The 72,089-nt window shown below is 45.3% G+C and overlaps 1 protein-coding gene across 1 annotated transcript; it reads right to left on the reverse strand.

Moving 5' to 3' along the window:
• Nucleotides 1–37,550: 37,550 nt before the first annotated feature.
• On the reverse strand, nucleotides 37,551–39,320 carry LOC125506344 (transcription factor BHLH3-like). Its single transcript, XM_048671183.1, has 4 exons — nucleotides 38,609–39,320; nucleotides 38,293–38,469; nucleotides 38,046–38,216; nucleotides 37,551–37,919 (listed from the first exon to the last, which is right to left on the reverse strand). The coding sequence occupies exons 1-4, from the start codon at nucleotides 39,230–39,232 to the stop codon at nucleotides 37,833–37,835; spliced, it is 1,059 nt and encodes a 352-aa protein (XP_048527140.1). The 5' UTR covers nucleotides 39,233–39,320; the 3' UTR covers nucleotides 37,551–37,832.
• Between the last annotated feature and the right edge of the window lie 32,769 nt (nucleotides 39,321–72,089).

Here is a 72,089-nt window from a genome sequence, read left to right on the forward strand (position 1 = left end):
CATATACACCTCCTAAGCAAGTTAAAGTAGAACCTAATATTGCTATTGTTAAAGATCTCTTGTCTGATAATATTGATGGGCATGTTATTCAGTTCTGCGGTGAAACTGCTAGAATTGCTAAACCTTGTGCTAAAGATAAAAATAGACCCGTGGTAGGCGTGCCTGTTATTTCTGTTAAAATAGGAGAACATTGTTATCACGGCTTATGTGATATGGGTGCTAGTGCTACTGTTATACCTTATGACCTATACAAAGAAATTATGCATGACATTGCACCTATTGAGTTAGAAGATATTGATGTCACAATTAAACTTGCTAATAGCTAGAGATACTATTTCAGTAGTGGGAATTGTTAGAGATGTTGAATTCATGTGTGGGAAAACTAAATATCCTGCTGATTTTCTTGTTCTTAGTTCCCCACAAGATAGCTTTTGTCCCATTATATTTGGTAGACCCTTCTTGAACACTGTTAATGCTAAGATAGACTGCGAAAAGAATGTTGTCACTATTGGCTTGGATGACATGACTCATGAATTTAATTTCTCTAAATTTAGTAAACAACACAGTGAAGAAGAATTGCCTAGTAAGGATGAAATTATTGGTCTTGCTTCTATTGCCGTACCTCCTAGTGATCCTTTAGAACAATATTTGCTAGACCATGAGAATGATATGTTTATGAATGAAAGAAGGGAAATAGATGAAGTATTCTTTAAACAGGAACCTATTCTGAAACACAATTTGCCTATTGAAATCCTACGGGATCCCCCTCCACCTAAGGGTGATCCTGTGTTTGAGCTTAAACCATTGCCTGATGATCTTAAATATGCTTATCTTGATGAAAAAAAGATATATCCTATTATTATTAGTTCTAACCTTTCAGAGCATGAAGAAGAAAGATTATTGAAAACTCTGAAGAAGCACCGTGCTGCTATTGTATATACTCTTGATGATCGTAAGGGTATTAGTCCCACTCTATGTCAACATAAAATAAATTTGGAAGCAGATGCCAAACCAGTTCGTGATCCTCAACGACGTCCGAATCCTAAAATGAAAGAAGTGGTAAGAAAAGAAATAATAAAGCTTCTGGAGGCAGGTATAATTTATCCCGTTGCTGATAGTCAGTGGGTAAGTCCTGTTCATTGTGTCCCTAAGAAGGGAGGTATTACTGTGGTTCCTAATGATAAAGATGAATTGATTCCACAAAGAATTATTACAGGTTATAGGATGGTAATTGATTTCCGCAAATTTAATAAGGCTACTAAGAAAGATCATTACCCCTTACCTTTTATCGATGAAATGCTAGAAATATTATGCAAACATACACATTATTGCTTTCTAGATGGTTATTCTGGTTTCTCTCAAATACATGTGTCGGCTAAAGATCAATCAAAGATTACTTTTACATGCCCTTTTGGTACTTTTTCTTATAGACGTATGCCTTTTGGTTTATGTAATGCACCTACTACCTTTCAAAGATGCATGATGGCTATATTCTCTGACTTTTTTGAAAAGATTTGTGAGGTTTTCATGGACGAATTTTCCGTCTATGGATCTTCTCTTGATGATAGCTTGAGCAATCTTGATCGAGTTTTGCAGAGATGTGAAGAAACTAATCTTGCCTTGAATTGGGAAAAGTGCCACTTTATGGTTAATGAAGGTATTGTCTTGGGGCATAAAATTTCTGAAAGAGGTATTGAAGTTGATAAAGCCAAGGTTGATGCTATTGAAAAGATGCCATGTCCCAAGGACATCAAAGGTATAAGAATTTCCTTGGTCACGCCGGATTTTATAGGAGGTTCATTAAGGACTTCTCAAAAATTTCTTGGCCTTTGACTAATTTATTACAAAAAGATATACCATTTGTCTTTGATGATGATTGTGTACAAGCATTTGAAATACTTAAGAAAGCATTAGTCTCTGCACCTGTTGTTCAGCCACCTGATTGGAATTTACCCTTTCAAAATTATGTGTGATGCTAGCGATTATGCTGTAGGTGCTGTTCTAGGGCAAAGAGTTGATAAGAAATTAAATGTTAACCATTATGCTAGTAAGACTCTAGACAATGGTCAAAGAAATTATGCTACTACTGAAAAAGAACTTTTAGCAGTTGTATTTGCTTGTGATAAGTTCAGATCTTATATTGTTGATTCTAAAGTAACTATCCACACTGATCATGCTGCTATTAAATATCTTATGGAAAAGAAAGATGCTAAGCCTAGACTTATTAGATGGGTTCTCTTGCTACAAGAATTTGATTTGCATATTGTTGATAGAAAAGGAGCTGAGAACCCCGTTGCAGACAACTTATCTAGGTTAGAGAATGTTCTTGATGACCCACTACCTATTGATGATAGCTTTCCTGATGAACAATTAAATTTCATAAGTACTTCTCGTAGTACTCCTTGGTATGCTGATTATGCTAATTACATTGTTGCTAAATTCATACCACCTAGCTTCACATACCAACAAAAGAAAAAGTTCTTCTATGATTTGAGACATTACTTTGGGGATGACCCACATCTTTAGAAATAAGGAGTAGATGGTGTTATTAGACGTTCCGTACCTGAGCATGAACAGGAACAGATCCTACGCAAGTGCCACTCCGGAACTTATGGAGGATACCACGCGGGAGATAGAACTGCACATAAGGTATTGCAATTCGGTTTTTATTGGCCTACTCTCTTCAAGGATGCCCGTAAGTTTGTCCTTTCTTGTGATGAATGTCAAAGAATTGGTAACATTAGTAGACGTCAAGAAATGACTATGAATTATTCACTTGTTATTGAACCATTTGATGTTTGGGGCTTTGATTATATGGGACCCTTTCCCGCCTCTAATGGATATACACATATTTTAGTTGCTGTTGATTACGTTACTATGTGGGTAGAAGCTATTCCAACGAGTAGTGCTGATCATAACACTTCTATTAAAATACTTAAAGAAGTTATTTTTCCGAGTTTGGAGTCCCTAGATATTTAATGACTGATGGTGGTTCACATTTTATTCATGGTGCTTTCCGTAAAATGCTTGCTAAATATGACGTCAATCATAGAATTGCATCTCCGTATCACCCACGTCTAGTGGTCAAGTAGAATTGAGTAATAGAGAACTCAAATTAATTTTGCAAAAGACTGTCGATAGGTCTAGAAAGAATTGGTCCAAGAAACTTGATGATGCATTATGGGCCTATAGAACTGCATATAAAAATCCTATGGGTATGTCTTCGTATAAAATGGTATATTGAAAAGCATGCCACTTACCTCTCGAACTAGAACATAAGGCATATTGGGCTATTAAAGAGCTCAATTATTATTTCAAACTTGCCAGTGAGAAGAGGTTATTTGATATCAGCTCACTTGATGAATGGAGAACCCAAGCTTATGAAAATGCCAAGTTGTTTAAAGAAAAAGTTAAAAGATGGCATGACAAAAGGATACAAAAGCGTGAGTTTAATGTAGGTGATTATGTATTGCAATACAACTCTCGTTTAAGATTTTTTGCAGGGAAACTTCTCTCTAAATGGGAAGGCCCCTATGTTATCGAGGAGGTCTATCGTTCCGGTGCCATAAAAATCAACAACTTTGAAGGTGGTAAACGGTCAAAGAATTAAACGTTATATCTGAGGTAATCCCATAAACGTTTAAACCAATATTATTGAAACCGTAACCCCGAAGGAATACATAAGGGACACTTTCCAGAATGTTTCAGACTCCGAAAAGGAATAGGTATGTGGTACGGTAAGTAAACCGACTCCAAAACAATTTTTAAGGCAATATTTCTCCGTTTTGGAATATTTAGAAAAGTAGAAAATTAAGTAGCAGTCCAGGAAGGACACGAGGGCCCCACGAGGGTGGAGGGCGCGCCCTACCCCCCTGGGCGCGCCCCCTACCTCGTGAGCACCTCGTGTGCCTTCCGGACTCCGTGTTCTTGCACGATACGTATTTTGGTCGGTAAAAATTCACTATATATTCTCCCGAAGGTTTTGACTCCCGTATCATGCAATTATCCTCTGTGTTTGTTTTGAGCTATTGCTGCTGCAGATTAGAGCAAGATGTCTTCTCAAGAGTCAGTCGGGGAGAGCCGGGTATCTAATCCGGCACCGGAACCAAGGGCAAACAGCGACCCTGACCACTTTGGGCCAGCAACGGAGGAAGAGATGGAGGCTGACTTAATGAGGGTAGATGCCAGGGAGGATCAAGAAGTCACCTCTCACTTCCGAGCTGGGTTCACAATGGGGGAACTATAGAGCTCAGCTATTCCAAACTTGGTTATCCCTTCCAATGTTAGATTTCTTTCTTATGAAAATATGAAGAGGAGTGTCACTTGTTCTCCCGCAGCTATGAAACACCCTTGGGTGCAAGGAGCCCGTTACAGGAAAGCTTCGTAAGGAAACAATGGACCTGAAGCAGCAAGTCAACAAGCTCGAGGAGGAAAATCGTATCATGAGAGGAATCATCGCCAAGAATATTACGCCAACAACAAAGAAGGAAATATAATCACATGGGTATGGGCACTCCCCTTGGCAACCGCCAAGCTTGGGGGAGGTTCCCGGTATCGTATCACAATCACAACTCCTATCTTTACCGTTTTCCTTAGTTCGATCCTATTAGTAGTATTTTGATCTAGTAGAATAAAAGTTTATGGCATGATCTAGTTTTAAGTTTTGCTTTATGATCTCTCTATGTAATTGAGTCCATGAGCTATATAATAAAGATTAGTGTTGAGTCAAGGGCCTGATTTTCCTGCTATGATCTTGGATGAATAGAAGAAAAGAGAAAAAGAATAAAAAGAAACAAAAGTTCATATTGATCTTATTGAGAGTAATGACTTCACATAGAAAGAGTGTGATGATTAAAAGTTGTTGGGAGTTGGCAGACATAGCTTTGGTCATCATTGCAATTAATAGGAAGTAATAAGGAAAGAGAGGTTTCACATATAAATATACAATTATTGACATCTTTTATGATTGGGAGCACTCATTAAAATATGACATGCTAAAGAGTTGATGTTGGACAAGGAAGACAATGTAATGGGTTCTGTTTTCTTATATCTGAGATAAAGTATGTTGTCATGGATCATCCAACATGTTGAGCTTGCCTTTCCCCCTCATGCTAGCCAAATTCTCAGCACCGAGTAGAGATACTACTTGTGCTTCCAAATACCCTTAAACCGGTTTTGCCATGAGAGTCCACCATATCTACCTATGGATTGAGTAAGATCCTTCAAGTAAGATCCTTCAAGTAATTTCTCTAAATATGTATGACTAGTGTGGGAGAAATAAGCTTTATACGGTCTTGTGATGTGGAAGTAATAAAAGCGACTGATACGTCTCCAACGTATCTATAATTTTTGATTGCTCCATGCTATATTATCAACTGTTTTGGACTATATTGGACTTTATTTTCCACTTTTATATTATTTTTGGGACTAACCTATTAACCGGAGGCCCAGCCCAGAATTGTTTTTTTGCCTATTTCAGTGTTTCGAAGAAACAGAATATCAAACGGAGTCCAAACAGTAAAATCCTTTTTGGAACGTGATTTTCTTCTCGGATAAGACCCAAGAGACTTGGACCCTACTCCAAGAAGTACAGGAGGCGGTCACGAGGGTAGGGGGCGCGCCACCCCCTACAGGGCGCGCCCCCTGTCTCGTGGGCCCCTCGGTGCTCCACCGACGTACTCCTTCCTCCTATATATACCCACGTACCCCCAAACAATCAAAACAGGAGCCAAAAACCTAATTCCACCGCCGCAACTTTCTGTATCCACGAGATCCCATCTTGGGGCCTGTTCCGGAGCTCCGCCAGAGAGGGCCGTCATCACGGAGGGCTTCTACATCATCATAGCCCCTCCGATGAAGTGTGAGTAGTTTACCTCGGACCTTCGGGTCCATAGTTAGTAGCTAGATAGCTTCTTCTCTCTTTTTGGATCTCAATACAAAGTTCTCCCCCTCTCTCATGGAGATCTATTCAATGTAATCTTCTTTTTGCGGTGTGTTTGTTGAGACCGATGAATTGTGGGTTTATGATCAAGTCTATCTATGAACAATATTTGAATCTTCTCCAAATTCTTTTATGTATGATTGGTTATCTTTGCAAGTCTCTTCGAATTATCTGTTTGGTTTGGCCAACTAGATTGGTAGTTCTTGCCATGGGAGAAGTGCTTAGCTTTGGGTTCGATCTTGCGGTGTTCTTTCCCAGTGACAGAAGGGGCAGCAAGACACGTATTGTATCGTTGCCATCGAGGATAACAAGATGGGGTTTATTTCATATTGCATGAATTTATCTCTCTACATCATGTCATCTTGATTAAAGCGTTACTCTGTTTTTAACTTAATACTCTAGATGCATGGTGGGTAGCGGTCGATGAGTGGAGTAATAGTAGTAGATGCAGAATCGTTTCGATCTACTTGTCACGGACATGATGCCTATATACATGATGATGCATAGATATTCTCATAACTATGCTCAATTCTGTCAATTGCTCAACAGTAATTTGTTCACCCACCGTAGAATACTTATGCTCTTGAGAGAAGCCACTAGTGAAACCTATGGCCCCCGGGTCTATTCTCATCATATCAATCTCCATCACTTTAATCTTGTTTTGTTTTTACTTTGCCTTTTACTTTTCACTTTGCATCTTTATATCAAAAATACCAAAAATATTATCTATCGGAACTCACTTCCGTAAGTGACCGTGAAGGGATTGACAACCCCTAATCGCGTTGGTTGCGTTGAGCTCTTTGTGTTGTGTAGGTACGAGGGACTTGCGCGTGGCCTCCTACTGGATTGATACCTTGGTTCTCAAAAACTGAGGGAAATACTTACGCTACTCTGCTGCATCATCCCTTCCTCTTCGGGGAAAACCAATGCAAGCTCAAGACGTAGCAAGAAGGATTTCTGGCGCTGTTGACGGGGAGGTTCGCGCAAGTCAAGATTTGACTCCCGACAACGAGCCATTTCTGGCGCCGTTGCCGGGGAGTCTACGCAAAAAGTCAACATACCAAGTACCCATCACAATCCCTATCTCCCACATTACATTATTTGCCATTTGCCTCTCGTTTTCCTCTCCCCCACTTCACCCTTGCCATTTTATTCACCCTCTCTCTCTCTATCCTCCCTCTCTTCTCCATTTGCCTCTTTCTTGCCCGCCTGCCTTTTGTTTGCTCGTATGGTTGGAATAGTCATTTATTTATTACTAAACAGAGAACCTAAAGATCTATGGATCCTCATCCGCTTGCTAATCTTTTTAAGAGATCCAGTTATGTTGAACCAATTGCTAGTGAGTTTTGTGCACTAGATTATCTTTATGAGGTTTTGCTTGAAATTTGTGAATCTGAAAAGTGTGATGAAGTACTTTATGAAGTGATTCACGATAGATCTTTGAATAAAAAGCATGATTGCAATGATGATAGTATTAATGTAAATTGTGCTAATAATATGCAAAACCCTAAGCTTGGGGATGCTAGTTTTGCTATGTCCTCTACTTGTTGCAATGATCATGATTGGCGTGATTCTTCTTATGATCTTGAAAATTTATTTAAGCCCCATGATGAATATGAGATTGATTATAATGTTTGCAATAATATTGAAAGTGGGTTTGTAAGAATGTCAACTTTAGATCCCACATATTTGGAGATTTTTCAAACTTATGAAGTTTTTCATAAAAGTGCGTTTGGAAAGGTCATGACCTTAGTTAATGTTAATCCCACTATTTCGGAAAAGTGCCAACTTTGCATGCATGTGGATCATGTTGAGAATATTTTATGTGATAGCTATATTGTTGAATTTTCTTATGATCCTATATGTAATTAGTATGAGAGAGGAAAATATGGTTGTAGAAATTTTCATGTTACTAAATTACATCTCGTTATGTTGAGATTGCTATTGTTTCTTTCCATTTCCTTGCATATGCTAGTTTTTGCTTATCTTCATAATTTTTTTGCCTATAAGATGCCTATGCATAGGAAGTATGTTAGACCTAGATGTGTTTGTCACGTGTTTTGTGATGCTCTCTTTGTGCTTCAATTCTTGTCTTTCATGTGAGCATCATTAAAATTATCAAATGCCTAGCTTTAAGGATTTAAAGAAAAGCGCTTGTTGGGAGACAATCCAATATTTGTCCTTGCTGTTATTCAATAAATAAATTATTTAGCCTCTGTTTTGGTTGTGTTTTTCGTGTTTAATTAGTGTTTGTGCCAAGTAGAACCGTTGGGAAGACTTGGGGAAAGTCTTGTTGAACTTGCTGTAAAAAACAGAAACTTTAGCGCTCAAGAGAACTGCTGTCATTTTTATTTGGAGAGTGCTATTTAGTTAATTATTTTTGCAGATGATTAACAGATAAATTCCTCACGTCCAGAAATTTATTTTAGAATTTTTGGGGTTCCAGATATTGCGCTAGGTACAGATTACTACAGACTGTTCTGTTTTTGACAGATTCTGTTTTTCGTGTGTTGTTTGCTTATTTTGATGAATCTATGGTTAGTAAAATAGTTTATAATCCATAGAGAAGTTGGAATACAGTAGGTTTAACACCAATATAAATAAATAATGAGTTCATTACAGTACCTTGAAGTGGTCTTTTGTTTTCTTTCTCTAACGGAGCTCACGCGATTTCTATTTGAGTTTTGTGTTGTGATGTTTTCAAGTTTTGGGTGAATTCTTTTGATGGATTATGGAACAAGGAGTGGCAAGAGCCTAAGCATGGGGATGCCCATGGCACCCCCATGATAATCCAAGGACACCAAAAATTCGAAGCTTGGGGATGCCCCAGAAGGCATCCCCTCTTTCGTCCACTTCCATCGGTAATTTACTTGGAGCTATATTTTTATTCACCAACATGATATGTGTTTTGCTTGGAGCGTCTTGTATTATTTGTGTCTTTGTGTTTTAGTATGCCACAATCATTGTCGGTGTCAAAATCAGGGGATCTCGGGTAGGGGGTCCCGAACTGTGCGTCTAGGCCGGATGGTAACAGGAGGCAAGGGACACGAATTTTTACCCAGGTTCGGGCCCTCTCGATGGAGGTAAAACCCTACGTCCTGCTTGATTAATATTGATGATATGGGTAGTACAAGAGTAGATCTACCACGAGATCAGAGAGGCTAAACCCTATAAGCTAGCCTATGGTATGATTGTTGATGTGTATGTTGTCCTACGGACTAAAACCCCCCGGTTTATATAGACACTGCAGAGGGTTAGGGTTACATAGAGTCGGTTACAATGGTAGGAGATCTGAACATCCGTATCGCCAAGCTTGCCTTCCACGCCAAGGAAAGTCCCTTCCGGACACGGGACGGAGTCTTCAATCTTGTATCTTCATAGTCCAGGAGTCCGGCTGAAGGTATAGTTCGGCTATCCGAACACCCCCTAATCCAGGACTCCCTCAGTAGCCCCTGAACCAGGCTTCAATGACGATGAGTCCGGCGCGCAGATTGTCTTCGGTATTGCAAGGTGGGTTCCTCCTCCAAGTACTTTATAGAAGGTTTTAAACACAAAGATAGTATCCGGCTCTGCAAAATAAGTTTTCCACATATTGCCATAGAGAGAATAATATTTACACAAATCTAATCTGCTGACGTATCCGTAGTGTGACACACCACGGCCAAGCCTTTATCCGAGTCGTTTCATTATCCCACCTCAGCGCATCATGCAAGGCGGTTTCCTTGGCACGTCTTGTCAAAGCAGAGATCGTGTCCCCTTATTCTGGGATTCTCATCAATACGGGCGTGGGTAACCCAACCGCGCCTTTGATTACGGCGCTTGGAGATAAGCGAGTTTTACCAGGATGGTGGGGACATGTAGTTGCGTCCACCCATATAAGGGGATAAGGACCCACCTTTTCACCCACGCCTTCTTCCTCCTTTGCCTATCCATTCTTGCACACTCGAGCTCCAGCGCCCAAGTCCACACTACCACCTCAACCTTCTCCAGTCATGTCCGGAGCGGGAGGCAAGTGGATGGTCTCCTCCGTCACGGAGGGACACATCAAAAAGCTGAGGAAGGCCGGATATCTGGCTAGCGGCATCGTGCACTGGCTTCCCGAAAAGGGGCAGCTCATCCCCACTCCTAGGCCCCATGAGAGGGTGGTATTCCTCCCCCATTTCCTCCGCTGACTGGGCTTCCCTCTGCATCCATTTGTCCGGGGGCTCATGTTCTACTACGGCCTGGATTTCCACGATCTGGCCCCGAACTTCGTCCTCAACATCTCGGCGTTTATCGTCGTGTGCGAGGCGTTCCTCCGCATCCACCCCCATTTCGGCCTATGGCTTAAGACTTTCAACATCAAGCCAAAGGTGGTGCGCGGCAGCCAGGCGGAGTGCGGCAGTGCCATGGTTGGCAAGATGGCCAATGTCCTGTGGCTCGAGGGCTCCTTTGTGGAGACCCTGAAGGGGTGGCAATCATGGTGGTTTTACGTCACCGAACCGCGCGACGCCGAATGGGTCGCACCCCCTGAGTTTCGATCCGGCCCCCCTACGCGGCTCACCTCCTGGAAGGAGACAGGCCTGTCTTGGGGTAAAAAAGAAGAGCTGACTGGACTCCAAACATGCATCCAAACCCTGGTGGACATGAAGCTCAAGCTTGTCAACGTAGTCCAGGTTATGCTCATCCGCCTGATCCTCCCGTGTCAACGACGGGCCTTCAACCTGTGGGAGTTCGACCCGGCGCAGCATCGAACTCTAAACAGGCTCTTCGACACGACGTACGAAGATGCCTGGAGGATGCTTTTCAAAGGCGCTGAGGCTCCCGCATCCGCTACCGAGGATCGCGGATTCAGTACTCAGCATCACGCTCATGCGGTAAGCTATTTTTGTCCTTTTACAGGGTATCAATTTTTCATAGTTTGACTCTATGCGGGATCCAAGCTCCCTTATCTTTGATAGGATTGGGAGGTGACGTCCGGACAGATCAACTGTCCGGCTCCTTTGCCCGAAGGCCCAGCGGACGCTCGCTTGGCGAAGCTGCTGGTTCCGGCGCCCTATGTGGTGCCGGAGAAGAAGGCCACAAAAAGGGCCACGGGGACTCGAAAGAGTGCCCGGCGCCAGGAGGTGTCGGATTCATCATCCAACGGTCCCGAAGCGCCTTCCTCTCGTGAAGACGAGGAGGAAGAAGAAGAGACCTCTCCCCCTCCAGCGGGAGGAGAGAAGAAAAGGAAGGCCGCCCTCTCTGAGGAGGCCGCGGGGTCCAAGAAGGGGAAAACCCTTCCTCCGGACTACTCCAACAACGCCGACGATGGCGGAGAGGAGTGGCAGCCCAGGGCCAAGCCCCTGGCAAAATCGTAAGTATCCGGATACCGGAGTAATTCATAGTATTCGTTCATTGCACAACTTTCCCTTATGTCGAATATGCTTATGCAGCCCACCCAAAGACCGGCTCGACGCGTCGTCGAGCGGCTCCCTGGACTCGTCGAATGCGAACTCGCTTCCGACGAATTCCTCCCCCGCCCTATGGATGACACCGAGGTGTTGTCCCAATAGGTTCCAAGCAGGGAGGAGGTGGTCCCGGAGGCGCCGCAAGGCGACCTCCCGGACTCCAGGAGTAAAGGGGATGAAACCCCCCAGGGCTCCAAGTCCGGCTCTAGGCCGGACACCGCTCCTGAACCTTCAAGGGTTCCGGAGTCCGGCGGGGGACCTCCTTCCAAGAGGAGCAAGTCCACCGTGCCAGCCACCCCCGTCCACCCGGAGGCGCCGGACAGTATGTTGGAGGCGCTCCAAGGCGCCTCCATCGACGAGGAGCACCGCGGTATTATGAGTGCGGTGGTCCAGAAGGTTCAGTCCGCCAAGAGCGGACTGACTGAAGCTTGTACTAGCCTTTTGACAGGCTTTGAGGTAAGTAAACAATGTGTAAATCATATTACCGCATAGACAGTAGCCCCTGATGCTCGGTTGGGCGTTCGGGAAGAAAAGCCGAATAGAGGATCAAAAAATTCGCAGGAGTCTAACAAAAGGAGTCAATATGCGTGTGCAGGCTTCTCTGCTGGCGTCCGCCGTACTCACTGCGGAAGTGGACACACTGAAGCAGAGCCTCGAGAAGTCCGAGCAAGAGCTCGGGCGTGCCAAGAAGCAGCTCGAGGAGAAGGAAGGTAAGAAATACCTTGGTTGAATATGTATATATATAAAAAAGGTGCAATTGCAAGAAATGACAGGATTAACATGGCTATTATAGGGGCCACCTCTGAGGTGGCGACCCTTAAGAAAGCGCTGCTCGAGGCCGAGAAGAGTGCGGCCGCGGAGCGCACCGAGCGGGAGAGGTATGAGGCCGAGGTTGGCAAGGTGCGGCAAGAGCTCCAGGTTCTCATGAAGAAACATGAGAGTTTGGAGCTTGGCTCGAAGATGCGAGCATCCGAGCTCGCGGCGGCTATTGAAAATGCCAAGTCTGCCAAGGCCGAATCCCAAAAGACCCTCCAGGAGTTGGATGAGGTGAAGAAAATAGCGGCGGGTAAGGCATTCTTTATGCAAAGTAAACACATAAGCATGAGTTACTTGATACTTACCCGATTCCGGAGTTCTCCAGGGGCATTTGCAGATCTTCCCCGGAGTGTATCCGATGCCGCCGCATTCTATCGAGCCGAGGAGGGCAGCTCGACGGAGAAGGTGTTCTGGTCTCAGTATGCTGAGGCCGGACACCCCGTGCCCCTGAGCGACCAGCTGAAGCAACAGGTCGAGCTCCACAAGGCGGCCGAACAGGCCATGAGGGGCCTCCTAGTTCGGCTGTGGCATGGAGAGGCTCTGTGTGGGAGCTATTTTGGGCTGGTGTGGTGGCTGGTGGAGGCCTGTCCAAGGCTTGAAGTCATCAAGCGCTCCGTTTGTATTGAAGGTGCCCGTAGGGCCTTTGCCCGCGCTAAGGTGCACTGGGGCAGGCTGGATGCGGAGAAGCTTGTGAAGGACGGGCCACCAGCGGGGAAAGAGCATCACTAGCCCGAAAATTACTATAAGGATGTTCTGAAGGGTGCCCGCCTTGTGGCGGATGAATGTACTAGGGATGTAATTTTTGATTAAAACTCGCTCGTTTTTGTCCTGTGCGCTGAAAACTTGTTCATATGCGCTGAGCAATGCTGCTTGAATTTAAAATATTACCTTCTGTGCGGCTGTTTATCAATACTGAGAGATGGCGAGTTGTCGGCTTCTGCCCCCTTGCCACTAGTGCTGGGGTATTCGGGGATAAATTTGGGCGCTCTTTTTCCCATGTTTGGGTCCTTCGAGGGAGGCGCTCAGCCCGACGAACGAGGCAATCAGACTATAATGCGTGAACACTCTCACTTAGCCATAGAATTCTATAATTTTAAATTTCGATGAAGCCCCTAGTATTCGGAAGACCGAGTTCGGGGCTCTATCCACGCCTTGGCCGGACAGAGCCAACTCGTTGCCCTAAGCGGCATAAGTCTTTAGGGACTCGAAAAAAACCTCTCAAACAGCGACCAGCTCTCGCTTCGTCATGACAGTCAGTTTTAGCTTTCTCCACTGAGGTGCTCGGCCCAGCTCAACTAGGGCACAATCGCAGTGGTTCTCCTGGTGCTACCTTAGCCGATATAGCGGAACATAAGGCACCAAAACATAGGAGCCGGGCAAACCCAACTATTGACCCAAGACATGATTCGGAGCTGATGCATATAATGCTATAAGTTCGGGGTGCCGCACTTGTGAAAGTGTTCGGACTTCTCACACCATATTGAGGGGTGCTAAAAGCCCCTGGCGTATTTTGGCCATACCAAGTTGTACGGGTGCAACATGTCGTTAAGGAACATTTATTTATAAAAAAATAGTGCAAAAATAGACAAAAGCTATGCATTGTTTATTAAAAATAGCCGCGATCAAAGCAGAACGGTACAAGTAATGCGATAAACGAAAAGTTGGACTATTTAACATGTCTGCTCCAGGGGCAAGCTGCGGAATAGTATGCGAAATAGGTATACTGCTCGTGATAGAGACCACCTGGGATTTCTGTAATGCGGCATGGCTTGTCTGCTTCCCTGGTTCTTTCATCGTTTGTACGGCAATTGAACTGCCGAACAGGCCTTCCGAAGAGTAGAGTCCTGGAAGTAAGAGAAAAGAAAAAAATCGGCAGCCCCTGGTGCGGTTTAAGCCGTGTTTTGGGCGTGCCATGATGGTGCCCCTCCCCCTATGCCCATGGTATTTCTAGAGCATAATTATGTACGTGAAGTACTGGCGTCGCCTTTTTGCTAGGGTTGGGGCCGTATTGCTACGCCTGCTCGGAACGTGCCAGGCGGTCTTGTTGTATGTTACTCCGGGCGCGCTTGACGGTGTTCGGACGTTTAATGGCCGGACTGGAGAACTGCCTGGAGAGGCTGCTTTGTACTTCCGCTGCAAGGGCCCTCGTGTGCTCCTCCGTTCGGAGGGAGCGTTCGGTGTTTCCATTGACCGTAATTACTCCACGAGGGCCTGGCATCTTGAGCTTAAGGTATGCGTAGTGCGGTACCGCATTGAATTTGGCGAATGCGATTCGTCCGAGCAGTGCATGATAGCCACTGCGGAATGGGACTATGTCGAAGACCAATTCCTTGCTTTGGAAATTATCCAGGGATCCGAAGACCACTTCAAATGTGACTGAGCCTGTACAGTTGGCCTCTACACCTGGTATTACGCCTTTAAAGGTCGTTTTGGTGGGCTGAATCCTCGAGGGATCGATGCCCATTTTTCGCACTGTATCCTGGTAAAGCAGGTTCGGGCTGCTGCCGCCGTCCATGAGGACTCTAGTGAGATGAAATCCGTCAATAATTTGGTCTAGAACCAATGCGGCAAATCCGCCATGACGGATGCTAGTGGGATGGTCTCTTCGATCAAAGGTGATCGGGCAGGAGGACCATGGGTTGAACTTTGGGGCGACTGGCTCTACCACGTATACGTCCCTTAACGCGCGCTTCCGCTCCCTTTTTGGGACATGGGTGGCGTATATCATGTTCACCGTCCGCACTTGTGGGGGAAAACCCTACTGTCCATTGTTGTTCAGCGGCCGGGGCTCCTCGTCGTCATCGCTATGCAGCCCCTTGTCTTCATTGTCGGCGCTTAACTTGCCTGCCTGCTTGAACACCCAACAATCCCTGTTGGCGTGATTGGCCGGCTTTTCGGGGGTGCCATGTATTTGGCACAAGCGGTCGAGTATTCGGTCCAAGCTGGACGGGCCCCTAGGATTCCTTTTGAATGGATTTTTCCGCTGACCGGATTTAGAGCCTCTGAATCCGTCATTAACTGCCGTATCCTCAGCATTGTCACCGTTAATGCGGTGCTTCTGCTTGTTGCGACGCGACCTGCCACTAATGTCCCTGGTGTCTGAACTACCAGGGTTCTTGGTCATATTGTTGCTACGAGCAAGCCAGCTGTCTTCTCCCGCGCAAAAGCGGGTCATGACTGTCGTGAGTGCTGCCATAGATTTCGGCTCTTCCTGTCCAAGGTGCCGGGCCAGCCACTCGTCACGGATATTGTGCTTGAAGTCTGCTAGGGCCTCAGCGTCCGGACAGTCGACTATTTGATTTTTCTTTGTTAGGAACCGTGTCCAGAATTGCCTGGCCGATTCCTCTGGCTGCTGAATTACGTGACTTAGGTCATCGGCGTCTGGGGGTCGCACATAAGTGCCCTGGAAATTGTTGAGGAATGCGGCTTCCAGGTCCTCCCAACAACTGATTGATCCTGTTGGCAAGCTGTTGAGCCAATGCCGAGCTGGTCCTTTAAGCTTGACTGGGAGGTATTTGATGGCGTGAAAATCGTCGCCGCGGGCCATGTGGATATGAAGGAGATAATCCTCGATCCATACCGCAGGGTCTGTTGTGCCATCATATGATTCGATGTTTACGGGTTTGAAACCCTCGGGGATTTGATGATCCATTATTTCGTCTGTAAAGCACAGTGGGTGTGCGGCGCCTCTGTACTGGGCGATATCATAACGTAGCTCCAATGAGTTTTGTCTATTGTGTTCAGCCCTGCCGAATTTGTGGCCGGCGTGACGGTTACCGTCTCGAGCCGTGGGGTGCCCACGCGATCCGTAGATCGATCGTGTTTGCCTTGCCTTGTCCTCCAGCATGTCTCGTAAGTCCGGCGCATATTCCCGTGCCTTGGTACGGGGTGCGGCTTGAGTGGAGGGCTGGGAGGCCTCTCTGTAACGGCCACGAGGTGGCCATTCGGCCGCATCAAGTGCTTCCTCCTCTAATTGGGGTAGCAACCTGCACTTTGGGTAACTCTTGGAGGGGCGTTCAAGTTTATGCTCTTCGGCCGCAAGGACTTCGGTCCATCTGTCAACCAGCAAATCTTGATCAGCTCGGAGCTGTTGCTGTTTTTTCTTGAGGCTTCTTGCCGTGGACATAAGCCTGCGTTGGAAACGCTTTTGCTCAACGGGATCCTCTGGCACGACGAATTCGTCGTCGTCGAGGCTTGCCTCGTCTTCGGAGGGAGGCATATAATTATCGTCCTCGACCTCTCTGTCTGCCGCTCTCTCATGAGGGCTGGTTTCTCCATGCTCCTGTGCTAAACCTTGCTGGAGGGGGTTTTCTTCGGCACTCTCCGGAGTAATATTATCTCCCGTGCTGGAATCACCGTTTTTGTGTTGGCGGGATTTTGAGCGGCGCTGCTGACGCCGTCGCTTGGGCTGTTTCTTGGAGGGGTCATCCTCCGCTGTTCCATCGCCCTCTCCTTCTTTTGGGGTGTCCACCATGTATATGTCATATGACGAGGTGGCTTTCCAGGGCCTAGTAGGCGTTGGTTCTTCATCATCTCCTTCATCGGCGTCCATACCGTCAATCTCTTCGGAGTCGAAGTCGAGCATGTTGGTTAAGTCGTCGACAGTGGCTACAAAGTGGGTGGTGGGTGGGTTTTGAATTTCTTCATCGTACGTACCCCAACCTTGCTGACCATAGTCCGGCCAGGGCTCTCCTGATAAAGAGAGAGACTTCAGCGACTTCAGGATATCGCCGAAAGGCGAGTGCTGAAAGACGTCCGCGGCCGTGAACTCCATGATCGGCGCCCAATCAGATTCGATCGGCAGGGGCGCGGAGGGTTCGGAGTCCGGAGAAGAATCCGGCTCCGTGGAGCCATGAGTCTCGCAGAGTACGGGGCTGGTGTTCGGCTCAACCGCCATTGGGATCACAGCCCCCGAGGTGGCGTCCAACCGCCCATCCTCGATCGGCGCGGTTGGCTCCGAACTAAGGGTCGGAGCCGATGCGGGTGCGGCCTCCAGGGCACTGTTCGGCGGCAGAGCTATATCATGCTCGTCGTGACAGTGCGGCGCGCTTGGCGGTGGTTCGAATCCGCCGAAGATCAGGTCCCCGCGGATGTCATCCGTGTAGTTTAAATTTCCGAATCTGACCTGACGGCCAGGGGCGTAGCTTTCAATCTGCTCTAGATGGCCAAGTGAATTGGCCCGCAGTGCGAAGCCGCCAAAGACGAAGATCTGTCCGGGGAGGAAGGTCTCACCCTAGACTGCATCGCCATTGATGATCGTAGGAGCCATCGGGCCTGACGGCGACGACACAGAGGAACTCTCAATGAAAGTACCAATGTCGGTGTCAAAACCGGCGGATCTCGGGTGGGGGGTCCCGAACTGTGCGTCTAGGACGGATGGTAACAGGAGGCAAGGGACACGAAGTTTTACCCAGGTTCGGGCCCTCTCGATGGAGGTAAAACCCTACGTCCTGCTTGTTTAATATTGATGATATGGGTAGTACAAGAGTAGATCTACCACGAGATCAGAGAGGCTAAACCCTAGAAGCTAGCCTATGGTATGATTGTTGATGTGTATGTTGTCCTACGGACTAAAACCCCCCCGTTTATATAGACACCGGAGAGGATTAGGGTTACATAGAGTCGGTTACAATGGTAGGAGATCTGAACATCCGTATTGCCAAGCTTGCCTTCCACGCCAAGGAAAGTCCCTTCCGGACACGGGACGGAGTCTTCAATCTTGTATCTTCATTGTCCAGTAGTCCGGCTGAAGGTATAGTTCGGCTATCCGAACACCCCCTAATCCAGGACTCCCTCAATCATCCTTGTTGTACACACCTTTTGAGAGAGCCATACATGAATTATAATTTGATAGAATACTCTATGTGCTTCACTTATATCTTTTTGAGCTTAGTAGTTTTGCTCTATGTGCTTCACTTATATCTTTTTGAGCTAAGTAGTTTTGCTCTATGTGCTTCACTTATATCTTTTGAGCGTTATAATTTTGCTCTGTGTGCTTCACTTAGATCTTTTAGAGCACGGTGGTGGATTTGTTTTAAAGAAACTATTGATCTCTCATGCTTCACTTAAATTATTTTGAGAGTCTCTTAATAGCATGGTAATTTGCTTAATAATAACATGCTTGGTATTCAAGATTTGTGAAACTTTCTTTTGAGTGCATTGAATACTAAGAAAAGATTGAAGCATGATAATTGTTTTGAGGTATGGAGGTGATAATATTAGAGTCATGCTAGTTGAGTAGTTGTGAATTTAAAGAATACTTGTGTTAAAGTTTGTGATTCCCGTAGCATGCACGTATGGTGAACCGTTATGTGATGAAGTTAGAGCATAATTTATTTATTGATTGTCTTCCTTATGAGTGGCTGTCGGGGACGAGCGATGGTCTTTTCCTACCAATCTATCCCCCTAGGAGCATGCGCGTAATACTTTGCTTTGATAACTTCTAGATTTTTGCAATAAGTATATGAGTTCTTTATGACTAATGTTGAGTCCATGGATTATATGCACTTTTCCCCATCCTTCCACCATTGCTAGCCTGTCTAATACCGCGCACCACTCGCCGGTATCATACACCCACCATATACCTTCCTCAAAACAGCCACCATACCTACCTATCATGGCATTTCCATAGCCATTCCGAGATATATTGCCATGCAACTTTCCACCGTTCCGTTTATTATGAAACGCTCCATCATTGTCATATAGCTAGCATGATCATGTAGTTGACATCGTATTTGTGTCAAAGCCACCATTCATAATTCTTTCATACATGTCACTCTTGATTCATTGCATATCCCGGTACACCACCGGAGGCATTCATATAGAGTCATATTTGTTCTAAGTATCGAGTTGTAATTGTTGAGTTGTAAAAAATAAAAGTGTGATGATCATCATTTTCTAGAGCATTGTCCCAAGTGAGGAAAGGATGATGGAGACTATGATTCCCCCATAAGTCGGGATGAGACTCCGGACGAAAAAAAGAGGCCATAAAAAAAGGGAAAAGGCCCAAATAAAAAAATGAGAGAAAAAGAGAGAAGGGACAGTGTTACTATCCTTTTACCACACTTGTGCTTCAAAGTAGCACCATGATCTTCATGATAGAGAGTCTCTCGTTATGTCACTTTCATATACTAGTGGGAATTTTTCATTATAGAACTTGGCTTGTATATTCCAATGACGGGCTTCCTCAAATTGCCCTAGGTCTTCATGAGCAAGCGAGTTGGATGCACACCCACTTAGTTTCTTTTGATGAGATTTCATATACTTATAGCTCTAGTGCATCCGTTGCATGGCAATCCCTACTCACTCACATTGATATCTATTGATGGGCATCTCCATAGCCCGTTGATATGCCTAGTTGATGTGAGACTATCTTCCCCTCTTTTTGTCTTCTCCACAACCACCCTTCTATTCCACATAGTGCTATGTCCATGGCTCACGCTCATGTATTGCGTGAAGATTGAAAAAGTTTTGAAAAAGTTAGAGTATGAAACAATTGCTTGGCTTGTCATCGGGGTTGTGCATGATTTAAATACTTTGTGTGGTGAAGATAGAGCATAGACAGACTATATGATTTTGTAGGGATAACTTTCTTTGGCCATTTTATTTGGAGAAGACATAATTACTTTATTAGTATGCTTGAAGTGTTATTATTCTTTATGTCAATATGAACTTTTGTCTTGAATCTTTCTAATCTAAATATCCATACCACAATTAAGAAATTTTGCATTGAAATTATGCCAAGTAGCACTCCACATCAAAAATTCTCTTTTTATCATTTACCTACTCAAGGACGAGCAGAAATTAAGCTTGGGGATGCCTGATACGTCTCCAACGTATCTATAATGTTTTATTGCTCCATGCTATATTATCTACTGTTTTGGACTATATTGGGAATTATTTTCCACTTTTATATTATTTTTGGGACTAACCTATTAACCGGAGGCCCATCCCAGAATTGTTGTTTTTTCCTATTTCAGTGTTTTGAAGAAACAAAATATCAAACGGAGTCCAAACAGAAAAATCCATTTTGGTACGTGATTTTCTTCTCGGATAAGACCCAGGAGACTTGGACCCTACTCCAAGAAGTACTGGAGGCGGTCACGAGGGTAGGGGCGCCCCCCCCCCCTACAGGGCGCACCCCCCTGCCTCGTGGGCCCCTCGGTGCTCCACCGACGTACTCCTTCCTCCTATATATACCCACGTACCCCCAAACGATCAGAACAGGAGCCAAAAACCTAATTCCACCGCCGCAACTTTCTATATCCAAGAGATCCCATCTTGGGGCCAGTTCCGGAGCTCCATCGGAGAGGGCCGTCATCACAGAGGGCTTCTACATCATCATAGCCCCTCCGATGAAGTGTGAGTAGTTTACCTCAGACCTTCGGGTCCATAGTTAGTAGCTAGATGGCTTCTTCTCTCTTTATGGATCTCAATACAAAGTTCTCCCCCTCTCTCGTGGAGATCTATTCGATGTAATCTTCTTTTTGCGGTATGTTTGTTGAGACCGATGAATTGTGGGTTTATGATCAAGTCTATCTATGAACAATATTTGAATCTTCTCTGAATTATTTTATGTATGATTGGTTATCTTTGCAAGTCTCTTCGAATTATCCATTTGGTTTGGCCAACTAGATTGGTAGTTCTTGCCATGGGAGAAGTGCTTAGCTTTGGGTTCAATCTTGCGGTGTTCTTTCCCAGTGACAGAAGGGGCAGCAAGACACGTATTGTATCGTTGCCATCGAGGATAACAAGATGGGGTTTATTTCGTATTGCATGAATTTATCTCTCTACATCATGTCATCTTGCTTAAAGCGTTACTCTGTTTTTAACTTAATACTCTAGATGCATGCTGGATAGCGGTCGATGAGTGGAGTAATAGTCGTAGATGCAGAATCGTTTCGATCTACTTGTCACGGACGTGATGCCTATATACATGATCATGCCTAGATATTCTCATAACTATGCTCAATTCTTTCAATTGCTCAACAGTAATTTGTTCACCCACCGTAGAATACTTATGCTCTTGAGAGAAGCCACTAGTGAAACCTATGGCCCCCGGCGTGTATTCTCATCATATCAATCTCCATCACTTTAATCTTGTTTTGTTTTTACTTTGCCTTTTACTTTTCACTTTGCATCTTTATATCAAAAATACCAAAAATATTATCTATCGGATCTCACTTCCGTAAGTGACCGTGAAGGGATTGACAACCCCTAATCGCGTTGGTTGCGTTGAGCTCTTTGTGTTGTGTAGGTACGAGGGACTTGTGCGTGGCCTCCTACTAGATTGATACCTTGGTTCTCAAAAACTGAGGGAAATACTTACGCTACTCTGCTGCATCATCCCTTCCTCTTCGGGGAAAATCAACGCAAGCTCAAGACGTAGCAGCGATGGACTGCATAATAAAGGTTCATATCACAAGGGGCAATATAAAGTGACGTTCATTTGCATTAAGATTTTGTACATCCAACCATAAAAGCGCATGGCAACCTCTGATTCCCTATGCGAACGGCCTATCTTTTATTATTATCTTCAACCTTATGCAAGAGTCATGGTGATCTTCACCTTTCCTTTTTACATTTTATCCTTTGGCAAGCATAGTGTGTTGGAAAGATCCTGATAGATATATCTAATTGGATGTAGGGAGGCATGAGTTATTATTGTTGACATTACCCTCGAGGTAAAAGGTTGTGGGGCAAAACTATAAGCCCCTATCTTTTTCTGTGTCCGATTAAAACTCCGTAACCACAAGTATTGCGTGAGTGTTAGAAATTATGAAGGACTAGATGATAGTTGAGTATGTGGACTTGCTTTTTAGCTCCGACATAGACTCTTTCTGATGTTATGATAAATTGCAATTGCTTCAATGACTGAGTTTATAGTTTGTTGGTTCTCAATAAGGTTTTTGATTCATACTTTTGCATTGTGAATAGATCATCACTTGAACATAAGTAATCATATGACAATATCTATATATGTTTCTGTTATGAGGATAATCATGATGCCTTCCTGTCCGTATTTTATTTTTATCGATGCCTCTACCTCTAAACATGGGGACATATTTATTGTTATCGGCTTTCGCTTGAGGACAAGCGAGGTCTAAGCTTGGGGGAGTTGATACGTCCATTTTGCATCATGCTTTTATATCAATATTTATTGCATTATGGGCTGTTATTTCACATTATGTCACAATACTTATGGCTATTCTCTCTTATTTTACAAGGTTTACATAAGGAGGGAGAATGCCGGCAGCTGGAATTCTGGGCTGAATAAGGAGCAAATATTAGAGACTTATTCTGCACAACTCCAAAATTCCTGAAACTCCACGGAACACCTTACAATAAATAATAAAAAATCCTCGCCAAAGATGAAGACTAGGGGGCCCACACCCTGCTCACAAGGGTGGGGGGCGCCCCCCCCCAGGGCGCACCCCCTACCTCATGGGCCCCCTGGTGGCTCTCCAATGACTATCTTCTGCTATATGAAGTCTTTCATCGAGAAAAAAATAAAAGGGAACCTTTTGGGACGAAACTTCGCCGCCACGAGGCGGAACCTTGGCGGATCCAATCTAGAGCTCCGGCAGAGCTATTCTGCCGGGGAAACTTCCCTCCCGGAGGGGGAAATCGTCACCATCATCACCACCAACGCTCCTCTCATCGGGAGAGGGCAATCTCCATCAACATCTTCACCAGCACCATCTCATCTCCAAACCCTAGTTCATCTCTTGTATCCAATTCTTGTCTCCAAGTCCGGGATTAGTGCTGGTAGGTTGCTAGTAGTGTTGATTACTCCTTGTAGTTGATGCTAGTTGGTTTATTTGGTGGAAGATCATATGTTCAGATCCTATATGCATATTAATACCCCTCTGATTATGAACATGTTTATGCTTTGTGAGTAGTTACGTTTGTTCCTGAGGACAAGGGAGAAGTCTTGCTATTAGTAGTCATGTGAATTTGGTATTCGTTCGATATTTTGATGAGATGTATGTTGTCTAGCCTCTAGTGGTGTTATGTGAACGTCGACTACATAACACTTCACCATTATTTGGGCCTAGAGGAAGGCATTGGGAAGTAATAAGTAGATGATGGGTTGCTAGAGTGACAGAAGCTTAAACCCTAGTTTATGCGTTGCTTCGTAAGGGGCTGATTTGGACCCATATGTTTCATGTTATGGTTAGGTTTACCTTAATACTTTTGCTGTAGTTGCGGATGCTTGCAATAGAGGTTAATCATAAGTGGGATGTTTGTTCAAGTAAGAACAGCACCCAAGCACCGGTCCACCCACATATCAAATTATCAAAGTACCGAACATGAATCATATGAACGTGATGAAAACTATCTTGACGATATTCCCATGTGTCCTCGGGAGCGCTTTTCCTTATATAAGAGTTTGTCCAGGCTTGTCCTTTGCTACAAAAAGGATTGCGCCTCCTTGCTGCCCTTTATTTACTTTTGTTACTTGTTGCTCGTTACAAATTACCTTATCACAAAACTATCTGTTACCACTTATTTCAGTACTTGCAGAGAATACCTTGCTGAAAACCGCTTATCATTTCCTTCTGCTCCTCGTTGGGTTCGACACTCTTACTTATCGAAAGGACTATGATAGATGCCCTATACTTGTGGGTCATCAATATGCCACCTACCTCTCTCCAAACAATCCCCATTACTTGGCCCTTTGCGGTCTGGGGGCTTGATATGGTCGGACCCCTTAAAGGGGGAAGCCATAAGAAAAAAATACCTATTTGTCATGGTGGATAAATTCACCAAATGGACCAGCGATAGACTTCATATCCGGGGTTGTACACCGTTACGGCGTCCCCCACGGCATCATCGCCGATAACGGCTCGAACTTTACAACTGACGATGTGAAAACTTGGTGCAGCAACATGGGCATTAAGCTCGATTATGCCTCTGTCTATCACCCGCAAACTAACGGTCAAGTCGAGCGAGCAAATGGTCTTATCATGAGCGGCATTAAACCCAGATTAGTGCGATCCTTGAAGTAATCAGATACGCACTGGGTGGAGGAGCTTGACTCCGTACTATGGGGGCTGCGGACCACACCGAATCGCACTACCGGATACACACCTTTCTTTATGGTGTACGGCGCAGAGGCGGTACTGCCCTGCGACATCATTCATGACTCACCTCGAGTGCGCATGTACGAAGATAAAGAAGCCGAGCTTGATCGACATGACAGTTTGGACGCCCTGGAGGAGGAGGGTGACGTGGCAAAAGCCTGCTCCGCATTCTATCAGCAACAGGCTCGGCGGTATCAAAGTAGAGAAGTACGGGCCAAAACTTATAACATTGGCGAACTCGTTCTACGCCTACCGGAGAAGAAAAAGAACAAGCTCAAGCCCAAATGGGAAGGTCCCTTCATTATTGACAGAGTTCTGACCGGTGGAGCGTACCGTCTGCGGGATGCATCGGACAATCGACTCGAGCCAAACCCATGGAACGCAGCCAGACTCCAAAGGTTCTACGCCTAGTGCTGGGCTCTGTGTTCGTCTCCTTACCTCCGGAATTTTTTTATATATACGTTATCTGTCTTTTCTTTCTTTCATTCTTTCTTCCCTTTTTCTTCACGGCCTTAAAAGGTTAAAATGTGTCTTGACTACACAATCTTGACATGCTAGGCATGCTCATTATACCTGGGGGCTTCTTATACAAAAGCTTAATATAACTATGTTCCGGGCTCTAGGCCCCCTACACATGTGTTACTTTTCCACATGTACCTTTTCTTCGCCATTATATGCATCAATATGACTTAAGTTTTGGCCAAGCTGGGTTGCCTGGCTCTTGTGTTTATGCCCTACGTTCCCGTTAATTCGGCTAGGGCATAAGGGGAGCATCTCTACGATTGTTACTGCCAGGTCAGCCGGATGTGTACCTTAGACTGGGTGAAGCCGAAAGCTAGCATTCTTAAGGGAATATTCGGTCGGTGAACAAAAGATTACTTTTATTTATTGCAATACATGCCCCCAGATGTTTATATCCTGCATCTCTTTTTGCAGTTCGGACATGCACATTAATGCATGCGTACCCAGGGAAAGGAACCCTTAACGGAACTATTCTCCCTGGAAGATGTTTCTTACTATGCATGTAATATAATATAGCTAGTTGGGTACTTATCTGTTCAAGCACTTATGACCCCTACGCCTTGTTTCCACGCGTACCCCAGTTTTTACATAACTAAGCAGGTATTCGGATACACTCCGGACTGTCGGGTCCGGAGGTCGAAGCGAAAAGGTCTGCCATGACAAATGATTTACAATCCGGCTAGGGATAATATATGTCACTTGAAGTACACATTCACTTAAACTGACTAAATTCTTCTTCTATACCATCCAACAAGCTGTCTAGCCTACAATCCTGTTGGGAATACTTTGCGGCTAATTTCACCTGGTCATACACCAAACTGACGGGGATCTCTTTCCCATCAGAACCCACAGGTCCGACCTCGGCCATGTGGTTCGGGTCAGCCTTGGTATATCACGTCTTCACCATGGCCCAGGCTTCCCTTGCACCTTGTCGGCAGGCTGATATCTTCCATAATCGGAAGCGCCGCCGCGCTCCCTTGAGCATCTCTACAAGCTCCCCCATGCCTCCTGGCAGGGAGGCGGATGGCCACAAGGCTTGGGCAATGCCCTGCATCACCTGCCGAACTTGCTCGTGCAGTTGTGACAGCTCTGGCAGAAGATCACCGCAGACCCGGGCATCTCCTCTGCGGGACGTCCCATCAGCATACCTACATATATAACTCTGTTAACCGATTTTTTCGCCGAACTCTATAAAAGTTCGTTCAAGCACTTACTAAAAATGTCGCGTCGAAGCCTCTTATTCTCCTTTACGGAGTCAGCAAGCTGGGCCCAAACATCTTTCAGTTCAATGCCCAGCCGGGTATTGGCATCTTGGAGATCATTTTTCTCCTTCATAACCTGCGTAAGCATGCGCTCGCCAGCCTTTAGCTGTCGTTGAGCATGTTGCTCATCCCCTCGCATGACCTCCGGATTCACTCTGGGATCATCTGCAGAATCTATTGTTAGATTTGCATGCATGTCGAATACTAACTGGTACATGTCATTCTTTTAGATGGAAACAAGTGTTACCAGATGGGGCCTTCTTGGACTCCTTCATTGCGGCAACTGCGGCCCGTAGCTGGGCTTTGCACTCCTCCAGCTCTTGAGACAACTGGGTATTCTTCTCCGTAAGAACCTACGCAATCAGTGATCCTTAAATCAGTTGTGCAAACTGTTTCAAGTCTCAGGGGCTACTGATATACATAATTATTAGATTTTCTTGCCTGTATATCCTTTACATACTGGTCCGTGGCTCGGACAAGACCATTTTGAGCAGCTCGGATGTACGCGTCTCCTGAGTTGAAGGCATCGAATGCCTCTTGAGAGAAACAAGCGTCGCAGAGTATGGCCCGGCGACGCCTGTGATTCATGGCACTCTCCACTTCGGAATTCGTAGCGGACAACCTATCCACATCCTCTGTAGGAGGAACATCCGGTGTTGGCCCCACGTTCGCGTCTGCCTCTAAGTCCGACTCTGGAGCCCGGCTGGTGGAGGCTTGGCCAGCAGGCTCTCCAGATATGGTCCGGCGAGCGTTTTTCCTGCCATGAACCATGGATGTTATTATATTTTAAAAGACGACAACCACGGAGCGGGGTTCTTTTTCAAACCTCTGTGACGACGTCTCAGTCCTGACCGCCTTCCTTTTAAGCCTACCCGGCTTCGGTGCCCCTTGTTGGTGAGTCACTATGGGTTCGGCATGGCGTCCCGAGGGCCTTCCCTGTAAGACACCATATGTGTGCGGTAGGTGAAGTGCGAAAAAAAGGATCCTTATGAGAAGTTGGTACTCCGGTTTTACTTACATGCGATGCAGGGAGCAGTCCAGGATAATCGGCTATGATGGCCACCAAGGCACCGTTGCAGCTTAACTTATAGAACGTCCTGTCGATGAGCTCCACAAATGTGTCCAGATCTTCTTCGAGTCCGGGGTCAAGGGCCCGGTCAGGGTCCTCTGGTTGTGGAGACGGGCTGTAGACCTCCCTCATAGCTTTTCGCAGTTCCTGCTATGAAATAGCAGGTAAATACTTATGACGAAGAACGCGGGAAAGTCGGGTTGTACATGGAGAATCCATCCCGTGGCTTAATGCGGATGAACTCCTCTTCCTCTCCTTTATATAAATCGGACAGTATTTTCGCTAGAGCAGTGACGGAGTCCGGTCCCTTACGACCGTAGCGGGTGGCATCGTCTTCTCCATTAAAGTGCCACATGGGTTGTCCCCAGTATTGAAGTGGCTGCACCCCCCGCACTATACATATTGACATAACCTCGATTATTGTCAATCCTGATTTGGCAAGCATTTTTATCCGGCCCGTCAGGTAAAGGACCTCTCTGTTATCTTCCTCCTGGGGGCTCTGTGGGCGCCAGCTGCGGTGTTTCTTCAAAGGGGAGTTATTGAACTCAGGAAGGCCCATCCGAATAGGGTTCGGAAGGGGGACATCCTCCAATTAAAACCACTCTGAAGGCCAGTCTTCGGATGTATTCTTCGGAGTACTGGATAGGTATCCGGTCCCGGCACTGCGCCATATTTCGGCTCCGCCCACTTGATATATTGACCCCTCTTGTGTACGGGGTACGAGGCAGAATAACCTCTTCCATAGCTCGAAATGAGCTTCACAGCCCAAAAACAGCTCGCGAAGGGCGACATAGCCAGCGATGTGTAATATGGAGGCATGAGTAAAGTTATCCAGCTGGAGGCCGTAGAACTCCAGGAGCCCACGGAGGAATGGATGCATTGGAAATCCAAGCCCTCTTAATAAGTAAGGGACAAGGCATACCCGCTCCCCCATGGATGGTTTGGGAAAGCTCTCCGCTTGCTCCCCGCTGTTGTAAGTGGCAAGTCCGGCTCGAATGGGGACCATATACGCTGGAGGGAGAAACCCCTGGTCTGTAACTCTACTAATTGGTTGTGGGGGACGGAACACTTCTTCCAATTGCTTGTCTTAGGGCTACGGGAGCGAGAGGAGGAGCTGCGATGGCCGACCATGATGGGATGGACTTTTCCAGGCGCGCTCCGATGGATACTCGCTGTGGGAGGATGGTGTGATTTGGATATGACGGTCCCCATCTCTTTAAATAGATGATTTACTCACATGGTTAGGGTGGCAAGTGCAAAAATGCCCTGACTTCTCGCATTCGCTCAACACGTGGAGGATAGCCATTATTAGGCGCATAAGCCAAGGAGAGCAACATTCATGGGAAGCCGAACACTACTTGACGGGTATTTGAAATTTGGAGAAGAACCCGCCTTGCAATGCCAAACGCAATCTGCGCGCCGGACTCATCATCATTGAAGCCTGGTTCAGGGGCTACTGAGGGAGTCCTGGATTAGGGGGTCCCCGGACAGCCGGACTATAATCTTTGGCCGGACTGTTGGACTATGAAGATACAAGATTGAAGACTCCGTCCCGTGTCCGGGTGGGACTCTCCTTGGCGCGGAAGGCAAGCTTGGCAATTCGGATATGTAGATCTCCTCCCTTGTAACCGACTCTTTGTAACCCTAGTCCCCTCCAGTGTCTATATAAACCGAAGGGTTTAGTCCGTAGGACAACAATCGTAATCATAGGCTAGCTTCTAGGGTTTAGCCTCTACGACCTAGTGGTAGATCAACTCTTGTAATACTCATATCATCAAGATCAATCAAACAGGAAGTAGGGTATTACCTCCATCGAGAGGGCCCGAACCTGGGTAAACATTGTGTCCTCCGCCTCCTGTTACCATCCGCCTTAGACGCACAGTTCAGGACCCCCTACCCGAGATCCGCCGGTTTTTACACCAACACCCTCCTCCCCTCTATATACGGGGCAGGGGCACCCCATAGACACACAAGTTGACAATTGTTTTAGCCGTGTGCGGTGCCCCCCTCTACAGATACACACCTCGGTCATATCGTCGTAGTGCTTAGGTGAAGCGCTGCGCTAGTAACTACATCATCACCATCAACACGCTGTCGTGCTGATGAAACTCTCCCTTGGCCTCAACTAGATCAAGAGTACGAGGGACGTCACCGAGCTGAACGTGTGCAGATCGCGGAGGTGTCGTGCGTTCGGTACTTGATCGGTTGGATCGCGAAGACGTTCGACTACATCAACCATGTTTCTTAACGCTTCCGCTTTCGGTCTATGAGGGTACGTAGACATACTCTCCCCTCTCGTAGCTATGCATCCCTAGAGAGATCTTGCGTGATCATAGGAATTTTTTTTGAAATACTGCGTTCCCCAACAGATAAAACACAATAATATTAAATAGCAGGAAAAAGAATCACTCCAAAATCTCTTTTTATAGTAAAGTTAATCACAAACTAGTGATTCACACAAATTTTAGAGAATTCATATTTAAACTATTCAAATTTGAAAACTAATGGCACTAACAGAAAGTTTATAATTTTTCTGACCTAAAAGCAAAAGGAATTAAAAATAATAAAGCAAAAAACAAAAGAAAATAAATAATGCAAAAAACAAAACAAAAATACTGGAAAAATTAAAAAAAATACCGCCTACTGGGCCACCACGGCCTGGATACGACTAGAAACCCAACCAGCCTGTTGGGCCAGGATCCAGGCTCGTAGAAGGCCCAGCAGGCCCACAGGCAGATACAGAGTGGTTAGGCCCGTAAGCCTGCTTTGGAGAGGAGCTCAAAGGCTCAGGCGCACCGCACCTTATAAACAGGTGCGGCAGTCTCTCAACTAGCGAGGTGGGACTAAACTCCCACCACGCCGCTGTGCAAGGCCATTGGTCCCGGTTGGTGCCACGAACCAGGACCAATGCTTCGTGTATATATAGCAACAACTTGGCTGTTTCAGCAGATCACTTCTTCTCGGCCCGACGCCCAGTGCTGCTCCTCGTCGCCGTCGCCGACGCCGTCAGGCTGCTCCACCGCGCCGTCGCTGACGCCGCCCGGCCCGACGCCGACGCCTTATGTATGTATGTATTTTTTGTATGTATGTATTTTTAAACTTTTATATATATGGAAAAGAGGAAGAAGGAAGAAGGAAGAAGGGAAGAAAAATAAGGAGAGGAAAAGGGGAGAAAAAAGATAAGAAGAGGAGAAAAATAAGAAGAGAAAGAAGGAGAAGAAGAAGAGAAGAATAGGAGAGGAAGAAGAGGAGAAAAAAAGAAGAGGAAGAAGAAGAAGAAGAAAAAAGAGGAGAAGAAGAAGAAGAAGGAGGAGGAAAAAGAGGATTAAATCTATTTCTTTTCTTCTCCTCTACTCCTTCTTCTTCTCCTTTTTTTTCTTCTTCTCCTCTTTTTTTTCTTATTCTTCCTCTTCTTAATTTTTATCGGGAATTAGGGTGTCGAGGATCACCGAGCGGTCGAGGGTCGGGAACTAGGGTAGAGGGTAGAGGGTCACCGAGGGGTCGAGGGTCGCCGAGGTTTCGAGGGTCGAGGCTCGTCGAGGGGTCGAGGGTCAAGGAATGCCAACGGGTCGAGGGTCGAGGAACGCCGAGGGGTCGAGGGACGCCGAGGGTTCGAGGGTCGATGGTCTTCGAGGGGTCGAGGGTCAAGGATCGTCGAGGGGTCGAGAGGTTGCCTTGTGTCAAAGTATTGAATAAATCCATGTCTTCATCATTAGTCAGAAGTAACCGGGGCATGATGGTATGAAGTTCTCCAAAGTGAGTTTAGAACGGACTCCCGGATAGGATAATTCACCTTTTTGTATGAATTTCAGCAAAGGCCTTCCAAATCACAATATTCTGAAGGCTCTTGCTGAACTTTGTATCAAAAAGTGAATTGTCCTATCTGGGACTCTGTTCCAAAATAACTTTGGAGAGCTTCATACCATCATGCGCCTGTTACTTTCGCCTAATGATGAAGCCATGGTTTTCTTGAATCCTTTGACACTAGACAAACATGACATATAGAAGGGTAGATCAGATCAGGAAAAATAGGAACCATTTTCTGCACATCCAGAATGGCGCCATTTTGTTAAATCCCTAGTCGGTCCGGACGTCAGACATGACATGAGGGGGTCGTCGGACATGACATCCAGGTTCGAGAACTAGGGTAGAGGGTCGTGGATCGCCGAGCACTCGAGGGTCGTGAACTAGGGTAGAGGGTCGAGGGTCGCCGATGGGTCGAGGTTCGAGGGTCGTCGATGGGTCGAGGGTCGTCCAACGGTCGACGGTCTAGACTTATCAAGAATGCCTGCATTATGGATGTGCACAAGTTGATAAATCTGGACCCTCGACCCCCCTATATGTCACGTTGTCTGTCAAAGTATTGGAGAAATCCATGGCTTCATCATTTTCCAGAGGTAACAGGCATATGATGCTACGAAGCTCTTCAAAGTTGTTTTGGAACGGAGTTCCTGATAGAATAATTCGCCTTTTGATATGAATTTCAGCAAAGGCCTTCCAAATAGTGATATTCGGAAGGCTCTTGCTGAACTTTGTACCAAAAAGTGAATTATTCTATCAGGAACTCCGTTCCAAAACAACTTTTAAGAGCTTCGTACCATTATGCGCCTGCCATTTCCGGCTAATGATGAAGTCATGATTTTCTTGAATTCTTTGACACTAGACAACGTGGCATATAGAAGGGTAGATGAGATCAGGAAAAATATGGACCATTTTCTGCACATCCAGAATGGTGCCATTTTGTTAAATCCCTTGTTGGTCCGGATGTTGGACATTCATGAGAGAGGCGGTCCGGCCCAAACCCTAGGAGCATTGCCGAGGCCACCCAAATTTATCAAGTTAAAAGAGCGTTGTCGTCTAGGCCACCCCAAACCCTAGAAGCGTTGCCGAGGCCACCCCAAACCCTAGAAGCATTGCCGAGGCCACCAAAATTTACCAAGTTAAAAGAGCGTTATCGTCGAGGGCCACCCCAAACCTAGAAGCGTTGTCGAGGCCACCCCAAACCGTAGAAGCGTCGAGGCCACTAATATGATTCCTTGTTGTGATTAGCTAGTTAGGTCTACGTTTGCCACTAATATATCCATCTTTCATGTTTGTATATTAATTGCCATGTTGTAATATTAGCATAAACTATGGAGCACATAGACTTGGAAGCAGAACAGTTGTTGGGGGACATAATCCGCGATGGAGGTGATGTCTTCTCGTATCTCAATGACACCGATGGTATGGAAGGAGAGGATGAAGCAGTCTCTGGTTATCGAACAATGGAGGAGGAAGGACATGATCATGATGGCTCCGGTGACCGAATGCCGGTGGATGAAGGGGACCGTGATGACAGCTCTGGTGATCGAACGGAGTCCGGCTAGGTATATATATTAATTAAGCCTGTGCTGACTAGCTAATTGATGCATTAATTGTTTTGGTATGTACACCTATTAACTCTCTTGTTTCTTCTTTTCTAGCCCTCCGGATCGAGCCAAACTTCGGTAACGAGACGATGCCCGAAGAAAAGGCTGCGCCAAGATGAAAGGTTCACGATCACAGCAATCGCGCTCGATGGCCAACCGATTGAACCCAGCCGGACCAAGGAAGCATTTTCTGCTCAGTGCGGGATTCTTGTTAGGGACATGGTCCCGATCAGCATCCACAAATGGAATAAGCCTAAGAACGAAGACCGTCAAGTGTCTTATGTCAACGATAGGAAGAAAGATGATCTTTGGACCGCGCTAAAGGCAAATTTAACCCTATCGCCATAGGAGGATCCGGAGAAGCCAGCTATAGAGCCATTGGTCAAGGATCATGCTCTTAAGAAGATGGCAGATCTATTCAGGAGGTGGAAGAATGAGTTGAAATTAACGTTTGTCGACAAAGGGGAGACTCTAGAATTCACCGGCCGATTTGAGAAGATAAGAGATCAATGTCCCGCATTTGTGGCCTACAAGACATCGGAGAAGAGTAAGAAGATGTCAGTGACGAACAAGATAAATGCTGCAAAGAAGGAGCATCACCATCGCACAGGGTCAGGTGGCGACCTCAAAGCCCGGCCATTGTGGGACAAGGCTGAGAATGACATGCCTGCTAAAGGGGTCGAACCAGAGACATTCCACTGGCAGACCGTTCAAGGACTTGGTTCTTCGGTGTTGGGGGAACGTTGGACCCTGAAACAGGGAAGTGCGTTTGGACGGACGAGCAACTGGAAATACCCGTCAAGAAGCTTCGGAAGTATATCGCCGCAATGCAGCAAGGACATTCGTTCCCAACAGAGAAAACGACGAGCTCACACAGGCCCTCGGGAATCCCGAGCACCCTGGACGAACACGAGGCACGACAGGCTCCGTTGTGTGGAAGGTTGGGTTTCCTGGCGCAGGCAGTTACAAAACCCGAGAGAGGAGGAGGAAAGTGGAGCAAACCGAACTGCAGAAGCTAAATGCAAGGGTACGAGTGCTGGAGCAACAAGCAGTCCACAGCCAGCGACCTTCCGGAGCTACCCCAGAAGCAGCGTAGCTTCCACCGAGCTCCTTCAGCAGCCTGACTTCATGGCTCCTAGCTACCCCGTGGATTCTATCACAGAGGCTCAAGATTGCCACCTTATGACGCAATGGCAAAATCTCAAAGTCAAGGCGGCTATTGGCTCTGTTGCACCTCCTGAACCCGGCGCAACTTTTTACTGCCTTCTGATTCCAGAAGGCTATGCTGTTGTGATGGCCGATGAAATAACGGAGGGATTGGAGGAGCTCGAGCTTGACCACCCTACCGGTGAAGGGGAGACTCGGCTGGGTCTTGCTCTGAAGACTCCTTGTCTATGCCGGAAGGAGCACACCAAGCTTCCGAACTAGATGCCTCCGCCTCCTCTTCCTCCTTCGACGAGTCAGGGCACTCTGCCTCCTCCTCCTCCTTCGGCGAGTGACCAGGGCACTCCACCTCCTCTCCGGCTGCTCCGGCCCATGGCAGCACTCCGCCTCCTTCTTCGCCTGCTCCGGCCCATCCGAGCAGCCCGCTTCCTTCTCCGCTTCGTCAGCAACGGCAGAAGACAGCCGCCGCCGCTCCGGCTGCTCCGGTGTGTCGTAGCACTCCGCCTCCTTCTTCTTCGCCTCGTAAGCAATGAAAGAAGACAGCTGCAGCCGCTCCGGTTGCTCCGACATCTAGTAGAACAACCAGAGGTGGGAGGAAATGCAGATTCGGTCCATCTCTCAAGCCTCTAGAGAAATTACCATGCGAGAGGACCGTGGAAGAAAACGCGGAGATCTGTCAAGCCTATGTGAAGGACTTCTTTGAAACCCGAAGAGCTATGAAACATCCACCTCTGGAGCAGAAGATAGATTCCATGAAAGTTCAGCGCACTATCGATGCCCTGAAACGACCACCACCGTCTTCGTCGAAAACCAACTATGAGCGCATTATTGAAAGGACATATATGGTAGCGGAGCAGTTGGGAAGTACTTGTAGTGATCGAAGGTTAGCAGAACAAAGAAGTGGGAAAAAATTCCCTAGCTCGGCGAACAAGCAAACGAATCATGCCCCCCGCTCAAGGTGTCTAGCGATATCGTCGCTAATCTTCCGAGGATGGTGCCCGGTACCAATCCGGCAGATTACCTGCCCGAGATGCACATTTTGATACAATGGAGGTGGACGAATTCAAATACTGGTACGGGAAGCCTCTCATCAAACCTGGTCATCCTCCTCTAACAACGATGATGCGAAAATTTCATGAGTGGTACATGAAAACCTGCAGCAAGTCTGGGAAGGATACTTTGACGGTGAGAGTTAAAGAGGAGCACGACCTCGTTGCAATTGATCTGTTGTCTGTTTCATTTGAGGAGTTCTTCCAGTTTTTTAATCAAAAGGCCCTCGATAAAATAATCGTCACTTGCTACTGTCTGTAAATAGTACTTCTGTAATTAAGTCTCTATATATAGCTTTGCTCTATCATTGCATGTATATATAATTATCCTCACTATATTATGCAGATTGAAGATTGCGAATGCAGAAAAGCACAAATCTATGATATTGGGTTCATTAACACAAATCACATAGATGAATGGACGGTTAAATATGATGCTACAGAAACCGAGGCCAACTTGCTACGACCGTTGCTTCAAAATCAAAACAAAGAGAAAACACTCTTTCCTTACAACTTCAAGTGAGTGTGACTGTCTTGTGCATATTCGGTTTCCCTTATTACTCGAGGTTATAGTAATGTAATTGATGAGTTATGAATGCGTGCGCAGCTTTCACTTTATTCTCCTAGAGATTAAGCTTGAGCAGAGACTAGTAACCGTCTTAGACTCGAGACGAAAAGATCCCGAGGATTATGCGGCCATGACTAAAATGCTCGAGAAGTAAGTTCAATCGATTATTATCGCATCATATCGGCAACTTTGTTCATTTCCTGATATCAAGTAATTATTTTCTTTGTCTGGCAGGGTTTCGAAAAAGTTCACCGCAGAAGCTCGGGGACTGCCGGGGGAGTTGCGATTTACATACCCGAAAATAAGTACTACTAGCTAGTTCCGCGCATCTCCCATTGATTCTAGCTACTTTCATCAATAACATTTATAATGCTTCATTATCAGTTTGATTGACCTCTATTTCTCGTAAAGTGCTTGTGGCAGGAACCCGGGAATGATTACTGTGGATACTACGTTTATGAGTTCATCTACAACGCGACGGCCGAGAATAAGTGGGGCTAATCTAAAAAACAATTTGAAGTGCGTAAGCAATAATATTCACAATTTTATTTTATTACCATCATTTGTGTTGAGTTTCATTCATTTATATGTATTGACCCCCTTCTTTAAATTAGATGTGGCAGATGCGGAATGAACTCCTACCACAAGATCGCATACGAGCAATTCAAGAGGAATTGGCGGGATTATTTCTTGGCCACGTCACAAATAAAGCCGGAGAATACCATGTGGAATTTGACATTAGATGTTCGGGAATTGTAAGAGATCTTATATTGTATATATGTAGCCAGTAGCGTCGGATAGATATACGAAAACTTGTTGTTCGACCAATCTCTCGGAGAAGGAGAGGTCGATGACTTCTCTCTGTATATGTTCATGACGATGTTGTGTACTTAATGATTTCCTTCATTTGCTTACTAGCTAGCGTGTTGAGTCCTCTCTATCTATACTATCTATATAGTGTACGAGTTTTTGAATTTTGAATCCTAAGCCTAAGAAGCAATTTTGGCTGTTGATGATGTCAATCCTATGGTCCAAAGTGAAAGGATTCGCACCTACAGTGCTCACTGCACAAACACACTTCACTCTAGAGAAATCTCAACACTGCGGAATTGTTTATTGTTGGATGCTTCGACATTTTCTGTACGTGCAGTAGAAGTTGGCAGCCACTCCAATGTCCTGTGCTCCCATCTCCGATTTTCTCTTTCTTGGCATCATAGGATTTTCTGTGGCTACACACGATTAGTAGGGGATGGTGCAAGTGTGGCCAGTTATTGCTTTTCACGTGTGCACAATGCATCACAGGATTGGATTATATGTGTCCAAACTTTGTACCCCAGAATATTGCGTTTCTTAGAGAATATTATAACAGATTTGTTATACATTAGCTAAGTCACCTTGTGATTAGAGTATAACACGGTACAAATATCTGAGACTGATAATTTTTTGGCATGTGCATTTTCTTCTAAGTTTTGCAACTATAAAATACTATTCCTCCAAGAACAAATGTAATTATAAAATAATTCCTATTTACTGTATGCGTCATTAACAAATTTTTATTATGTTTGCACCAAAACCACCCACTGTAGGAGTGATAAGTGATAACTACCATAATAGCTTTACGTACAAACAAAACACAACGGTTGATTCGTTAGAATTTCCAAGAGCCATGTGTTTGATTTTCTTCTTATGGAAAATTTGTATCCATGAATTGAACATTTCACGTGATGTGCACGTACCCGCGTACTAGTATCTATAGTACGTAGCGTCGATCAAGCATGAAGATAAGAAAGGACACTTCTCTCTATTAGGTAGCTAAAGATAGTGGGCTTTAGTACCGACCCAGGAACCGAGACAAATGGGCTAGTGTTGCGTCCTCGTGGATGTTTGTCTCCAGTTTGTATCGCTTTGGATAAGACAATAAAATAACGGTTTCAACCCAATATATGTGCAATTCGGAATGTGACTAGTGGTGTAAAATGCACACAGCACGGCGACACAATTCTCCAAACATGGAAGGAATCAACGGACCACTGTGTGTACAGTACGAGAGGTGCTCGTCAGGGCTTGTTCATATGTGCCCATGCATATGTGTACCCAATCCTTGACCACTGTGTTCGTATAGCCCAGGACAAAACTTGATGAACAATTGTTGTCAGGAAACAGCTAAAACATACACGGAAACAAAAAGCTGTAACAGTGCCCAACCAAATACAACAACAGATTGGTATCTTTTCAGGTCGGCCAAATCCCAATACTCCATTCCATACATTGATACATACATGCATGCATTACACTCACGGACACACACCCAACTATTACAATCTGGTTACAAACAGTTGAACTTTGGATAGTACTACTATTCAAAACATTTAACATAAACACTATACTACATTAATTCATGCAGATATTTTTCAAAACAAATCAAGCAAAGATATGCAAACATAGAACACAAAGACGATTACAAAATTACAATTACAAACAGCTTCTTCTGCATGCTTGATAAATTGACGAGCTCGATCTACAGACACCTTCCTCCATAGCCTGCACTCGTGAACAATGCCCGCTTGATCTCGTCAGTGCTTGTCACTCGGCTCCTCCCTTCCTCCTATATACACCACAGACACCATGCATCGATGATTGAATTATAATAGTGCAGAAAACATGTACACTCGGCCAAGAAATTGATGGAAAATTTTGCTCCTCCAAAAAAAGACACACGATAATTCCTTACTTGTGAGCAGGATGCCTTCATGACCAAGTCGCCGAAGCAGCTTACAACGCACTGCTCGATCTCCAGCCCCAGCACGTCCAGCGCACTCACCGTCGAGATCAGCACGCCGGGGCTTGTGGCGCAGCAGATGTCGATCCTCGTTTCGCCGTCGACCTGCTTCTCGATGACAAACTGTGTGGATAACAATCAGTTCAGAATTTATGTCTGGATCCTGTAATTTGATCAGCTGCCTGAGAGAAGTGTGTACCTTGGTGGAATTCCTCATCGGCATCTCCTCGCTGCTAACGCCGGAGAAATTCTTCCTGGTGTTCAGCAGGTTCAGCTCCTCCGGCGTGGAGCCGATCTCCTCCTCAAGGGTTTTGATCCGCTCGGTTAGCTCATTCACGTAGTCTATGGTGTCCCCGAGGATCGAGGTCCTATCCATCTACAGATTGATCGATTCATTCGATCTAAACATGTTAACTATGGTCCACAAGTCACATTGATAACTGATACTCGATAGAAATTAACTAATTAGGTCACAGGAGACAGGACAAATGCGAGTTGCGATTTGCCACACACACCTTGGTAATCTTGGGCACGATGGAGCGGAGCATGGAGAGGCGGTCATTGAGACGCTTCCGGCGTCGCCTTTCCGCCATGAGGTTCTTGGACGTAGTGCCGCCGTTGAGCTTGCTTCTAGGGTGGGCGCCGGAGAAGACGCCCCTGGTCATCTCCGAGCCCTCCCCGGCGACACCTGCGAGCACAAACGGCGGGGACGACGACGACCCGCCACCGCCGTGATGCAGCTTGCTGCCACTCGTGCCGTTCTCGGCCATGGCGTCGTGGAGGGGATACTGAGCCAGCGACTGGCCGACACCGTGGACGACCCCAGGCCCAGGGACGACGCCGGCGCTGCTCCTGTAAGGGTTGCACACTTCGCTGAGGCAGTCGAAGTTGAACTCCTCGTGCGGCCGGTGCGGAGGCGCGGCCTGCGGTGGCGCCATGGGCTGTTGAAGAAACGGTCCGGCTATGTCCGTGCCGCTGCTCGCCTCCGCGCCCTCGCCGCCGTAGAAGAGGAGGTCGCTCGTCGTCATCATGCCGCTGCCCTGGTACGCCGGCCACGGAGCCGGAGCCGGCGCCGGCGCCTCCTCCCGGGGCAGCGACATGAGCTCGTCGAGGAAGGACTGCTCGTCAAGCTGATCCATGCCGCCCGAGCTCTAGACTTGTGTAGTAAGGTGTACTATAGCACAGCTCTAGAATATGCTTGCTTCCCTTAATTTCTCTCCCAGCTAAGTTGCGTAAACTCCTGACGCTTATACTCCCACTCCCAGCAAGCAACACGGGCAGTAGCTAGCTAGCAGTAGCAGTAGCACTGTAACAGGTCCACACGACACGGCCAACTTGCAGCTAGCTAGAGTCCAGTGGCAGTGTAGGGCTGGGGCAGGAGGGGGATCACGGAAGGAAGCAACCTCGGAGTTCAATGCGGTGTGACAAACCCAAGCGACAATCATTCCTTGGCATCAACTGGCTAGTCACTGATCTTTGGTGTGGTCACGCCTGGCTGGCTGCACCGGGTTGGTCAGGCAGAAAATGGCCAAAGCTACCCTGAGAATGGAATGGAATCTCGCCGTTATTTTAACTCTTTGGGACCTTTGGTTGCATGTATACGGCTTTTCAATTATATAAAAAAATGAGACCAACCCAAAGACTAACTCTCGTTCACTTTTTCTTATAAAAGAAACTCTGAAGCCTTTTCAATAATCGTCATGTTGGTTTCGGCCTGTCGACGGCGGGATCGAGACCTTGGCCTGCCTCGCACCCAATCACCGAGCGAAAGGAATTGGGTAAGTTAATTGGACGGAGGTATCACAATTGAAGCAGTACGTGCGGATTGATACCACTTTTGGTAATTTTCACGAGTTAGTACCAAGTCTAGGCAAGCCGTTCCAAAACGGACTAAACGGCGTATAAACACGTAATGACGGAGTAACTGACCAGCAAGGCCCGCCAGTCAGGGGCTGACCTGGCATGTTCTTTCATAGAAAACCCTCTTGGTTTATATTTAATCATAGAAAGAGCCTCGCTTGCCGAAAAATTCGAAACCAGATAAAAACCCATCCGCGCGCCCGCCATGATTCGATAAATCAGAAGAACAAGATAATACGCCAGCTGACTACTTGCAATAAATTAGGCCGTGCCAATGTGCACGTTTTTTTCGATAAAGGGTGTTTTATTATCTTGCCAATGCGCACGTACTGCCCCAATCAGCGATCTTGTTCTTGTTTAATAACGAAACTTGTTCTTGTTTATTTTTAATAATGAAAGAAAAAGGCAGAGCTTCCTTTGCCGTTTTTGCCAGCTGGACCACCGTGAGAGAGCTACTAGCTAGGACAGGATCGATGTGTTGTGGACACGTCGCGTGCGCCGCCGGCGTTTTCGCCGTTGATTGGAGCTGCGCGAGCAGCTAGCTAGCGTTGCTAGCCGCGTGGCCTGCCGCCGTGGTGATCGCTGCACTGGCGACGCAACCGGCCGGCGCGAATATTAGCTCGATGGATCGGTTAATCATGCTGCCCGGTTGCGTGAGTGATGAGTCCTGAAAGATGAACTGGATCGTGTGGGTCTCGTTGTCTCGGAGATTTAGGGGGTACTTAACTAGTCCTGGATCATCTTGATGAGCTTTCGGATCGATCGTGACTCGTGAATGGAGGAGACAAACAAAAACAGCGCGCACGCACTACGGACCAGAATAGCTAGCTTGTCGATTGAGCGGTCGATCGGGCCTGCACGCACGCATGCATTATTATTCGTTCCTCCGTGCACTTGATGATCCATATCGCCATGGCGGGTCGGTCCCTTGCGCAAACCATTTAATGCAAGTGCGCAAGTACCGGCGGCTGCACTACAGCAAATATCCTTTTTTTGAGTAACTACAGCAAATATCCAAACGGAGACGCTTTGCGTACGCGCATGATCCAAGACCCGGGTCTCATGAATCTCCCGCTACGCCACGGGTAGCGGCAGCTCACAGCCTCACACAGAGGAACACGGCACAGGGACCGCACGGCGCAAGCTGGCCGAGTATGCGCGACCTCGGGCTCACGGGCGCCGGGACAGATTGGAGGAGGTGTCACCGTGTCAGCTGCGCGCGGCGTGCTGGATCCGCGGCTGGTTCCGCCCTGGAAAACAGCGGCGCGCGGTGACCGCGGCGGCACGCGCTCTCGCCCCACCGACGACGCCGATTTTAGAGCGTCGCCTGTAGCAAGGAGCCAACGGGGCCGAGTCACGGAAGGAATTTGGTGTAGAGGCCTTGCTTATCCGCGTTGTGCATACGGGCTTGCTATAGCTGGTCGTCGATCGATCTCGTTTCTTCTACCACTCCTACTAAACTGTTTAGCGGGGGATGTCCGTCCACGGCGGGCAAGCTACGATGGGATCGGGAGTATATATGTGCGGCCCAGCAGCTTTGCTGGTGATGTGGACGCGTGGCGTGCGCGGCCGGCGTCTTGGCTGTGTGATCCGCTTCGTTTTCGAGCTGTCGGAACTGTCTCGGTCGGCAGCGGCCTAGCTGCCGACGTGGTCATCGATGCACTGCCGAGCAACTGGTGCGCGTACGAGCTCAATCAACTACTACTGGTTATAAACATATAATCATGTGCAACAGTGCATGCTGCTCGTGCTCGGCGACGAATAGATCGGTGGAATATGGTGGATTAGATCGGGTTTTTTTTTCCGAAACGGAGGCAAAAAAAAAAGAGAATAGAGTTTGTTACAATTCTTGTGCCCGAAGACTCTAGCATTGCGTTCATTTCAAATTGTCCAACTGATGAGCATTGTGAGGGAGGTCATTGCTTTTGAATTTGGGACGCCCGTTCCCACCCGCATTGACCACCAGTGCTCCACAAAGTTGTCCAAGTACCAAGAAGAGGTATATATCAATGCTGTCAAGGTGGAGCCACTCTTTGGCAGTTGAAAAGCAAGTGTGCTCCCGTCTCTTGGACACTTTTGCAAAGAGGGTAAAGACCATAATTTGACCAACCTCACTTGGGCAATCTATCCGTCGTCCATATCCTATTTTAGATGACCAACCAAGCAACAAAAATTGACTTCCGACAATGCCCAAGCCTTCCAAACCATGGAGTCTAGAGGTGACATGACTCTTCTCAAGAATTCCGCTCGATAAGCTGAGGCCGCATAGTAGTGCCCACTCTTCGCAAGCTTCCACACGATGTCATCCTCAATGTGGTCGTCAAGGTGGAAATCATTAATAATCATCCATAGAGTGAAGAATTGATTGATGTGCTCGGCGGACACCATGGTGGCTGGGTTGATCTTGAAGATCTAAGCATTTCCCTCGACGGCCTCATGCACCTTCCAACCTTTCCTCCTGGACACGTCGTGGGTCTCGCTATCTGGGAGATTTTAGGGGAGGGGGGGGGGGGGGGGGGGGGGGTTAGCTAATCTTTAATCCAGATGAGCTATAGGATAGATGTGGTGGGCATGATTGATACGTCTCCAACGTATCTATAATTTTTAATTGTTCCATGCTATTATATTATCAGTTTTGGATGTTTTATATGCACTAATATGCTATTTTATATTCCTTTTGGGACTAACCTATTAATCTAGAGCCCAGTGCCAGTTTCTATTTTTTTTCTTTGTTTTTGAGTTTAGCAGGAAAGGAATACCAAACGGAATTAAACTTTCTCGATGATTTTTCTTGGACCAGAAGACACCTGTTAGACTTGGACTCCAAGTCAAAAGAGCTTGGAGTAGACGACAAGCCATAGGGGATCGCCCTAGGGGGGCGTCCCCTTGCCTTGTGGCCTACTCCAACACCCCCTGACCCAATTCTTCGTCCTGTATATTCACATATACTCCCAAACCTCCAGAAGAGTCCACAAAAATACTTTTCCACCGCCGCAACCTTCTGTACCCATGAGATCCCATCTAGGGACCTTTTTCGGCACCCTGCCGGAGGGGGATTCGATCACGGAGGGCTTCTACATCAACTCTATTGTCCTTCCGATGAAGCGTGAGTTGTTTATCTTAGACATACGGGTGCATAGCTAGTAGTTAATTAGATGGCTTCTTCTCTCTCTTTGATTTTCAATACCATGTTCTCCTTGATGTTCTTGGAGATCTATCCGATCTAATATTCTTTTGTGGTGTGTTTGTTGAGATCCGATAAATTGTCGATTTATGATCAGCTTATCTATGAATATTATTTGAATCTTCTCTGAATTCTTATATGCATGATTTAATATCTTTGTAATTCTCTTCGAATTATCGATATGGTTTGGCCAACTAGATTGGTTTTTCTTGCAATGGGAGAAGTGCTTAGCTTGGGTACAATCTCGCGGTGTTCTTTCCCAGTGACAGTAAGGGCAGCAAGTCACGTATTGTATTGTTGCTATTGAGGATAAAAAGATGGGATTTTGGTCATATTGCTTGAGTTAATTCCTCTACATCATGTCATCTTACTTAATGCATTAATCTGTTCTTCATGAACTTAATACTCTAGATGCAGGCATGAGTCGGTCGATGTGTGGAGTAATAGTAGTAGATGCAGAATCGTTTCGGTCTACTTGACACGGATGTGATGCCTATATTTATGATCATTGCCTTAGATATCGTCATAACTTTGCGTTTTTCTATCAATTGCTCGGCAGTAATTTTTTCACCACGGTATTATTTGCTATCATGAGAGAAGCCTCCAGTGAAACCTATGGCCCCCGAGTCTATTTTCCATGATACAAGTTTCCAATCTACAATTTTACTTTCCGATCTATTATTTTTGCAATATTTTACTTTCCGATCTATAGACCAAAAATACCAAAAATATTTACTTTATCGTTTGTTTAGTTTCATCTATCTCTATCAGATCGCACTTTTGCAAGTAACCGTGAAGGTATTGGCAACCCCTTTATCGCGTGGGTGCAAGTTGTTTGATTGTTTGTGCAGGTATTGGTGATTTGTGTGTTGTCTCCTACTGGATTGATACCTTGGTTCTCTAATTGAGGGAAATACTTATCTCTACTTTCCTGCATCACCCTTTCCTCTTTAAGGGAAAAACCAATGCAAGCTCAAGAAGTAGCAATGATGCAAGGGAACAAAAACACTATGTCGATTGCTTATCTGTGCAAGATTACCAACTAGGATAAAACCACTTGTCGGGCCTTGGATGGATGAAGTAGTTATTGGCAGTGACATGAGAGCATCTACAGCAGGACGCTTCAAACCCCTGTCATACGTCCGGGCGGGCGACGCGATAAGTTACCGGTAAAAAAAAACAACCCAGACGACACTCCTTATATTCAGCCCAAATATGGGGTGGGTCCTTGACGACGATATTGGAGGCGGCGACGAAGATGGGGCCGAGGGCGTTGTCACGGCATAGGCGACGACGTGCGTGGTGTGAATGGATTTGGATGTGGGTGTGGGGAACAGGAGAAGTGTGGGTGGTTAATTATATTTGAGGGCTGACATAGTTTTTGCTGGCGTTTGCTGACGTGGCCAACACCATTTCTATTTCTTATTTTTATTTTTTAGTTATTTTTTGTACACATTGTTTTATATTGTTATAAATGATCTGTTTATAATTTTATAATGTTATTATTCTAGTATTTTTTGAAAATTTTATAATTATTTTGTGTAAATCTATATACATACTAAAATATAGACAAAGGCTCACAATTAGAACAACATCGATCTCATTAATTTGGCCTAGATACATAATAGTTGAAGGATAATAATCAATGAATTTAACTTCTACCACTACTTGATCTAGACTAATAACACAATCAATGTAATGAATCCTATGAGAAGAAATGCTGCCACCGATCCGGCTGAAAGAACGAAGCCAAGCATAACAACAGCTAAAAGTGCATATCAAAGCATCTTGAATTTTTGGATTTGACCTGGCATCGCATCATTCTTGAGTTGCATCTCATATATCTGTCGTCTCAATGGGTGGAGTACTCGAGGAACTCGCTTACTTACTTCTACATGAGATAAACCCATCACTATTAGGGAAAGGCCTAGCAGTAGCGCGGGTCTGAGGGCTATCAGTAGCGGGGGGTACCGCGCTACTGATATGACGCTACAACTAACACTTAGCACTAGCGCGTTCCAACCCGCGCTACTGTTATAGCTACTTAGAAGTAATGCTTTCCATACAAACGCTACTGCCAATCTAACTAGTAGTAGTGTTTTTCGTGCCCTGCGCTATCACTATTCTGTTTTTTATTTTTTTATTTTAGTGCATTTATACGCCGTTATACAAATTTTGATACAGTACCAATTAAGAGGTTGTTATATCATTATGTCCATGATGAATTAATATATCATTGTGAGGAAGAAACATGGATTAGATTCATTTGGATGAATCAAAAGTTGAATTAGGATGACGATCCTACTAATTCAACTTTTGGTCACTTTTGACCCATCCACATGAATCTAATCCGCGTTCCTTCCACCTATGATATAATAACTAATCATGATCATAATAACAAATCATCATGATAATCATGATCAACATCATCATCATATTAATATAAAAACTCTTGCATCATATCATCACCAACAACACTAGCTAATAATCATCATAGTCATTACCACCGACACTATTAAATCATCATAGTCATAGTGTCACTACTAGGGAAAAGCCTAGCAGCATCGCGGGTTTTAGGCCTATCAGTAGCGCGGGGTGATGCGCTACTGATAAGGCGCTACAGCTAACGTATAGCAGTAGCGTGCATCCGCCCACGCTACTGCTAAATCGACATAGTAGTAGCGACTTCCCGGAGGAGCGCTACTGGTAATTAGTAGTAGCGCTTCTCCCTGCCCGCGCTGCTACTATTATTTTGTATTTTATTTCTTTTTTATTTCATTTTGTATTCGTACACCTTTACACAAGTTTTCATACAACAGGAATTTAGAAATTGTTTTTACATCATAATGAGTTATTACATCACGGGGTGAAAGAACCGTGGGCTAGTTTCAAGTGGATGGCCATCGACTTGAAACTAATCCGCAGTTCTTTCACCCAATGATATAATAAATATCATCATCATCATATCATTAACAACTTATCATCATAATACATCATTGTCATATAACACCTCCTCAAGATCATCGTTTTCATAAATGAGACATCACATAGCAAATTGGTCACTAGTCGTAATCACAAGTACTCCTCATCATCAACTCTAACACATTGTATCACATAATAAACATATTGTACCTCATAGGACCTACTACATTCTCTTAGGACCTACTATATTATCTAAGGTAAAATAGCAAAAAACAAGATAGCCCCTGACTCTCCATTATGGAGAATGGAGATTATCCTGTCTCCAATTCTTTCCTTTCGCTCAATGTTACTTCCAAGAACCTCCTTGCGAATGTCCAAACATTTTTTCCATTCTTTGATTAGCATGTGTTCACCGGTTTTAGAAATCCGATATGCACAGGTGTGCTCCTTAGATTGACCTGGTTGTATGTTCAGAACTGCAAGGCGACCATTCTGATACATCAGATGAGGCACACAATCCATCAGGATTTTCTGTTGAAAAACATAGTAATAACTTCGTAGTTAGCAATGATGTACTAGTTTTAGAAGTATGCAAAAGATGCACAGATGTCGTAATAGTAAAAGATCTTACCAGGGTATCTCCATAGAAGTTATCGTGGTTCAACACGTGCACTAGTGGCACGTATTCACTATAATTTGGAGGATTTTGATAATAGGTATTGTAATTCTCAAGATAAGTACAATAAGCAATCAGATGACTTTTCTCCTTATAAGTTAATTCGGAGCCATCAGTGTAGTGGGTTTTGTCTACCATCTTCTGCACATTCTTTGAAGATTCAAAATAAGTTGTCAATGGAAATAAGCTGTCAACTATTTTGAAATAAACAATATAAATTAGTTAATAACTATGTTTGAGAAACTCACATTGTGGTAGAATCGGAAGCGTATCAACAAGGACCCAAATGTCCATATTGTCTTGCTCGATGTCAGGATCACCAAGATCCATGGTGACAATGATACCCTCACAAAAACCATACATTTTGCAAAGTGCTTCCCAATTTTGGCAACCAAAATGGGTTACGCTCTGAGAATTTGTCAGGACCCCGATTCCAAGTCATGTCGATCTAGCCGGTAACACCTCATATCATTTTGCGGACTCACGCACGGTATTCCCACGGGTGTCGCCTTACCATGGCCCGGGACCGTTTGCGTCTTTTAGCTCATGTATATGATAGTGTTGCTAGCATCCATATGACAGAGAACCCGGGCCGACATGGCTAGTCTTGAACCCAAAGCATCCATATCACATCCAGCATGTCGGTCAACAACGTGTAAATCCGGGCTGTAGCACTGGGCTAACAGGACTCCGGGAACCCGGGCTGTAGTAGGCTAGGCAGGACTTCGGATGTTACCGCGTGACATTTCCCTGAAGGGACAGACACAGGAAGGAAGTGAAACACATGCTGGCCAGTCAAGTGTCCTGAGCAGTAGTGCTGGGCTAACAGGACTCCGGTGAACCGGGCTGTAGCGGACTACTATGGCTCATGGAAGCACAAGACTACATTTCCCCATAAGAGAGGCTGCCAAGGATAAACAACTAGATTGTCGGATCCCACACATACCAAGCATTTCAATCATACACACAATATGCTCGACATGTGTAAATACAACATGGCATCACAACAAGACTCTATGACTCAAACATTTATTCATTAGGCTCCGAGGAGCGAGATATTACAAACATTGGTCTCATGACCCAACAATCATAGCATACAAATCAAGCACATGCGGAAGATTAACATGTCTGAGTACAGACATCTACAAATGAAAAAGGCTAAGAAGCCTGACTATCTACCAGATCCTGCCGAGGGCACAAGATTGTAGCTGAGGTATCAAGCTAAACGTCGAAGTCCACACGGAACTAATAGCGAGACTGACGTCTCTCTGCAAAAACATAGAATAGGCAAACGTGAGTACAAATGTACCCAGCAAGACTTACATCAGAACTAACTACATATGCACCGGTATCAACAAAGGGGGTGGTGGAGTTTAACCGCAGCAAGCCAGCTTTGACTTAGTGGCTAACCTGAACTACGACTGAAAGCAACTCTTTTGAGGTGGCGCACACGAGTCCACATGTTCACCATTCAATACAGCACTATGGATCCGCTCTCGTCACCCTACGAGAAGGCCATCCATAGCACTCACACTTATCTTGCGAGTTTTAGAGTATCCACTTTCACTTGTCTATGAACTGTTATAGGCAACCCAGAAGTCCATTACCGCGGACACGGCTATTCGAATAGATGATGTTAACCCTGCAGGGGTGTACTTCTTCACACACGCTCTCACTATTTACCGCCGTTTACACGACATGTACTCGGCAACCTTCAAGCGGAAGCCCAAAGAGGGTGTCGGCCACAGCCTACCTAAACACTCAAGTCTCTAGTCCAGGTTTATCGCCTATCCAGGTTCCATCCACAGGGAGTCCAGCCGAGGTTTTCACATACGGCCCCGGACGATGTGTACAGGGTTCCGAGACACCAAACGGGCGCCCGGCATGCCCGGCCATGGTGTATCTACCGCATCATAGCCCACCCCTAGGGTCAGCGCTACGCACGACCGCCAACACATATCCTATAAACACCAGAAACTAGTTGCAACTCCTGGACAGAGGACAAGGGTGATCAAGAAGCCGAGAGGGTCCATTAGTTTCGGGCCCAATGCGTGGTAGTAACTGTTTCATGGATCACAAACACAGAACTCAGTTCCTAAGGACGGTTTCAATGAGACAACCCACCATGTACTCCTACATGGCCTCTCACCGCTACCTTTAACAAATCGTGTTCACACACTTAGCTCACACAAAGTAGGACATGTTCATCACTGTTCCAATTCATCCCCGATGAATCAGACCTGACTCAACTCTAAGCAGTAGAAGGCATGACAAATAAGCATGAATGAGTAGGCACATCAGGGCTCAAACAACTCCTACTCATCCTAGTGGATTTCATCTATTTACTGTGGCAATGACAGGTCATGCAGAGGAAAGGGGTTCAACTACCGCAACATGTAACGATTGAATCGTTGTTGTCCTAATGCAGTAAAAGAGAGCAGGAGCGAGAGAGTGGGATTGTATCGGAATGAACAAGGGTATTTTGCTTGCCTGGCACTTCTGAAGATATCATTGGGTCTTCATCGGTGTTAACGAGCACAACGTCGGTACAATGTCTATCAAGAGGGGACAACCACCGGCAAACACAGAAAGAACAATGCAATGCACAATATGATGCATGATCATGACATGTCAATATGCTGTGTTTTCAGCTAATGCAACTAGCAACAGGTTAAATGGGGTTGGTTTGAACCCTAAGTTCAAATTCAAACTCCATATGTGATTTCTTAAATGCCATTTAATTGGATTGTCCTAAACAGCAACTTTAAGTTGTTCCAACATGCATGAAAATGCCAGATTCAGATTCTTTGGATTTTTCTGATCATTTTTCATATATAAATCTTTTCAATCTGAGTTATAGATTATTTTCTATGATTTTTTAAAGTTTTGGATATTTTCTAAAAATAAATAAATCATTTAGATTTATTTAAAATGCAGAAAAGGTTTTACTGCGTCAGCATGACGTAAGAGTGACATCATAGGTCAACTATGGCTGGCCAGGTCAAACCTGACCAGTGGGGCCTACTGGTCAGTGACACAGTGCTGGCTCGAGTCAATGACAGGTGGGACCGGTCAAAGGCCATGTCAGCAAAGTCAATGCTGACGTGTGGGTCCACTGGAATCAAATTAAGTCCAAATGATTTTGTTAGTGGGTCAAATAAACCTGTGGGGCCCGGCTGTTATTGGCTCAGGTGCTAACCTAATTGGCAATTAGTGCCTAATGGCTGGATTAGGCCGGCGGTTGCTCGCCGGCGTAAGCAGAGGCGGCGGCGTTCCCCGTCCGGCCAACTCCGGCGACGGGAGCAACCGGGGCTGGGCGTGTTGGAACCGGAGCAAGGGTGCGCGTCGGTTGGTGGCCTCGGGCGATGCTAGGGTGGCCGGGAACGTCGACGGCGTCGAGTTCCACGGAGGCGCAGCTGTGGCTTGCACGGGCGCGAGGGCTAGGGTGCACGAGCGGACGGCCTGAGGCGCGCTAGGGCTTCCTGAGAAAGCCCGGAGCACGACTGCGTGCTTGGATTGGCCAGGCGGGGTGGCTACTGATGGCGAGCTTCGCGATGGCGGCAGCGAGCTCCGGCCGAGGTGGAAACCACGACTGGGGGGAGGAAAGGACGGCGGGGAGAGGGGCGAAGGAAGAGGGGCTCACAGGGAACCCGTAGAGAAGCTCTTCGTGCTCGGGGATGGCTTGGATGGAGCGAATCGACGCCGGCGATCTCGGACGTCCGAGGTTGAAGACGACGGTGGTAAGGATGATGCACGGCTCCCGGCGAAGCATGGCTTGGCGTGGACAAAGAGGACGATGTGGCGGATCTCGCAGACACAACGAGCGGTTGAGGGGAATGGGGTGGCTATGCGAACGGCGACGGTGAGCTTGCGGTGGCTTCGGCTATGGTGCGGAGCGGGCGCGGGAGAGAACGAGCAAGAGAGGGAGCGATCCCCACGGGCTTGGGGGTAGCGTGGCGTCGCGAGAGACATCCAGGGGAAAGAGAGGGCAGCCAGGCAGGGAGGAGGTGGCTGGCGCGTGCCGGCGCGCCGCGGGCACACCCCCTCTGCCTACTGGCGCGAGGAGGAAGGCGACAGGGAAGGAGGCGGTGGTGGGCTGGGCCGGCCACTTGGGCCGCCAGGTGGGCTGCAGAGGTAAGTCCACGTAGCTCTCTCTCTCTCTCTGTTTCTGTTTTTAATTTTGTTTTCTATTATTCTGTAGTTTTTAGGGATTTATTAAAAATACTTAGACACTTCCAAAAATCATGAAACTACTCATGATCACTGTTGGGAATATATCCTACAGTAAACATTTTAGTTTATGATTATTTGAGCATTTAAAATATTTAATAGCATTTAAATGCCCAAATGCAAATAGAGTATGATTTAATCCAGAGCCCAAATATGTCATGCAAAAATGTGCATCACCACTGGTTACTGTTTCCAGCTTTTTTCCAAGAATGATGAACATTTTTTTAAATCCATTTGGATTTACTGGAAATATTTTGGTTGAACCTAGTGAATTACTTTAATGCTAGGGTTTAGGCAATCCCCATTTCAAGTTTCTTTCAAAGTTTAAACATGATGCACACATGAAGTTACCCTAGTGCAATGCCAGAAGCTAGGGATGTGACAACTCACCCCCACTAAACGAGAATCTCGTCTCGAGAATCAAGCGTAGGGTAAGATAAGGGGGAACGCAACTAACACAACCTTCTCGATCCAATTGCACTTGATAAGAACGTTGATTCGACCACCATCAATTTCTCGATGTCCTGCCCTGAGAACTCCAACTAACATGACAAATGAGAGGAAAGGGAAATCTCTAGAAGGATCGATCTTATCGAAGATCGAACAACTTAGGATCAACTCGTGGAGCGAGACGCTGAAACATCTCTTGAGCTGAGACACGGAGCATACGTCCAGAGGGATGGAGTGAAACACATGACAAATGATCACTAGGTGGGCAACAATTCCACATGTAAAAGGGTGGTGAACGGTTGCCAACGTAGCAAGGAATTGAGTTTCCAAGACACCGAAATGAGACATCTTGGAGGAGGGTGACCTATAGAATCATCCCTTAAGTGGAAAAAAGAATTACTTTTGATCCAGAGATCAATAAAATTCTCTATACCAGCCTAGGGAAAATCTCGAGCAATCGTTTGAAGAAGTTCGAAAGAATGACATACCCTGACTAGAATGGATGATGTGGACTGCCTTGTTGAAGACAAAGCAATGGATGATTTTTGCTTATCACCGAAGATGGATGGGACCCATGGTAGGACCACTTGAGGATGATCCTAGTTAATAATTACTGAGAAGGGTAGTCCGTAGTAGGATGACACAATGGCGGTGCAAGCTGGGAACAAAATGCAAACGCTAGGAATGATTCTAGTAACTGGGGAGAAACCCAACAGTAGAGAGAGATTCCACTGTTTGAAAGGTTATGGCATAATTGAAAAAACTGAGAACGGATTCCAGTTAATGCCGATGATAAATCCTAGTGCTTACGCGTGCTCTCAAGAACTTGAGCATTTCCGTATTCATCAAGGTTTTACCAATATCCGTGTCAAGGATCCTGGCAACACAACATGCTACCATGATGAATAATGGTGGAAGATGCATATGCAAATAAAGATAATACTTTCTCAGATTTCACCTTAGCGAGGCCAAGGGATCAAAATCTGGATGATCGACCGAGAGACATTTAGCGCTCCGCTTCTAATGCTCTCCTTGATGTGCTAGCCTAACCATTCTTTGAAATGGTTTGGTATCTAGAACATCAAGTAGCAGGTCGGACTTCGGAAACACAAAAATCCATAAGGAACTACTATTGGAATAAATTCTACGAGATCCTTATGGGGAGGTGGCCAACTTACTCAATCAAGATACTACAATAATAGGTCTTCCGGCTGGGTGTGTTGGTCATGACATCCACTTTACCGGGTTACAGAGAGATCAATATTATAGCTCTTGGGAAAATGTCCCAACCATCACATCTACCTAAGATTCAGATCTGGTTGGTGTCAGGATATTCCAGACTCATCGAGTCTGGAAAGAAAATGAAAGTTTGCAACACAAATCGACGAGATGATATTGCGAGATTCTCAGGAAATGGACTATGGTAGTAAGCTCCAAAACATGAGCTGGTTCTGCTAAACACATGTGAACATGTTGTCCCAGACAAGCATGATCACATAGTTGTCATAAAATGAAACACTGCCGAGTCGTAGTTGGGAACCATCATCAAGGATATCGAAGTCCTTGCGTAAGTCATATGATTAGCTCTTATGAAGAAACTTCTTTTCCCTGAACAAATCAGCCAGTGGCTTGGTGTGATAGGGAATACAAATGGAATGGAGGTAGCGAGCCTGTCAAACCATAGCATACTTCGCACATGCATGACTGACTTGGGATGGTACCAGAGGAAACAAAAACAACCTTTCTCGAACTCACGGCCGCAACTTGCATCGTTTGCACGTGAACTTAGAGGAGGTCACTACTTTCATCCAAACATATTCTACATGAACGGGGCATGAAGAAAATGCTTACACAAGTTTTCAACACTAGCTGGATGTTCAACACAAATCATGGAGGAGACAAAATGCTGCTGATGGGCTCAACAACAACTCATCGGAATTTCCATATCACTGGACTTCCACCATCATGTGAACACGGTGATAGCATTGGTCAGCCCAAAATATGTAATGGTGTATGATCGAGGGATCAACCACGAGTAAGGCAAGATTACGAACATCGTTGGTTCTGATTTGACTTGACGATAGCCCATACTCAAGTCAAAGTTTTGACAAGGCAATAGATCCAACAACTGATCACGAGGACCAATTGATGGAGATATCATCTTTCTTCATCACACACACACACAAAAAGATATCCCTTAACATGAACTAAGTCAGACAAGCTTTATCTTCCAACTCTCCAAGTTGTTGTTTAGCTCAACCAACTAGCTCAGGGATATCCAACACAGATTCTTGGAGAAGGGGTGATTTATAAGAAAACCCATTTAATCACGAACTCAACATACCGGTCAGGTGACAACCAGGTAATACTTCCGAGAAGATCTTCGGAAAATCACGAACCACCGATATGTTACTAAACTCGAGAACAATCTTGCTTTTCAGGGCAAGACGATATGATCAACTAAGCAAGGATAGACACAGTCCCAACTCTTGATCGAAGAGTGCATCAGGAAAATGGACTAGGTAGCACGATCAATCTTAGAATGATGATTCAATAACCAACACGCTAAGAATGAGAATATTGTCCATTAACTACTAAGCAACGGAGTTGCTAGGAGTATTGATTTCACACATCACGACTCACTTGCCGGCATTCCGGTTACAATAACACGGGAACCGAGGAATGAACAATGATGGCAAGAAGTATCACTGCGTCAAGAATTCATAAGAGAAGGTGCAAATCTCATGACGCTCCTGACATAAAGTGGGTAATACTTCAGGGTAGAACAGAACCAAAAGCTGGGTTGCATTTTGATCTGTGGAATACAACTGCTTTGACCCAATCCTGGATATGGATGAGGTACTGGAGTTTGTTTCTCCTAGTCATTCTGAAATAGAACGGCTTAACGAACCACAAGAATACTAGGCATCGATGAACACAAATGCACACGTACTCTTGGCTATCAACTGATGGAGGATGGTCGGGATACAACTGAAGAGGAACCACTCAAGGGACATATAATTTTCTGGGTTGTGGACTCATAGATTAGTATGTCGAACAAGTTCAACAGGTTTCTTCCGGATAATCCATGTAGAAAGGTAGGACTAGCAGATTCACAATTCTTGAATGGAGAACCCATTAAGAGCACTCTTATTGTGATCTTTTGGTTCAAAGAACTTCTGCCTTAATGGTTCATGGAATTTGGAAGAAGGAAATACCACGGACCTCGAGGACTGTCGCGAGGTTACTAATATCCTAAAGGAACTAGCAACACTATCAACACGAGATAAGTAGAGTGAATTTTGGGCCAAGAACCCAGGAATAGAATGCGTACTAACTAAACGGCATCACGGGATGCTTTCAAGAATGGTGGCCAGAATCATCACACTGGGGATGCAAAGCATTGCTAGATTACCAGGTGATACTCTAGACACCTAGGGTCATAATAATAGCTCCAACATAAATGCCGAGGCAGCGGAGTACCTCAACAGACGGATTAGTGTGTTTAAACTGGACCAAAAGGACATCGGGAACTGGGAGGATGGATTTGCAAATGCATCAGATTGTTTAGAAACCTGGGATGACTCGGACAGCATAACGGCTGTAAATGCTCAAAAATATTTGAGACATCCTGCAAAATGGTGGCATAACCACTCAACAACATCATATCAGGGTTCTGAGGCCATTTAACAACACACTGGAGTAGAAGAAACTGAACTGAGGCTTGAGACCAACAATCCTATGAATCTATGGATTAGTAACACGTGATCCTGATAGAAAGATGAGAAGCCTAGTTCTTAATCCCCGTAGGAGAGAAGAGGGTGACTCAGATCAGAAGGCATAAGGTATAAGGAGCAAAAAGAGCCTTACGTTCCCTTCCACAATCAATTCCCGTATATAACTAAAGCATTTCTAGACTCAACTTCAACCGGTTTGGCTTGGTAATCCTACAGGCAGTCAGGCTCTAATACCAAAGCTGTCAGGACCCTGATTCCAAGTCACGTTAATCTAGCCGGTAACACCTCATATCATTTTGCGGCCTCACGCACGGTATTCCCACAGGTGTCGCCTTACCATGGCCCGGGACCGTTTGCGTCTTTTGGCTCACGTATATGATAATGTTGCTAGCATCCATATGACAGAGAACCCGGGCCGACATGGCTAGTCGTGAACCCAAAGCGGCACTAACCTATGGGGACAGGCATACATGAATCACATCCAGCATGTCGGTCAGCAGCGTGTAAATCCGGGCTGTAGCACTGGGCTAACAGGACTCCGGGAACCTGGGCTGTAGCAGGCTAGGCAGGACTCCGGATGTTACCGCGTGACATTTCCCTGAAGGGACAGACACAGGAACGAAGTGAAACACATGCCGGCCAGTCAAGTGTCCTGAGCAGTAGTGCTGGGCTAACAGGACTCCGGTGAACCGGGCTGTAGCAGACTACTATGGCTCATGGAAGCACAAGACTACATTTCCCCATAAGAGAGGCTGCCAAGGATAAACAACTAGATTGTTGGATCCCACACATACCAAGCATTTCAATCATACACACAATATGCTCGACATGTGTAAATACAACAGGGCATCACAACAAGACTCTACGACTCAAACATTTATTCATTAGGCTCCGAGGAGCGAGATATTACAAACATGGGTCTCATGACCCAACAATCATAGCATACAAATCAAGCACATGCGGAAGCTTAACATGTCTGAGTACAGACATCTACAAATGAAAATGGCTAAGAAGCCTGACTATCTACCAGATCCTGCCGAGGGCACAAGATTGTAGCTGAGGTATCAAGCTAAACGTCAAAGTCCACACGGAACTACTAGCGAGACTGACGTCTCTCTGCAAAAACATAGAATAGGCAAATGTGAGTACAAATGTACCCAGCAAGACTTACATCAGAACTAACTACATATGCACCGGTATCAACAAAGGGGGTGGTGGAGTTTAACCGCAGCAAGCCAGCTTTGACTCAGTGGCTAACCTGAACTACGACTGCAAGCAACTCTTTTGAGGTGGCGCACACGAGTCCACATGTTCACCATTCAATACACCACTATGGATCCGCTCTCGTCTCCCTACGAGAAGGCCACCCATAGCACTCACACTTATCTTGCGAGTTTTAGAGTATACACTTTCACTTGTCTATGAACTGTTATAGGCAACCAGAAGTCCATTACTGCGGACACGGCTATTCGAATAGATGATGTTAACCCTGCATGGGGTGTACTTCTTCAAACACGCTCTCACCACTTACCGTCGTTTACACGACATGTACTCGGCAACCTTCAAGCGGAAGCCCAACGAGGGTGTCGGCCACAGCCTACCTAAACACTCAAGTCTCTAGTCCAGGTTTATCGCCTATCCAGGTTCCATCCGCAGGGAGTCCGGCCGAGGTTTCCACATACGGCCCCGGACGATGTGTACAGGGTTCCAAGACACCAAACGGGCGCCCGGCATGCCCAACCACGGTGTATCTACCGCATCATAGCCCACCCCTAGGGTCAGCGCTACGCACGGCCGCCAACACATATCCTATAAACACCAGAAACTAGTTGCAACTCCTGGACAGAGGACAAGGGTGATCAAGAAGCCGAGAGGGTCCATTGGTTTCGGGCCCAATGCATGGTAGTAACTGTTTCATGGATCACAAACACAGAACTCAGTTCCTAAGGACGGTTTCAATGAGACAACCCACCGTGTACTCCTACATGGCCTCTCACCGCTACCTTTACCAAATCGTGTTCACACACTTAGCTCACACAAAGTAGGACATGTTCATCACTGTTCCAATTCATCCCCGATGAATCAGACCTGACTCAACTCTAAGCAGTAGCAGGCATGACAAATAAGCATGAATGAGTAGGCACATCAGGGCTCAAACAACTCCTACCCATGCTAGTGAATTTCATCTATTTACTGTGGCAATGACTGGTCATGCAGAGGAAAGGGGTTCAACTACCGCAACATGTAACAGTTGAATCGTTGTTGTCCTAATGCAGTAAAAGAGAGCAGGAGCGAGAGAGTGGGATTGTATCGGAATGAACAAGGGTGTTTTGCTTGCCTGGCACTTCTGAAGATATCATTGGGTCTTCCTCGGTGTCAACGAGCACAATGTCGGTACAACGTCTATCGAGAGGGGACAACCACCGGCAAACACAGAAAGAACACTATCAATGCAATGCACAATATGATGCATGATCATGACATGTAAATATGCTGTGTTTTCAGCTAATGCAACTAGCAACAGGTTAAATGGGGTTGGTTTGAACCCTAAGTTCAAATTCAAACTCCATATGTGATTTCTTAAATGCCATTTAATTGGATTGTCCTAAACAGCAACTTTAAGTTGTTCCAACATGCATGAAAATGCCAGATTCAGATTCTTTGGATTTTTCTGATCATTTTTCATATATAAATCTTTTCAATCTGAGTTATAGATTATTTTCTATGATTTTTTAAAGTTTTGGATATTTTCTAAAAATAAATAAATCATTTAGATTTATTTAAAACGCAGAAAAGGTTTTACTGCGTCAGCATGACGTAAGAGTGACATCATCAGGTCAACTATGGCTGGCCAGGTCAAACCTGACCAGTGGGGCCTACTGATCAGTGACACAGTGCTGGCTCGAGTCAATGACAGGTGGGACCGGTCAAAGGCCACGTCAGCAAAGTCAATGCTGACGTGTGGGTCCACTGGAATCAAATTAAGTCCAAATAATTTCGTTAGTGGGTCAAATAAACCTATGGGGCCCGGCTGTCATTGGCTCAGGTGCTAACCTAATTGGCAATTAGTGCCTAATGGCTGGATTAGGCCGGCGGTTGCTCGCCGGCGTAAGCAGAGGCGACGACGTTCCCCGTCCGGCCAACTCTGGCGACGGGAGCAACCGGGGCTGGGCGTGTTGGAACCAGAGCAAGGGTGCGTGTCAGTTCGTGGCCTCGGGCGATGCTAGGGTTGCCGGGAATGTCAACGGCGTCGAGTTCCACGGTGGCGCAGCTGTGGCTTGCACGGGCGCGAGGGCTAGGGTGCATGAGCGGACGACCTGAGGCGCGCTACGGCTTCCTGAGAAAGCCCGGAGCACGACTGCATGCTTGGATTGGCCAGGCGGGGTGGATACTGACGGCGAGCTTCGCGACGGCGGCAGCGAGCTCCGGCCGAGGTGGAAACCACGACTGGGGGGGGGGGAGGAAAGGATGGCGGGGAGAGGGGCGAATGAAGAGGGGCTCACAGGGAACCCGTAGAGAAGCTCTTCGGGCTCGGGGATGGCTTGGACGGAGCGAATCGACACCGGCGATCTCGGACGTCCGAGGTTGAAGACGACGGTGGTGAGGATGATGCACGGCTCCCGGCGAAGCATGGCTCGGCCTGGACGAAGAGGACGATATGGCGGATCTCGCAGACACAACGAGCGGTCGAGGGGAATGGGGTGGCTATGGAACGGCGATGGTGAGCTTGCGGTGGCTTCGGCCATGGTGCGTAGCGGGCACGGGAGAGAACTAGCAAGAGAGGGAGCGATCCCCACAGGCTTGGGGGTAGCGTGGCATCGCGAGGGACATCTAGGGGAAAGAGGGGGCAGCCAGGCAGGGAGGAGGTGGCTGGCGCGTGCCGGCGCGCCGCGGGCACACGCCCTCTGCCTACTGGCGCGAGGAGGAAGGCGACAGGGAAGGAGGCGGTGGTGGGCTGGGCCGGCCACTTGGGCCGCCAGGTGGGCTGCAGAGGTAAGTCCAGGTAGCTCTCTCTCTCTCTGTTTCTGTTTTTAATTTTGTTTTCTATTATTCTGAAGTTTTTAGGGATTTATTAAAAATACTTAGACATTTCCAAAAATCATGAAACTACTCATGATCACTGTTGGGAATATATCCTACAGTAAACATTTTAGTTTATGATTATTTGAGCATTTATAATATTTAATAGCATTTAAATGCCCAAATGCAAATAGAGTATGATTTAATCCAGAGCCCAAATATGTCATGCAAAAATGTGCATCACCTCCGGTTACTGTTTCCAGCTTTTTTCCAAGAATGATGAACATTTTTTTAAATCCATTTGGATTTACTGGAAATATTTTGGTTGAACCTAGTGAATTACTTTAGTGCTAGGATTTAGGCAATCCCCATTTCAAGTTTCTTTCAAAGTTTGAACATGATGCACACATGAAGTTACCCTAGTGCAATGCCAGAAGCTAGGGATGTGACAGAATTGTACAGATTTACTTCAAAATCGAGATCATGATGGGTCCTTAGGTATATTTTCTTTGTTTGAAAATTTTCATGGTCTTCAAAACCCATCCTCTCCAAGACATAGCGTCTTGCATGGCATGGGATAAGCTAGTCGAATTGTAAAAGATGAAAATTAGATGTTGAAATAGTTGAAGTCATGCTTAATTACGAAAAAAAACACTTGTCATTGTTGCGTACCATTTCAACATCGAAGGTCTCCTCGAGCTTAATGTTGAAGCGTCGATCCTCGTTCAGCTCAACGAACCTGTCGCACATACCTTGATCGTCGTGGCACCAGCTGCACTCCCCCAGGAGACTGTCGTCGTCCGAGTACGACATTTCCTATGTTCATAATTCAAAGATTAAACTTGTACAATTAAATATATGTACTAAAAAACCTAAATTAGATCATTATTTTTCAAGAAAATCCAGGCCACTCGATATTTCCTACATATTCTAGCACAAGTCATGCCAGAATTCACAGAAAAATCCGGCATGACCTTTGCTAAAAAAGGACATATCGAGCGCCTGAAATTTGCCGGAACGGAAATTAATCAACACTCCGGTAAAACATAGGCCACTCGGAGGTGTAAATTGAACATGAACGGCCACTTGGGTAACCACATATCCTATTTGAGCAACACAAGATATACATGGATATTTGGCTGGTCTCACCTTGATGTCGGAGGGGGTCGGTGACGGGGACGACGGCGGGGATGATGGAGGGGCTCCTTGATTTCTGCAAAAGCAAAAACCGTATAAGTTATCACTAATACATCCTGAATAATTACTTAAACTAAAAAATAACAACAAATATAACATGTTCAACTAGTTTTATTAATTCAACTAGTTCTTACTAAATATAAACTTACTATAAATAGAAAAAAAAACTAGTTCTTTTTAAAAATAAAGTAGTTCAACTAGTTATAATAATTATCTTACTAAAAATACATTATTTCTATTAATTCAACTACAACTAAAGTAGTTCAACTAGTTTATTAATTTACTTACTAATTATTTTAAACACTTACTAAACAGTAAAAATAAACTACATTATACAATAGTTAACTAGGACCATCACTACTACTAATTAACATCTACTACTGCTAAAAATCATTATCTATGAACCCTAAATTAACATCTACTACTACTAAAAAACATCTAGTACTAACTAAGCAGAGAGAACGAGGGTGGGGGAGGGGTGGGGGGCTTACAGAGAGGGGAGACATGGTGGCGGGAAGGTGCTCGGCGACGGAGGGGTAGGGGCGGCGAGGGCGGGCTCAGGATCGGTAAGCGGCGGCGGGGTTGGGGGAGGCGGCGGCGACGGTGAGGTCGAGAGCGGCGGCGGGCAGCGGCGGTGTGGTTGACGGCGGCCTCGGGCGGCGGCGGTGAGGGCAGGCTCGGGCTCAGGCGGCGGCGAAAGGGGAGTAGGGGAACAGTTGGGGGGAAGGAGGACTTAGTGAAATTTTGAGCGGGCGGGTGGTTAAGTTGAACTAGCAGTAGCGCACTTCAGGAAACGTGCTATAGCTAAAGTAGCTATAGCGTGTTTTCAGGAAAAACGCTACTGCTAAGTCTAAGCACACATCAAAATATACGTTGGTCATCATTGATCTTTTTGTGTAGAATCTAAATACTCAACATATTTAAGGTGGTAAACACCTTGTTCGCTTAGTAGTATGGGACTAAACTTAATTAGGTGCAACACTTAGCAGTAGCAAGTTTTGTAGAAACACGCTGATACTAAGTACCTTAGCAGCAGCGCGTCCTGGGAAGGGCGCTACTACTATATCTAGCCTGGGGGCAAATCCGTGGCAATTATAGTAGTAGCGCTTGTTTCACCTAGAGCGCTACTGCTATCTAGTTATTAGTAGCGCGGTTCCTTTAAGCTCGCTACTGCTAGTTAGCAGTAGCGCCTGTTTTTAAACTGCGCTGCTGCTAAGATTATGTGTATAACGTTTTCCCTAGTAGTGTGTAGCTATCTAATCACCACCAACACTAGCTAATAATCATCATCATAGTCATTACCACCAACACTAGCTAATAATAATCATCATAGTCATTACCACCAACACTAGCTATTTAATCATCATAGTCATAGTGTAGCACATGATCATCTTCAAACTCATTCTAGCTAGCTAATCACTCCTGCTACTCTCTCTCAGGTAAAATAGCATAGAACATGTGTAGCACTCCCGCTTCATCATATTGGACCATGCAAATGAACCTGTCTCGTAATTGTCGGCTGCGCTTCTGATTGCTGCCCCCTAGTACTTCTCTGTGATCCTTCACAATTTTCTCCAATCTTTGACTATTAAGACTTGCTCACTTTGAGAAATCCTGAATGTGCCTCATGTGCAATGTAGGATGTCTTGGCCGCAAGCTAGCCATTTTCATGCGACATTTAGCCTCGATCCGACGAGGCACAATTATCATTGGGATTCGCTGTTGAAGAACATCGTAGTAACATACTTAGCAATGAAGTTTAGCTTAAAAATAATGTATGCAAAAGATGCACTGAGGAAAAATAGTAAAAATCTTACCATCTTTCCTAAATAGATGTGACCGTAGTTCAATACGCACGCTAGTGGTTGTCGGTGTCAAAACTGGTGGATCTTGGGTAGGGGGTCCGGAACTGTGCGTCTGAGGTTGATGGTAACAGGAGACAGGGAACACAATGTTTACCCAGGTTCGGGCCCTCTCGATGGAGGTAAAACCCTACGTCCTGCTAGATTAAAATTGATGAGTATAGGGGTTACAAGATTTGATCTACCATGAGATCATAATGGCTAAAAACCTAGAAGTCTAGTCTATCTGATTATGATTGTTCTTACGGACTAAACCCTCCAGTTTATATAGACATTGGAGGGAACTAGGGTTATACAAAGTCGGTTACATAGAAAGGAAATAGTATATCTGGCCACCTGACTTGCCATCCACGCAAAGAAGAATCCTATCCGGACACAGGAAAAAGTCTTCCATCTTGTATCTTCATGGCCTAATAATCCGGCCCATGTCCAACAGACCGGACGCCCAAGGACCCTTTAGTCGAGGACTCCCTCAGTAGCCCCTTAACCAGGCTTCAATGACGAGGTGTCCGGCGCGCAGATTGTCTTCGGCATTGCAAGGCGTGTTCCTTCTCCGAATACTCCGACACAGTCTTTGAACACCAAGATCATGTCCGGATCTACAAAACAAATTCCGCACACCACTGTAGATAATATAATATTTCACGAGTCCAATTCGCTGACAACTTTTTGCAATGTAACACTACATCACCTCCCGGTCATTATTTCAAACCATTTTCGGCCTGCCGCTGCATATTTAGAGACGCGGCTTTATTGGCACGTCTTGTCAAAGCAGATATCGTGTCCCCCTATTCCGGGATTCTCATCAATACGGGCGTGGGTAATCCAACTGCGCCGTTCGCACGGCCCTTGGGAATAGGAGAGTTTCAAGGCGAGTGGGGGCGCTTAATATTCACTGCCTTTATAAGGAGATAAGGATTCATCTCTTCCAAACACGCCTTCTCTCCTTCCGTCTACCCACTCTCGAGCTCCAGCGCCCAAGTTCTCATCTTTCCTCCCCCAAGAAAGCACTCTAACTATGTCCGGAGCGCAAGGTAAGTGGATGGCCTCCACCGTCAAGGAGAAGGACATCACCCAACTTCGGGAGGCCGGATATTTGTCCAGGCAGATCGGCCAACGGTTCCTGCTAAGGGACAGATCGTCCCCACTCCGAAGCCCTATGAGAGGGTCGTTCTCATCCCTCATTTCATCTACGGGCTGGGATTCCCTCTTCACACATTTGTTCGCGGACTCATGTTCTACTATGGGCTGGACTTCCATGATCTGGCCCCAATTCCTTCCTCACCATCTCGGCATTTATCCTCGTGTGTGAGGCCTTCCTCCGCATCCATCCCCACTTTGGACTGTGGCTGAAGACCTTTAATGCGAAGCTGAAGGTGGTGGGCGGCGAACACACAGAATGTGGAGGTGCCATGGTGAGCAGAATGTCCAATGTTCCTTGGCCCAAAGGCACCTTCATGGAGACCCTCAAGGGGTGGCAGAAGCTGTGGTTCTATGTCACTAAGCCCCACGACGCTGCCTGGGCCGCGACCCCCGAATTCAAATCCGGGGCCCCAATGCGGCTTACCTACTGGCAGGAGAAGGGCCTGGATTGTTCTTCGTCAGATAAGTTGACTGCGCTTCAGACGCGCATCAGGAGCATGATGGACAAGGATGTCAAGCTTGTCGATGTGATTCAGGTGATGCTAATTCGCCGGATCCTTCCATGCCAGAACCGGGCTTGCCATCTATGGGAGTTCAATCCGGCCAAGCACAAGACCCTGCAACACTTCTTCGGGACTACGCATGAAGAGATCTGGAAGGTGCACTTCAAGGCCGACGAGACGTGGCTGGAGACAACCGAGGACTGCAGACACGATCTAGCCCATCCCACCAGCTCGGTAAGTATTCCATGCTTCAAGGCGTATCTCTTTCTGGCTTGCTCAAGGAGGGTGTCCCAACTTCCCTATTTGGCCTTTTCAGGGTTGGACGAAGAAGGCGAGCAGATTCGCTGTTCGGCTCCACTGCCCGAGGAACCAGCCATCCCACTTTAGAAGAAGATGCTGGTTCCGGCGACCTACGTGGCGCCGGAGAAGAACGCCAAAAAGAGGCCAAGGGGACCAGAGGATGCCTCCGTCCCAAGGGTACTTTGGATGCGGCATCCGAAGATGCCGAAACTCGCTCCGTCGCCGAAGACGACAAGGAGGAAGAAGAGGAGGAAGAAAGCAACTTCCCCCTCCCCGAGGGGGGGGGGAACAAGAGGGCGGCCTCCACAGATCTGGAGGCTGATAACCCACAAGTATAGTGGATCACAACAGCTTTCGAGGGTAAAGTATTCAACCCAAATTTATTGATTCGACACAAGGGGAGCCAAAGAATATTCTCAAGTATTAGCAGCTGAGTTGTCAAATCAACCACAACTGGAAACTTAGTATCTGCAGCAAAGTGTTTAGTAGCAAAGTATTTTGATAGTGGTGGTAATGGTAACAAAAGAGTAACGAAAGCAAAGTAATGTTTTTGGTATTTGTAGTGATTGTAACAATAGCAACGGGAAAGTAAATAAGCGTAAACCAGTATATGGAAAGCTCGTAGGCATCGGATCAGTAATGGATAATTATGCCGGATGCGGTTCATCATGTAACAATCATAACATAGGGTGACACAGAACTAGCTCCAATTCATCAATGTAATGTAGGAATGTATTCCGAATATAGTCATACGTGCTTATGGAAAAGAACTTGCATGACATCTTTTGTCCTACCCTCCCGTGGCAGCGGGGTCCTTACGGAAACTAAGGGATATTAAGGCCTCTTTTTAATAGAGTACCGGAACAAAGCATTAACACATAGTGAATACATGAACTCCTCAAACTATGGTCATCACCGGTAAGTATCCCGATTATTGTCACTTCGGGGTTAACGGATCATAACACATAATAGGTGACTATAGACTTGCAAGATAGGATCAAGAACACTCATATATTGATGAAAACATAATAGGTTCAGATCTGAAATCATGGCACCCGGGCCCTAGTAACAAGCATTAAACATAGCAAAGTCATAGCAACATCAATCTCATAACATAGTGGATACTAGGGATCGAACCCTAACAAAACTAACTCGATTACATGATAAATCTCATCCAACCCATCACCGTCCAGCAAGCCTACGATGGAATTACTCACGCACGGCGGTGAGCATCATGAAATTGGTGATGGAGGATGGTTGATGATGACGACGGCGATGAATCCCCCTCTCCGGAGCCCCGAACGGACTCCAGATCAGCCCTCCCAAGAGGTTTTAGGGCTTGGCGGCGGCTCCGTATCGTAAAATGCGATGATTTCTTCCCTTCTATTTTTTTCTCCCCGAAAGCAAATATATAGAGTTGGAGTTGGAATCGGGAGGTCTCCAGGGGGCCCACGAGGTAGGGGGCGCGCCCCCCACTCTCGTGGAAAGGGTGTGGGCCCCCTGGTCTTCATCTTTGGCGAGGATTTTTTATTATTTATTGTAAGATATTCCATGGAGTTTCAGGTTATTCTGAGAACTTTTGTTTTCTGCACATAAAACAACATCATGGCAATTCTGCTGAAAACAGCGTCAGTCCGGGTTAGTTCCATTCAAATCATACAAGTTAGAGTCCAAAACAAGGGCAAAAGTGTTTGGAAAAGTAGATACGACGGAGACGTATCAACTCCCCCAAGCTTAAACCCTTGCTTGTCCTCAAGCAATTCAGTGGACAAACTGAAAGAAATAAAGAGAAACTTTTACAAACTCTGTTTGCTCTTGTTGTTGTAAATATGTCAAGCTAGCATTCAAGTTTTCAGCAAAGATTATAACTAACCACATTTGCAATAATTCTCATGTCTCATGACTATCATTTCAATAGCATAATCAACTAGCAAGTCATAATAATAAATCTTGGATGACAACACTTTCTCAAAACAATCATAATATGATATAACAAGATGGTATCTCGCTAGCCCTTTCTAAGACGGCAAAACATAAATGCAGAGCACCTTTAAAGATCAAGGATGACTAGACATTGTAATTCATGGTAAAAGAGATCCAATCATAGTCACACCCAATATAAATTAATAGTGATGCATGCAAATGACAGCTGCGCTCTCCAGCTAGTGCTTTTAATAAGAGGGAGATGACTCAACATAAAAGTAAATGGACAGGCCCTTCGCAGAGGGAAGCAGGGATTTGTAGAGGTGCCAGAGCTCGGTTTTGAAATAGAGATAATTAATATTTTGAGCGGTATACTTTCATTGTCAACGTAACAACCAAAAGATGGCGATATCTTCCATGCTACACACATTATAGGCGGTTCCCAAACAGAATGGTAAAGTTTATACCCCCCCTCCACCAGTAAACATCAATCCATGGCTTGCTTGAAACAACGAGTGCCTCCAACTATCAACAGTCCCAGGGGGAGTTTTGTTTTGCAATTATTTTGATTTAGTTTGCATAAAGCATGGGTCTGGGCATCCCGGCGACCAGCCACTTTCTCGTGAGTGAGGAGCGGAGTCCACTCCTCTTGAGAATAACCCACCTAGCATGGAAGATATAGGCAGCCCTAGTTGATACATGAGCTATTCGAGCATACAAAATAGAATGTTTATTTGAAGGTTTAGAGTTTGGCACATACAAATTTACTTGGAACAGCAGGTAGATACCGCATATAGGAAGGTATAGTGGACTCATCTGGAATAACTTTGGGGTTTAAGGGATTGGATGCACAAGCAGTATTCCCGCTTAGTACAGGTGAAGGCTAGCAAAAGACTAGGAAGCGACCAACTAGAGAGCGACAACAGCCATGTACATGCATTAAAATTAATAAACATTGGATGGAAGCATGAGTAGGATATAATCCACCATGAACATAAATATCGTGAAGGCTATGTTGATTTGTTTCAACTACATGCGTGAACATGTGCCAAGTCAAGTCACTTAAATCATTCAAAGGAGGATACCACCCCATCATACCACATCATAACCATCTCAATAGCATGTTGGCACGCAAGGTAAACCATTATAACTCATAGCTAATCAAGCATGGCACAAGCAACTATGATCTCTAATTGTCATTGCAAACATGTTTATTCATAACAAGCTGAATCAAGAACAATGAACTCATCATATTTACAAAAACAAAAGAGGTCGAGTTCAAACCAGCTTTTCTCATCTCAGTCAGTCCATCATATATCATCATAATTGCCTTTCACTTGCACGACCGAACGATGTGAATAATAATAAGAGTTCCCTTGCATTGGACTAAGCTGGAATCTGCGAGCATTCAATAAACAGGAGAAGACAAGGCAATACGGGCTCTTGGTTAATTCAACAATAAAGCATATAAGAGCCACTTCAACAATTTAATCATGGTCTTCTCCTACTGACCCCCAAAGAAAAGAAATAGAACTATTTACATGGGAAAGCTCCCAACAAGCAAAAGAAGAACGAGAATTATTTTTGGGTTTTTTTTAACTATTACTATAGCAAGAAAAGTAAACTACTACTAATTTTTTTGGTTTTTCTTAAGGTTTATTAAACTCACAAGAAGAAAGCATAAAAAGGAATTTAAACTAGCATGGATGATACAATGAAGAAGTATGATCACCACATCTAGCAATGAGTGTGTGAACATAAATGTAATGTCGGTGGGAAATACGTACTCCCCCAAGCTTAGGCTTTTGGCCTGAGTTGGTTTATTGCCAGGGATAGCCTGGCGGATACCCATAGGTGTAGCTGGGGTCGTACTGCGACGAAGAATAGTTGGGGTCATACTGTGATGAAGTGTGTGGGTGCAGGAATAAGTGGAGGAGGGCCACCGTGGGCCCACCAAGCAGGGGGGCGCGCCTAGGGGGGTAGGGCGCGCCCTCCACCCTCGTGACCAGGTGGCAGCTCCCCCCGCGGTAATTTTTGCACCATAAATCCTCAAATATTCCCGAAAAAATCATATTAAATTGGCATGTCATTTTGAGGACTTTTATTTTCTGGATATTTTTATATTGCACGGATAAGTCAGGAAACAGACAGAAAAATACTTTTTTTACTTTATTTCAACTAAATAACAGAAAGTATAGAGACGGTACAGAAGGTTGTGCTTCTAGTTTCATCCATCTCATGCTCATCAAAAGGAATGCACTAGCAAGGTTGATCAAGTCTTGTTAACAAACTCATTCCGATTAACATGAAACCGGAGAAAATTTCGAATAACACTATGTTACCTCAACGGCGATATGCACATCCCCAATAATAAGTATATCATATTTCTTCTTGACAGTAGGAAGAGGAAATTCAAAACCTCCAAATATAATCGATGGAATTTTTCTGATAGAATTGATACTATGAACTTGAGGTTGTTTCCTCGGAAAGTGTACCGTATGCTCATTACCATTAACATGAAAAGTGACATTGCCTTTGTTGCAATCAATAACAGCCCCTGCAGTATTAAGAAAAGGTCTTCCAAGAATAATAGACATACTATCGTCCTCGGGAATATCAAGAATAACAAAGTCCGTTAAAATAGTAACGTTTGCAACCACAACAGGCACATCCTCACAAATACCGATAGGTATAGAAGTTGATTTATCAGCCATTTGCAAAGATATTTCAGTAGGTGTCAACTTATTCAAGTCAAGTCTACGATATAAAGAGAGAGGCATAACACTAACACCGGCTCCAAGATCACATAAAGCAGTTTTAACATAGTTTCTTTTAATGGAGCATGGTATAGTAGGTACTCCTGGATCTCCAAGTTTCATTGGTATCCCACCTTTAAAAGTATAATTAGCAAGCATGGTGGAAATTTCAGCTTCTGATATCTTTCTTTTATTTATAACAATATCTTTCATGTACTTAGCATAAGGATTCATTTTGAGCATATCAGTCAATTGCATACGCAAAAAGATAGGTCTAATCATTTTAGCAAAGCGCTCAAAATCCTCATCATCCTTTTTCTTGGATGGTTTGGGAGGAAAAGGAATGGGTTTCTGAACCCAAGGCTCTCTTTATTTACCATTTTTCCTAGCAACAAAGTCTTTCTTAGCATAACGTTGATTCTTTGATTGTGGGTTATCAAGATCAACAGCAGGTTCAATTTCTACATCATTATCATTACTAGGTTGAGCATCATTATGAACATCATCATTAACATTTTCATTAGGTTCATGTTCATTGCCAGATTGTGTTTCAGCATTAGACATAGAGATATCATTTGGATTATCAGGTGGTTCAGCAATAGGTTCACTCGAAGTTTGCACAGTTCTATCATTTTTCTTTTTCTTCTTTTTAGAAGAACTAAGTGCATCAATTTTATTTCTCTGAGAATCTTGCTCAATTCTCTTAGGGTGGCCTTCAGGATACAAAGGTTCCTGAGTCATTCTACCAGTTCTAGTAGCCACTTTAACAGCATAGTTATTTTTCTTACTATTCATTTCATCGAGCAATTATTTTTGAGCTTTAAGTACTTGTTCTACTTGAGTGGTAACAATAGAAGCATGTTTTCTAACAAGTTTAAGTTCACCTTTAATATTAGCCATATAATTACCCAAGTGTCCAAGCATATTTGCATTGTATTTCTATTGTCTACCAAAATAAGCATTAAAATCTTCTTGCTTAGCCATAAATCTATCAAACTCATCTAAGCATGGGCTAGCAATCTTAGTAGGAGGGATTTCAGCTTTATCATATCTATAGAGAGAATTTACCTTTACTACGTGTGTCGGATTATCGAGGTCTGGAGGTTCTTCAATAAGTAATGGATCAAGATCATATGTTTCTTCAATAGGCTATAAATTAAGACCATGTATTTCTTCAATAGGAGGTAAATTCTTAACATCTTCAGCTTTAATACCTTTTTCTTTCATAGATTTCTTTGCCTCTTGCATATCCTCAGGACTGAGAAATAGAACGCCTCTCTTATTCGGAATTAGTTTAGGAATAGGATCATTAATTGGAGCAGGAGCTGGCTCAGGAGGTGCCCAATTATTTTCATTTGTCAACATATTATTCAATAAGATTTCAGCTTCATCCGGTGTTCTTTCCCTGAAAAGAGAACCAGCACAACTATCCAGGTAATCTGTGGAAGCATCGGTTAGTCCATTATAAAAGATATCAAGTATTTCATTTTTCTTAAGAGGATGATCAGGAAAAGCATTAAGTAAGTGGAGAAGCCTCCCCCAAGCTTGTGGGAGACTCTTCTTCAATTTGCACAAAATCATATATATCCCTTAAAACAGCTTGTTTCTTATGAGCAGGGAAATATTTAGCAGAGAAGTAATAAACCATATCCTGGGGACTACGCACACAACCAGGATCAAGAGAATTAAACCATATCTTAGCATCACCCTTTAATGAGAACAGAAATATTTGAAGGATGTAAAAGTAGCGAGTTCTCTCATCTTTAGGGAACAGGGTGGCTATATCATTTAATTTAGTAAGATGTGCCACAACAGTTCCAGATTCATAGCCATGAAAAGGATCAGATTCAACCAAAGTAATTATATCAGGATCAACAGAGAATTCATAATCCTTATCAGTAACAAAGATGGGTGAAGTAGCAAAAGCAGGGTCAGGTTTCATCCTAGCATTTAGAGCTTGCTTATTCCATTTATCTAATAACCTTTTGAGTTCATATCTATCTTTGCAAGCTAAAATAGCTAAAGAAGCTTCTTGATAAAATAAATAACCCTCAGGAATAACAAGTGATTCTTCATCATCACTTTCATCTTCATAATCAGATTCAATATTTTCAAGTTCTCTAGCCCTAGCAAGTTGTTCATCGGGAAATACACCAAGTGGCACAGTAGTATCAAGCATAGAAGTAGTTTCATCATAAGTATCATGCATAGCAGAAGTAGCATCATCAATAACATGCGACATATCAGAACGAATAGCAGAAGCAGGTTTAGGTGTCGCAAGCTTACTCATAACAGAAGGTGAATCAAGTGCAGAGCTAGATGGAAGTTCCTTACCTCCCCTCGTAGTTGAGAGATAAATTGTTGTCTTAGCGTCTTTCAAGTTCTTCATAGTGTCCAGCAGATATAAATCCCAAGTGACTCAAAGAATAGAGCTATTCTTCCCGGCAACGGTGCCAGAAATTAGTCTTGATAACCCACAAGTATAGGGGATCGCAACAGCTTTCGAGGGTAAAGTATTCAACCCAAATTTATTGATTTGACACAAGGGAGCCAAAGAATATTCTCAAGTATTAGCAGCTGACTTGTCAATTCAACCACACCTGGAAACTTAGTATCTGCAGCAAAGTGTTTAGTAGCAAAGTAATATGATAGTGGTGGTAACGGCAACAAAAGAGTAACGAAAGCAAAGTAATGTTTTTGGTATTTTGTAGTGATTGTAACAATAGCAACGGGAAAGTAAATAAGCGTAAACCAGTATATGGAAAGCTCATAGGCATCGGATCAGTAATGGATAATTATGCCGGATGCGGTTCATCATGTAACAGTCATAACATAGGGTGACACAGAACTAGCTCCAATTCATCATTATAATGTAGGCATGTATTCCGAATATAGTCATATGTGCTTATGGAAAAGAACTTGCATGACATCTTCTGTCCTACCCTCCCGTGGCAGCGGGGTACTTACGGAAACTAAGAGATATTAAGGCCTCCTTTAAATAGAGTTCCGGAACAAAGCATTAACACATAGTGAATACATGAACTCCTCAAACTACGGTCATCACCGGTAAGTATCCCGATTATTGTCACTTCGGAGTTAACGGATCATAACACATAATAGGTGACTATAGACTTGCAAGATAGGATCAAGAACACTCATATATTGATGAAAACATAATAGGTTCAGATCTGAAATCATGGCACTCGGGCCCTAGTGACAAGCATTAAGCATAG

The sequence above is a fragment of the Triticum urartu genome, chromosome 5, assembly GCF_003073215.2.
Source record: "Triticum urartu cultivar G1812 chromosome 5, Tu2.1, whole genome shotgun sequence".
NCBI classification, from domain to species: domain Eukaryota; kingdom Viridiplantae; phylum Streptophyta; class Magnoliopsida; order Poales; family Poaceae; genus Triticum; species Triticum urartu.

Bases quoted from the DNA above. Each gene is read 5' to 3' on its own strand.
- LOC125506344 (XM_048671183.1), bottom strand. From the start codon at position 39,232: ATGGATCAGCTTGACGAGCAGTCCTTCCTCGACGAGCTCATGTCGCTG. The intron at 38,470-38,608 runs GTGTGTGTGGCA...ATCAATCTGTAG, and splicing joins TCGTGCCCAAGATTACCAAG to ATGGATAGGACCTCGATCCT. The intron at 38,217-38,292 runs GTACACACTTCT...TTATCCACACAG, and splicing joins CGATGAGGAATTCCACCAAG to TTTGTCATCGAGAAGCAGGT.